Here is a 72,089-nt window from a genome sequence, read left to right as displayed (position 1 = left end):
TTATACAATTTTTATTTTGCTTGGGTTTTTTTTTGTTTTTTTTGTTTGTTTTGATATTTGAACACCTAGTAATTATGATTTTTAGTTTGATTTCCTTTTTCTGTTATTTGTGTGTTGTTTTGATCTTTTTAGAATCAGGACGAGGAAATGAATGCAAGAGTATAGAGCGGGAGGGAATTACATGAAGAGTTGAGTCTAGACGAGAAGATAGGAGTTTTGAGTCCGGTATCGAGTCTGACAATTAGAGCGGTTAAAGAGTACATTTTACTAAAGGAAAACAAGTAGGAGTATTTCTTTTATATTCTCCTTAAATTCCAGAATGAACCTGAAGCAGAAAATGAGTCTTTGTCTGCTGGGGGTCAGAAATGGCATCGACCAAGTCCTCGCATGATGGCCTGGAGTGCCGCAATTGAATGTCTGGTCCTGGAGGTCTAACTGCGCTATATGGGTAAGGTTGCCCCCTTTCTAACACCAATTGGTTTTATATCAACTGGTAGCGCTGATGTTCAACAAGTGGTATCAGATCTAGTGGCGAGGGTTCGATTATCTCAGGGAGCAATTTCTGAGAGGATGGGGGGGGGGGATTGTTGGGACCTTTCTAACACCAATTGGTTTTGGATCAACCAGTAGCGCTGGTGCTCAACATTGTCCATACAGTGCTGACTCGTCAAGTCCATATCCTCAACTCGGTGAGTCCAAGTGAAAGAACCGATTATTCTGCCAGTTATGCTACGACTCGGAGAGTCCTCCACATGCACTCGACGAGTCGCTTATGTTGGGTTTTGAGCAATCTAACACTTCCTAAGTGTGCATCCAACCCTAATAGACCTTGGATCTATGTTTGTCTAAATACATGCAAAATAATAATTTTTCCAAGGATCATAACCTATTTAACATGGCATGGGGTACTTTTAAACATAAAAGAATTAGATGATATTACATACCTTTTAATGATGAGTTTGATTCCTAAGGAGTTTGAGGGCCAAGAACCAATAGTGTGAATGACTCAAATGGAATCACAAATCACCACAAACTCTTGGAAAACTTTGAGAGAGTGTATACACACTTATAAAATCGGCCACACACAAACACACACACTAGTGACACTAGTGGCTATTTCATGCAACATAAGCATGCTTATATAGTGTACATGATTAGGGTGAAACCCTAATAACCCATGACCTTTCCTTTTCCAAGGATCCATGGGTTAAAAGCTCCATGGATCATCCATGGACTTCCATACAAGCCTAGCCCATTAACAAATGAGTGTTAGCCCACACCATATAAAACCAATAGCCTACAATCTAATTAGTCTTCCTTTTAATCTCTAAATTAATTCTGAATTAATTTAAGACTAAGACTAATTAAATAACATGACTTCATATTAATATATTATAACTTATAATATATTAATAATCATATGTGTATAACTCTCATAAAATTATCCATAAATAGTTTGGATGAAATGAAACCCAAATGGACCATGTCGGGTCGGGTCAAGTATGTACCAAATAAGTTATGGACTTAGACACCTTATCCAACGGCTTATTCTTCTATTTTTGAGTTCATGATTTGACCACATTTGATGCGGGCATTATTCATATTCTTTAAAGATTATTTCCTGAGTATTTCAAAGAGCTTTTTAGTCTATATTTGGAGCTATCAACCACACGAGATTTGACACCCAAGGCATGGATGAGCTGTTCCCATGACGAAGTTAGTTGAAGATGGAGATTTACATGAAGACGAGCAACCTCGCAACTACTATCCCAGGGGAGTTTGTTCTAATTTGTAGCAACTGGTTCCTGGTACATAAAAATTTATCTAAGTAATTGTCATTTTAGCCTTGGAATCGGCGAGTTCTAGGTCCGACTCGCCAAGTAGGGACGCGGTCCGGGGGCACGCTTAAGTTGGCGACTCGGCGAGTCCATATCCTGGACTCGGCGAGTCACCGCTTTTTGATGAAACCCTAATTCCAAGGGTTTGCCCCCTATTTAAGCTAGCTTGTGCGACCCAAGCTCGCCCCCTTTCACCCTCAGAGTGCCCTACATCAAACCCTAACTCGTTTCTTGTGAGATTGAAGTGATTAGAGTGATTCCTTGAAGTTTTTGGGAGAAGAAGGAGAGTGGAGCAAGAAGAGGAGAAGGAGACCAGATATCTTGGTGCTATTTCAGAGTTCTCTGAGGTATATCTCTACTCTATTCTGTTTGCATGCTTAAAACCCCATTAGAGCACCTTTTGAGCTCTTCTTGAACCTTTTCCAAGCTTGTGCATGAAGTAGAATTCGTAATAGGTTGAGTATTCGCTAGAACTAGTCATGTTTGAGCTCCAGAAGCTCAGATCTAGAACCTTTATGGGGGTAAATTGCTGGAACGTCCTAGATCTACCTTCTTAGCCATCATTTCGCCCCTAATCCCCATTCTATGCATTTCTACATGTAAAGTTGGAAACTTTACGTGTAAACCAAGCCCTAGGAACCCAGATCTATGAATGGCATGAGATGGATCCAAGCAAAATTGCATGTATGGTTTTTGCATGTGGCCGACTCGGCGAGTCGTTCATCTGACTCGGCGAGTCGGGCGCGAGTCCCAGGGTTGTTCCCTTTTGTGTTTGCGAGTTGGAGTAGTGAGTCATAGGGTATGACTCAGTGGGTTGGAAGCCAAACTCACTCATGAGGTCACTCGGCGAGTCAGTGCCATGACTCGGCGAGTTCATGGCAATCTTCTTGTCTCAAGAACAACTCGACGAGTTGTTCATACAACTCGGCGAGTCACAACTTAGAGTGTTCTTCGGATGAAGGCGAACTTGGCGAGTTGTTCATACAACTCGGCGAGTAGGATGAAGGACTATTGGACTTGGGTATAGAGAAAGGGGACTCGGCGAGTTGGCAAGCCAACTCGGTGAGTCTGGTCAACTGGCAGTTGACTGTGACTTGACTCATGACTTGTTAAGGGTAAATGGGCAATTTACCCTGAGGGCGGTTAGCAGTATTTGACTAAGTGTTTGGTGGGAATTACAGCTGGAGGATTTCCGAAGCAGCAGCAGCGGCAGACATACTATTCCCACACATATCAGCAGCTACTACGAGGTGAGTTACCTTCCAGTAGCGGTGGGTCTACGGCCATAATGCCGGCCCACCAGTAGGAGTGGTGTGATGGATGATTGTCTATGTGATATTCATCTAAGGTTGCTACTACCTGTGATATGTTTATGTGATAGTATGATATGCTGCTATGTGCTAGTGACAGTAGGGGGAGATAGTCCCCAGATTACCGGTCGATAGGGCCGAAGGGGCGGTCATGCCCAACCATGCTAGATAGGTTACGAGATATATGTGTTATGTGGTAGTAGTAGGGGGTGAAATAGTCCCCAGTATCCGGTCGAGAGGACCGAAGGGGGAGACCAACACCCAGATATGCTAGTCAGTATCCGGTCGAGAGGACCGAAGGGGAGGCAAGCTCCCAGTTATGCTAGATAGTATCCGGTTGAGAGGACCGAAGGGGTAGGTCGGGCACCCAGATATGCCTGATGATATATGCATGTTATGTGATTGTATGGTATGTGGTACGTTGGGGGAACTCACTAAGCTTCGTGCTTACAGTTTTCAGTTTTGGTTTCAGGTACCTCTTCTTCGAAGGGGAAGGAGCTGGTGCGGTAGCGGCCCATCACACACATGCTTCGTATTCCGCATCATGAGAACTTCCTGGGGATTTGTACTCTGACATTATTATGTTTTATGAAATGTTTTCCATACATGCGATATCTTATTAAAATACTATGATCAGTAAATGTTTTAATTCGAATGTTTTGCTAAAATATGTTTTCAAAAATGAAATTTTTGGCTCATATTTTGGGGTGTTACAAGTTGGTATTAGAGCCCTGGTTTGAGGGATTCGAACACACCTTCGGGGGTGTTTGAACTCAAATCGAGGGATTAAAAGATTTTGGAAAGAGAAAATGTTTTCTAAAAGGCTATGTAAAGGGTTTTAAGAAAGAACAAAGTGTGTGATGTGCGCGACCGGCCGAGCTCAAGTAAGTATTCCCCAATGTACCCGTACAAATTTATTAATGTTTATCAGTTTCTGTAGAACAGCATGCTAGCATAGGATTAAGGATCTAGGAGTGATGCCTTATGTGCCTACTTTATGTGCTTCAGTATATGAAAGAGTTGCATGTTAGAATTGAGTAGACAGCAGTAGGGTAGCATGTTTAGGTTATTCCTGATAGTACGAGTTTAGCATTGTATGCTAGTTCAGTTTTCTCTACGAGGATAGAGTTGCTTGAGATTGTTTTCTTTATGTCCAAATGATGCTCGCTTTGTGCTATGTGGGCTTTGAAGTGATGGGAGTTAGCTGTTAGGTGAATACGTTAAAGTCACATGTGATCAGGGTTGAATAATCTCGGAGTGTTGGATTTGACCCTATTGCGTAGCTCTTGTTTGAGTCCTAACCATTGTAGGGATGAGTCCCTTACTCGAAGGATTATCCGAGCCTCGTCACATGTGATTGTATTCAGGTAATAGCTAATTGGCATCACCAAGAGGCCTTTAGCAGCTGAGGACTGGGTTGGGTGGAGTCAGAGGTTTCCTAGGGTAAGCCTAGGATAAGAGTAGCAGTGATCAGCGGTAGTGGAAGGGACCTGGTTGAGTCGAGGCGGTCTTTACGGAAGGTACGGATAGATGTGGAAGGTAGTATGGGCCCGTACTACTGAAAGCAGAGGATCCGTACCCGAACCGAGGAAGGCTAAGATAAGACCAGGGAACTTGTAGTGGGTGTGATCCCTCCAGGGGTATCAGTATCGCTAACAGTTGTTATTTCTTTGTATTTCAGAATAATGGTACTACGCCCGAGGCCAGCAGTTGGCAGTACATGAGAGGGATCGGGTTCGGGATCAGGTTCCGAGCCAGTAGATGAGGGGCTACGCGAGTTCATCGCGTCAAAGATCCCCAGAGGCATCCTTGAGTCGACCCCCATTATCTTTGGGTCGATCAAGGAAGGGATATTGGAGATGATAGAGGATCGCCTTAGGGAATTTAGGAGCGACATGGAATCCGGCCAGTCAGGACCCCGCACACTGTCCTTCAAGAACTTTCGGGGCAGTGGTGCACCGGACTTTCATGGGGCGAAGGACCCCATAGCTGCTAGACGATGGATTGCAAACATTGAGTATGCACAGTTGACTAGCTTTTGCCCTGAGGGGTCGAAGGTGAGATATGCAGCTGGATGTCTGAGAGATCGAGTTAGGGATTGGTGGGAGTCCGTCGGAGACTCGTTGGGAGCCTCGGCTGTCGAGGCTATGACCTGGTCGGACTTCGTGACCAGGTTCAGGGCAGAGTTTGCATCGGCTGTCGAGCTTCAGCAGCTGGCCAGGGAGTTCCTAGATATGAGACAGATGATGGATACTGTGGCGGAGATCACCACCAAGTTCCGGGAGAGAGCGTTGTTGGTGCCCCAGTATGCGGGTGACGAGGATATGAGGAGGACCCGCTATCATGATATGCTATGAGCTGATATTCGGGAGCATGTTAGTTTTTCAGCTTGCCCTACCCTGGACTCTATGATTGCCAGGGAAAGGGAGGGGGAGATAGATCTGGAGCACATCCGGAAGAGGAAGACGGAGGAGGGGCATGTTATGGGGGTTTCGGGGAAGAAGCCCAAGGGATCAGATGCGGGGCCGAAAGGCCAACAGGGGCGGGGCCGCTGCAGGAAATGCGGAAAGACGCACGAGGGAGCGTACAAGTTGGGATCGTCAGGCTACTACAAGTGCGGCACGTTAGGGAACTTCAGCAGGGATTGTACCGCCCCTGCACCTATGATTCAAACATCGGAGTTGCGGGGTTTCCACTGCAACCAGAGGGGCCACAAGAAGGCCAAATGCCCCCAGTTGACATCACCAGCGCCGGTTAAGGCACCAGCTCCAGCTACCTGTGGATTACAGATGGCTGGCAGGGCAAGGCAGAGGCTCCAGTGGTGAGGAGCCGGGTGTTTTAGCTAACTGCAGAAGAGGCACGTGCCCCACCCGATGTGGTGACGGGTATGATTCTTTCCCTTTACTTTACTTTATGATGTTATGTTATTGATATGTGCTCTGTGTATATGCATTAGGATCGTTCCATGTGAATGGTATTCCGGTTCAGGTGTTGTTCGACTCGGGTGCCACCCGGTCATTTGTTTCCCTTGCGCTTAGCAAGAGGTTTACTGAGTCCTCGGGCATGTTGGATTGCCCTTTAGAGGTAGAGATTGCCGATGATCGATCGGTGCGAGCATCTTCCATGTTCAGGGATTGTGTTTTGAGGTTATTTGAGGAGCGCTATTTGGTGGATTTGATTCCCATACCATTGCGGGGGAACAAGGTGATTATAGGCATGGATTGGTTGAGCCCTAATGGGGCGGTGATAGATTGCTCACAACAGCTAGTGTGGGTCAGGACCCCAAGCGGGGGAGAGTTGGTGATCCACGGCGAGAGGCCACAGCGTGGACCTATAGTATGTTCAGCAGCGAGAGCTAGGCGCTACCTTCAGCAGGGATGCGCGGGATATGTCGCGTATGTTATGGATACCCGGGAGACGAGTAAGGCGACGGTGAGCGAGGTTCCAGTGGTGCGAGACTACGCTGATGTGTTCCCGGAGGAGCTTCCTGGAATACCTCCGGAACGTCAGGTGGAGTTCAGGATCGATCTAGTTCCTGGTGCGGATCCAATAGCCAAGGCACCCTATCGGTTGGCTCCTCCCGAGATGCAGGAGTTGTCTACGCAGCTGCAGGAGCTGCTAGACAAGGGGTTTATTCGACCGAGCAGTTCACCCTGGGGAGCCCCGATCCTGTTTGTAAGGAAGAAGGATGGGTCGCATCAGATGTATAGATTATCGGGAGCTGAATAAGGTAACGGTGAAGAACCATTACCCACTCCCGAGGATTGATGACCTCTTCGATCAGTTGCAGGGACCATCTTGGTTTTCCAAGATCGATTTGCGTTCAGGCTATCATCAGATGAGGGTTAGAGAGGAGGATATACGGTAGACCGCGTTTCGGACGCGTTGTGGCCATTATGAGTTCGTGGTGATGCCGTTTGGGCTCACCAATGCTCCTGCCGCGTTCATGGACCTCATGAACCGCGTGTGTAGGATGATGTTGGATCGGTCTGCGATAGTTTTCATTGATGACATCTTGGTTTATTCCAAGACTCAGGAGGTGCACGAGGAGCATCTGAGGGAGGTTTTGGAGACCCTGAGGAGGGAGAGCTTGTATGCCAACTTCTCCAAATGTGAGTTTTGGTTACGCGAGGTGCAGTTTCTTGGGCACCTCGTCAACCAGAACGGGATTTCAGTAGACCCGGCCAAGGTGGAGGCCGTGATGAGGTGGGAGGTTCTGAAGTCTCCATCTGAGATTCGGAGTTTCCTAGGATTAGCAGGCTACTATCAGAGGTTCATTCGGGATTTCTCCAAGATAGTCGCACCCCTGACACGGTTGACTAGGAAAGTCGTGGTCTTTCGATGGGGGCCTGAGCAGCAGGCAGCATTCGAGACTCTGAGGCAGAGATTGTGCGAGGCGCCGATCTTAGCCCTGCGTGAGGGCGTGGAGGATTTTGTGGTATATTGTGATGCGTCGATCTTAGGCTTAGGCGCAGTGTTGATGTAGAGGGGGCATGTCATTGCTTATGCCTCGAGGCAGCTGAAACCTCACGAGGCGAACTACCCGACGCATGATTTGGAGTTGGGGGCGGTGGTCTTTGCCTTCAAGATATGGCGGCATTACCTCTACGGGGTTCGATGTACCATTTACACGGACCACAAGAGTTTGAGGTACCTCATGGATCAGCCGAATCTGAACATGAGACAACATCGGTAACTGGACGTGGTGAAGGATTATGATTGCGAGATCCTTTACCACTTGGGGAAGGCCAATGTGGTGGCCGATGCACTTAGCCACAAGGCGGCGCCGATTAGGAATGTTTGCATGAGGATGATTGTGGTGACTCCCCTATTGGAGCAGATTTGGGAGGCTCAACAGGAAGCTGTGAAGGAGGAACATCGGAAGAGTGAGCGAATAGTGGGACAAGTCACCTCCTTCGATTATGATAGCCGGGGGTTATTAACACTACACCGTAGGATGTGGGTGGCGTATCATGGAGGCGTGCGCCAAATCTTGATGGAGGAGGCGCACAAATCCCGATTCTCCATTCATCCAGGGGAGACGAAGATGTATCGGGATCTTCACCTGGACTATTGGTGGCCCTGCAAGAAGCGGGATGTGGCATGGTACGTTGAGCGGTGCTTGACCTGCAGGAAGGTCAAGGCCGAGCATTAGAGACCGCACGACAAGATGTAGCCGTTGGATATCCCGTTGTGGAAATAGGAGGATATTACGATGGATTTTATCACAAAGCTTCCACGAACGGTGCGAGGAGTAGATTCGATTTGGGTCATCGTGGATCGGTTGACCAAGAGCGCCCATTTTATTCCGATTTCGGAGAGTATCTCGGCCGACAAGTTGGCCGATATCTATATCAGGGAGATAGTGGCGCGGCACGGGGTTCCAGTGTCAGTGATATCAGATCAAGATGTGCGGTTCACTTCCAGGTTTTGGAAGAGTTTTCATGATGAGTTGGGCACTCGTCTACATTTTAGCACCGCCTTTCACCCGCAGACGGATGGTCAGAGTGAGCGGACCATCCAGACTTTGGAGGATATGTTGCGGGCGTGCGTATTAGATTTCGGTGGTAACTGGAATACCTATCTTCCCTTGGTTGAGTTCTCGTACAACAACAACTACCACGCGAGTATTGACCGTCCCCCATTCGAGATGTTGTACGGTCGGAGGTGCAGGACCCCGATATGCTGGGGTGAAGTTGGCCAGAGGGTCATAGGGAGCACCGAGGTGGTGCTCAAGACGACCGAGAGAATCCAGCAGGTTTGGAGTAGGCTTCAGACTGCGCAGAGTCGGCAAAAAAGTTACGCCGACAAGCGTCGATCAGACCTGGAGTTCCAGGTCGGGGATACAGTTCTCCTGAAGGTGTCGCCTTGGAAAGGCATCATTCGATTCAGGAAGCGGGGCAAGTTGGGCCCGAGATTCATTGGACCGTTCAGGGTTGTAGCCCGGGTGGGCAAGGTGGCATATAGGCTGAATCTGCCAGTCGAGCTTAGCCAGATCCACAGCACCTTCCATGTCTCCCAACTACGGAAGTGTCTCGTGGATGATTCAGCGGTGGTGCCATTTGAGCTCCAGAAGCTCAGATCTATAACCTTTATGGGGGTAAATTGTTGGAATGTCCTAGATCTACCTTCTTAGCCATTATTTCGCCCCTAATCCCCATTCTATGCATTTCTCCACGTAAAGTTGGAAACTTTACGTGTAAACCAGGCCCTAGGAACCCAGATCTATGAATGACATGAGCTGGATCCAAGCAAAATCGCGTTTATGGTTTTTGCATGTGGCCGACTCGGCGAGTCGTTCATCTGACTCGGTGAGTCGGGTCGCAAGTCCCATGGTTGCTCCCTTTTGTGTTTGTGAGTTGGAGTAGTGAGTCATAGGGTATGACTTAGTGGTTTGGAAGCTAGACTCACTCATGAGGTCACTCGGCGAGTCAGTGCCATGACTCGGCGAGTTCATGGCAATCTTCTTGTCTCAAGAACAACTCGACAAGTTGCTTATACAACTCGGCGAGTCATAGCTTAGAGTGTTCTTCGAATGAAGGCGAACTTGGCGAGTTGTTCATACAACTCGACGAGTAGGATGAAGGACTATTGGACTTGGGTATAGAGAAAGGGGACTCGGTGAGTTGGCAAGCCAACTCGGCGAGTCTGGTCAACTGGTAGTTGACTGTGACTTGACTCATGACTTGTTAAGGGTAAATGGGTAATTTACCCTGAGGGCGGTTAGCAGTATTTGACTAAGTGTTTGGTGGGAATTACAACCGGAGGATTTCCGGAGCAGCAACAGCAGCAGACAGACTATTCCCACACAGATCAGCAGCTACTACAAGGTGAGTTACCTTCCAGTAGCAGTGGGTCTACGGCCACAATGCCGACCCACCAGTAGGAGTTGTATGATGGATGATTGTCTCTGTCATATTCATCTAAGGTTACTACTACATGTGATATGTTTATGTGCTAGTATGATATGCTGTTATGTGCTAGTGACAGTAGGGGGAGATAGTCCCCAGATTACCGGTCGATAGGGCCGAAGGGGCGGCCATGCCCAACCATGCTAGATAGATTACGAGATATATGTGTTATGTGGTAGTAGTAGGGGGTGAAATAGTCCCCAGTATCCGGTCGAGAGGACCGAAGGGGGAGACCAATACCTAGATATGCTAGTCAGTATCTGGTCGAGAGGACCGAAGGGGAGGCAAGCTCCAGTTATGCTAGACAATATTCGGTCGAGAGGATTGAAGGGGTAGGTCGGGCACCCAGATATGCCTGACGATACATGCATGTTATGTGATTGTATGGTATGTGGTACATTGGGGGAGCTCACTAAGCTTCATGCTTAGAGTTTCAGTTTTGGTTTCAGGTACCTATTCTTCGAAGGGGAAGGAGCTGGCGTGGTAGCGGCCCATCACACACATGCTTCGTATTCCGCATCATGAGAACTTCCTGGGGATTTGTACTATGAAATTATTATGTTTTATGAAATGTTTTCCAGACATGCGATATCTTATTAAAATACTATGATCAGTAAATTTTTTAATTCGAATGTTTTGCTAAAATATGTTTTCAAAAATGAAAATTTTGGCTCGTATCAATTCCTCTTTATTTTATTGTTATTTATCATGTATAACATGCAATGGGGACATTGCATAAATTAAGTATGGGGTAGGAGGTTGGTTACATTTAGTCAAATTTGGAATCTTAGGATAATTTTTAAATTTTTTTTTTGTATGATAGTTGCTAGGGTTTAATTTAGGAAATCATGGTAAAAGAGATTAGGATTCCATGTTAGTATTATGTTTGATGATTCTATGAGGACCTAAATGTTTAGTTAAGCCTACACATGTTATAATGCATTTGCCCCCCCCCCCCCCTTTATTTTAGTGAAATCATGGGACAAAAACACAACACCGCTTAGTTTGAGGGATGCAACATGTTTAGCATTGTGTACTTGAAATGTATCCAAGAAAGCTTAAGTAGTCACTGCACATTAAGACTAATGCCTTTAACCAATAATGTTTGAAGTTAAGCTCCCTTGCGTAAGCATGTAGGGATTGAGTGAAAAAAATGAAAAAGTGATATAGAAAAAAAAGAGAGAGAATTTACCAAAAAGTTGAAAGAGTTTGGGAGACATAAAAGAATAAAATTGAAGATCTAAATTTTGAAGAATTTCAAAAAGTTGAAGATACCAAAAATCAAACAAAAAGGTGGTAAATTTAAGAAATCAAAGATCAAATGTTCAAGAAAGTGAATAATTCCAAGAGCTCCATTGTGGTATCAAAAGTTGTAATTTCTCTAGATTATGTGTTCTTGGGTAGCTTAACCAAAAATACCTTGAGGTTAAGAGAGTTTTCTGTGGATGGATTTGGAGGGATGCATAAAATGAGCGTTGTTCAAAAGACGTAGACGAGTGTTTATGAGGATTGTAAGTATTTAGGATTAGGGGGTCCTTACGAAAAATTTTAGACATAAATGCATGCGTTGCAGTCTTGGCATAATGGTTGGGTTTGATTAGGATTGTCTTATGTGGTATTAGTGTGTTAAAATTCAGTTTTGCTTGGGTGCAAACAAAAGTCAAGTGTGGGGTATTTTGATATGTGCATATTTAGTTATATATTTTGTCTAAAATCTTAATACTTTTTGGCTAATTTGTCCCAATTAGTAAACAAAAGGTACTTAATTGTGTTTAAATTATATTTTCAACCTAAAAGACACGCTCGAGTTAAAAAGTGTAACATCCGGAATTTCAGGTATTATATTTATTCATTTTATTTTGAGTTTTGTGGAAGAACTCGGCGAGTTGGTGTGTAGACTCGCCGAGTAAAGATGCGATTTCTCACCCGGATTAATGACCGGACTCGACGAGTCGCATTGGTGGACTCGGCGAGTCCGCGCTGTTTAATGAAACCCTAATTTCTCGGGTTTGGGGCCTATTTAAAGGGCCTTATGGCCGTCATTTGTGCTCACCAGACCCCCCAGAGCGAAACCCTAGTGAACTTGAGCGTTTAGAGTGAGAGAAGGAGCCATTGTCGACCTTGGAGGTGTTGTCTAGCAAGGGAAAGGAAGCTATATCAGCTATAGCCAAGAGGAAACAAGAGGGTTAACTTCCTGAAGATCTGAGGTCCAGAACATCACGTTTGAGGTACTATTTTCGAACCATTTTCTGTTGAGGTGATGTTCATGCTGATTTAGGGCTTATTGAGCCCTTTTGTGACTAGATCTAGTGCTCCCATGGTCCCTTAAGCGAGTTAGGTTTTGGATTTGGACCCATGGAGGTCCAGAGTGCCTCTTTGTCCAAGCTTTATATGAGTCTATGGAGGTTTTGGTTTGGGATCATTGTGTGGGAGGTTAAAACACCATTTATGAGTCAATAGGTGTGATATGAGCGCCAAGACATAAACTTTACGTGATAAATAAGTTTGGAAGGACTGGATCTATGAGGTAGTGGAACAGATCTGACCTCAGAAGGTCGTTTGGGGTTATGCATGGAATGCACTCGCCGAGTCCATTGGCAGACTCGACGAGTTAGAGCGAGTTGTTCCGTGTTTTTGAACCAGGGGTTGGGTAACCGAGTTGGGTGAGTGACTCGGTGAGTCGGAAGGGATTCAGAGGAATCGGGTCCTCGTAGGAACTCGGTGAGTCCACGCCAGACTCCGTGAGTTGGGTTGACCGTTGACCATTAACCAGAGTTGACCGGTGTTGACTTGATAGAGTTAGTCAACCCTAGTTGGGAAAGTGTTAATTAGAGATACATTGTGTATAGGAGGACTATAGCTCGGGAGATCGAGCATTAGTGATTTCAGGAATTTACGAGTTACCGAGATACGCAAGGTGAGTCTTCTCACTATACTTTACCTTGAGTAGGTAAATAGAGTTATGTGATACAATGTTTTATATATATTGTTTGTTTCACTGCATTCTTTTATGTGATTTATGCTGTGCATGCTTGCAGAGTTAGAACCTGAGGGTTCACAGAGTTTGGGTGCACGGACCCATAGAGTTATAACCTCGAGTGGCTAATATGTGTTATATGTGGTATTTTGGGGAACTCACTAAGCTTTGTGCTTACAGTGTTTTGTGTTATGTGTTTCAGGTACTAGTGAGGATCGTGGGAAGGCGCCGGCTTGATCAGTACACACACGGGATTTTTATGCTATGAGATCTTGGGATTGATATATGTTATAAATTGAGTTTCAAACAATGATGTTTTTATGATTTACAAATGAATTATGTTTTTATAAAATGCGAAAAATTGTTTTGGAAATTTACGTCGTTACAAGTTGGTATCAGAGCCTTGGTTTGAGGGATTCGGGTACACCTTCGGGAGTATTTGAACTCAAACTGAGGATTTGGAAAATATTTTCAAAAGAGAACCAAGTTTTCTAAAAAGAGTAAAAGAGTTTTTAGAGAAACACAGAGCATAGACATGTGTACGATCAGTCAGTGCCCGAACGGTGATTTCCCAAAATACCCTTATGTTATATGTTTATGAGATTGTTATGATGTATTCTCTTGCTAGAGTGGGCTAGGTATTCCTATTAGGACTAGGGTGGCCTGATTTGTGATGCCTTGGCCTAGGGGAAGGTGAGCTGCTATGAGATGTTTGAGAGTAAGTAGGTAGCAGTGAGGAGCTATGAGAGATTTATAGAGAGTGGATTATGCATAATAGAGTACTTGGGACTTGGGATCCTCAGAGGAGGACTTGGGGTGTACACTGATACGGTGCAGACAATAGTATTGGGCCCGTACTACTGAAAACACCGGGGTGGTGTACAATTCTAGTAAGAATCTTCAGGATGCTAGAGATCAAGGAGAGATGCGTTATCGAGTGCAAATATGCTCGAATGAATTTCTAATATATCGTATGTTGTATTTCAGAGGTAGATCATGGTGAGGACATGACTTATGCCAGAGAGCAGCGAGACTAATGATGAGGAGATCCATCGGATCATCCATGGGGAGGTGGCTGCGGCCATCAGGGCAGAGATACAAGAGATGTTCGGGTCTATTAAGACCATGTTTATTGAGACTTTTGAAGAGCGTTATGCCGCTCTTTCTGAGGCTGCTGTCGTAGCGGCCACTGCGGCCGTCGCTGCTGCTAGATCGCAAGGGGGTGACTCGTTGTTGTTCAGGGAGTTCAACAACACGAAGCCACCAAAGTTTGATGGGATGTAGGATCCGATTGCAGTGATGAGGTGGGTATCTGACATTGAGGGGTGTTTCTATACTTGCTTGTGTCCGGAGCACTTGAGGGTTCGGTTTGCGCTGAACCAGCTTCGCCTATGGGCTAAGGACTGGTGGAAGTTCGTGACAACACACTATTCTCCAGTAGAGCTTGCGGCGGTGACGTGAGAAAGGTTCACCACCATGTTTTGTGATGAGTACGTTCCCTCGGTGGAACGAGATCGGTTGGCACATGAGTTTTTGACCCTCAAGCAGGGTACGGAGTCTGTTACGGCTATTACCAGGATGTTTCATGAGAGGGCAATGTTCTGCCTTGAACACGTGTCTACTGAGCAGGCACGAATGAGTCGTTATTTGAGTATTTTGAGGAGAGACATTCGGGAGTTCGTGTCGAACTCCTCATACCGGACATTTGCCAAGCTTCAGGAAAATGCTTGGAAGAGGGAGATCGAGCTAGAGACTCAGGCGAGGGAGGAGGCGGAGTCTCAGGGGAGGGATCGGCAACCGGCACAATCTCAGCCGACAGCCAAGCGGGCCAAACCCGCTGATCCCAGGGCAGGGAGCTAGAAGGGCCGCACTTGTGGGAAGTGTGGCAAGGGTCATGATGGACTTTGTAGAGCGGGATCTTGCTACAAGTGTGGAAAGGAGGGGCATATGGCCAAGGACTGCCCAAAAGGGTTTGCAGTGTGTTTTCACTGCAACCAAACCAAACACCGGAAGGCAGAGTGTCCACTGTTGCGAGGGACTAACCAGGGAGCACCACAGGGATCTGCCCCTGCTGCTATCAGAGCTACTGAGAGCTGGCCAGTGAAGGCCGAGGTACCGAAGGCGCGAGGGAGAGACTTCCAGTTGACCGTGGAGGAGGTCCGTGCAGCGCCCGATGTCGTGGCTGGTATGTATTCTTTCATGTAATTATTTTAATGTTTAAGATTTTGTGCTTATATTATGATATGCGTAGGTACTTTTCTTGTGAATTCTGTACCTGCTTTGGTGTTATTTGACTCGGGTGTGAGTCGATCTTTTATATCGTTGGCTTTCAGTTGGCACATTAGTATTAGTCGAGAGGCGTTGAGTCGACCTCTGAGAGTTTCCATCGCCGACGAGAGAGCAGTGTATGCCACGGAGGTGATTCGAGGATGTGTACTTGAGATTTTCGGTGTAGAGTTTCCTATTGATTTGGTCCCGATTGCGATGGGGGACGTCTGTGTCATCGTAGGCATGGATTGGTTGAGCGGATTTGGAGCAGTTATCAACTGCGAGAGACAGCTGGTGACTATACGAGACCCAAGTGGGGGAGTTCTTACGGTGTACAACGAGGGTACCCGTCCTAATTCAGCGTTTTGTTCGGCTGCTAGAGCGAGGCAAAGTCTACAGCATGGCTGTAGTGGTTTTGTAGTGTATGTGACGGATACGAGGGTTGGTGCAGGGAGACAGAGTACGGTTGAGGAGGTCCCGATAGTGCGTGAATTCCCGGATGTCTTCCCCGAGGAGTTACTGGGTGTGCCTCCCAAGAGACAGGTTGATTTTCACATTGATTTGATTCCGAGGGCAGCTCCTATTGCCAAGGCGCCCTATCGCCTTGCACCTCCAGAGATGCAGGAGTTATCCTTGCAACTTCAGGAGCTGCTGGGGAAGGGGTTTATTCGGCCGAGTAGCTCGCCGTGGGGAGCACCGATCCTTTTTGTGAAGAAAAAGGATGGTTCGCACCGAATGTGCATAGATTATCGAGAGCTGAACAAGTTAACGGTCAAGAACCGTTATCCTTTGTCGAGGATCGATGATTTGTTCGATCAGCTGCAGGGAGCATCTTGGTTTTCCAAGATTGATCTGAGATCTGGATATCATCAGATGAGGGTGCGCGAGGAGGATATCCAGAAGACTGCGTTCAGGACTCGTTATGGGTATTACGAGTTCGTGGTGATGCCATTCGGGCTCACCAATGCGCCTGCAACATTCATGGATCTCATGAACAGGGTATGCAGACCAATGTTGGATCGATTAGTGATTGTGTTCATTGACGACATTTTGGTGTATTCAAAGTCCAGGGAGCAGCATGAGGAGCATTTGCCGGAGATCCTCAGCGTGCTGAGATCGGAGAGGCTTTACGCCAAATTCTCCAAGTGCGATTTTGGGTTACGAGAGGTGCAGTTCCTTGGTCACCTCGTTAACCAAGAGGGGATTTTGGTCGATCCGGCCAAGATCGAGGCGGTAATGAGTTGGGAGGTGCCGAAATCTCCTTCTGAGATAATGAGTTTTCTAGGGTTGGCCGGCTATTATCGGAGGTTCATTAGGAATTTCTCCAAGATTGTTGTTCCTCTCACCAGGTTGACCCGGAAGGGTGTGTTGTTTAGCTGGGGCCCAAAGCAGCAGACCTCATTTGAGACTCTTTGCCAGAGATTATGTGAAGCCCCGGTGTTGACTCTTCCAGAGGGGATGGAGGACTTCGTGGTGTATTGTGATGCATTGATATCTGGGTTGGGCGCGGTGTTGATGCAGAGGAGGCATGTGATCGCATACGCATCGAGGCAGCTGAAGCCTCATGAGGCAAAATATCCCACCCACGATCTAGAGTTGGGGGCTGTGGTGTTCGCCCTCAAGATTTGGCACCATTACCTATATGGGGTTCGGTGTACGATATACACAGATCACAAGAGTTTGGAGTATTTGATGGATCAGCAAAACCTGAACATGCGTCAGAGGAGATGGTTGGACGTGGTAAAAGATTATGATTGCGAGATCCTGTACCACCCGGGCAAGGCTAATGTGGTGGCCGACGCCCTGAGTCGTAGGGCAGAGAGCGCCCCGATTCGAGATATTTGTATGAGATTGACAGTGATGACTCCGGTATTGGACACCATTAGAGGGGCTCAGGCTGAGGCAGTGAGACCGGAGAACCGCAAGAGAGAGCGAGTTATCGGGCAGGTGACGGAGTTCGTGACCGATAGCAGAGGGCTTATGACCTTCTAAGGTCGGATTTGGGTACCGTTTGTTGGAGGAACGCGTACCATGTTGATGGAGGAGGCACATAAATCGAGATTCTCGATCTATCCCGGAGCCACTAAGATGTTTCTAGATCTTAAAAAGGAGTATTGGTGGCCCTGTATGAAGAGAGATGTAGCATGGTTTGTTGAGAGGTGCCTAACCTGTCGTAAGGTTAAGGCCGAACATCAGAGACCGCATGGTAAGTTGCAGCCACTGGAAGTCCCAGAGTGGAAATGGGAACAGTTATCCATGGATTTTATCACCAAATTGCCGAGAACAGCGAGGGGTGTCGATGCAATTTGGGTGATAGTAGACCGTTTGACAAAGAGCGCTCACTTTCTCGCCATTGGTGAGAGTTCTTCTGCGGAGAAGTTGGCAGAGATATATATGAGAGACGTGGTATCGCGGCATGGAGTGCCGATCTCGATTGTGTTAGATCGAGATGTGCATTTCACTTCCAGATTTTGGAAGAAATTTCATGAAGAGTTGGGTACGAGGCTGCATTTTAGTACCGCATACCACCCACAGACTGACGGAAAGAGCGAGCGGACAATTCAGACGCTCGAGGACATGCTTTGAGCATGTGTGTTGGATTTTGGCGTAAGTTGGGACACATATTTTCCCTTAGCAGAGTTCTCCTACAATAACAGCCATCATTCGAGCATTGGTATGCTGCCTTTTGAGCTATTGTATGGGAGGAGGTGTCGGACTCCCATTTGTTGGGGAGAGGTAGGGCAACGAGTGATGGGTAGCACAGAGATTGTGCTTCAGACGACAGAGCAGATACAGCGGGTCAGGCAGAGATTGTTGACCGCTTAGAGCCGCCAGAAGAGTTATGCAGATAGACGGCGATCCGAGCTTGAGTTCCAGGTTGGTGACTATGTTCTCCTGAAGGTATCTCCTTGAAAAGGAGTGATTCGATTCAGGAAGAGGGGCAAGCTAGGCCCTGGTATATTGGGCCGTTCAGAGTGATCGCGAGGGTGGGCAAGGTAGCGTATCGCTTGGAGCTACCTGCGGAGTTGGAGCGGATTCATAATACCTTCCACATGTCTCAGTTAAGGAAGTGTATAGCCGATGAGTCGGCGGTAGTGCCGCTAGAGGACATTCAGGGGATGCGAGCCTGAACTACGCGGAGAGACCAGTTGTGATTTTGGATCGGAAGATCAAGGTTCTGAGGAACAAGGAGGTGCCCCTGGTATAGGTTCAGTGGAAACATCGGAAAGGATCCGAGTTGACCTGGGAGCCAGAGCGTGAGATGCGGGAGCAGCATCCGGAGCTATTTCAGGGATGAGACTTCGAGGGCGAAGTCAGATTCAAGTGGGAGAGAATTGTAACATCCGGAATTTCAGGTATTATATTTATTCATTTTATTTTGAGTTTTGTGGAAGAACTCGGCGAGTTGGTGTGTAGACTCGCCGAGTAAAGATGCGATTTCTCACCCGGATTAATGACCGGACTCGACGAGTCGCATTGGTGGACTCGGCGAGTCCGCGCTGTTTAATGAAACCCTAATTTCTCGGGTTTGGGGCCTATTTAAAGGGCCTTATGGCCGTCATTTGTGCTCACCAGACCCCCCAGAGCGAAACCCTAGTGAACTTGAGCGTTTAGAGTGAGAGAAGGAGCCATTGTCGACCTTGGAGGTGTTGTCTAGCAAGGGAAAGGAAGCTATATCAGCTATAGCCAAGAGGAAACAAGAGGGTTAACTTCCTGAAGATCTGAGGTCCAGAACATCACGTTTGAGGTACTATTTTCGAACCATTTTCTGTTGAGGTGATGTTCATGCTGATTTAGGGCTTATTGAGCCCTTTTGTGACTAGATCTAGTGCTCCCATGGTCCCTTAAGCGAGTTAGGTTTTGGATTTGGACCCATGGAGGTCCAGAGTGCCTCTTTGTCCAAGCTTTATATGAGTCTATGGAGGTTTTGGTTTGGGATCATTGTGTGGGAGGTTAAAACACCATTTATGAGTCAATAGGTGTGATATGAGCGCCAAGACATAAACTTTACATGATAAATAAGTTTGGAAGGACTGGATCTATGAGGTAGTGGAACAGATCTGACCTCAGAAGGTCGTTTGGGGTTATGCATGGAATGCACTCGCCGAGTCCATTGGCAGACTCGACGAGTTAGAGCGAGTTGTTCCGTGTTTTCGAACCAGGGGTTGGGTAACCGAGTTGGGTGAGTGACTCGGTGAGTCGGAAGGGATTCAGAGGAATCGGGTCCTCGTAGGAACTCGGTGAGTCCACGCCAGACTCCGTGAGTTGGGTTGACCGTTGACCATTAACCAGAGTTGACCGGTGTTGACTTGATAGAGTTAGTCAACCCTAGTTGGGAAAGTGTTAATTAGAGATACATTGTGTATAGGAGGACTATAGCTCGGGAGATCGAGCATTAGTGATTTCAGGAATTTACGAGTTACCGAGATACGCAAGGTGAGTCTTCTCACTATACTTTACCTTGAGTAGGTAAATAGAGTTATGTGATACAGTGTTTTATATATATTGTTTGTTGCACTGCATTCTTTTATGTGATTTATGCTGTGCATGCTTGCAGAGTTAGAACCTGAGGGTTCACAGAGTTTGGGTGCATGGACCCATAGAGTTATAACCTCGAGTGGCTAATATGTGTTATATGTGGTATTTTGGGGAACTCACTAAGCTTTGTGCTTACAGTGTTTTGTGTTATGTGTTTCAGGTACTAGTGAGGATCGTGGGAAGGCGCCGACTTGATCAGTACACACACGGGATTTTTATGCTATGAGATCTTGGGATTGATATATGTTATAAATTGAGTTTCAAACAATGATGTTTTTATGATTTACAAATGAATTATGTTTTTATAAAATGCGAAAAATTGTTTTGGAAATTTACGTTGTTACAAAAAGGAAGCAAGATTAGCAAACAAAAGCTGTGGAAATAAAGAAAGAAGAAAATGAAGCTAAAAGGGTGAAGGACTTGGCGAGTTGGACATCAACTCATCGGGTAGATACGAATATTCGCGAACCTTTGAAGACTTGTCGTACACAAGATTGAAATGACGGACTCGTCGAGTCGGTCTAAGGGACTCAACGAGTCGCCCGTGTTTTCAAAAAACTATATATATGACATATTTGATCGAGACTAATACTTCTTTTGGATCATTTGGCGACTTAGCTGCAAATTAAAGGTTATTGAAGCTCTGAAGTTCGAAGATCAACCCTAGAGATCGATTAGAAAGAGATCAAAGGAAACATATATTCTCTTTTTCTTAATCTATTACACAAAACTATATTTTTACTTATGGATTTCGTTTTTGAGATACTATTTACTGTAGATATGAGCTAAATGTTTCATACTTCTATTTAAGGTAGATTAGCTTGTTAATATGGATTGATTTTATGGTATGGATTATTTAATTTGGTGAAAATTGTTTTGCTAACCTTGTAAACGATCATTATGTGTTGACAATAACTATTTTATGTTAATTACAAAATCTATTAAGTTGCATGAACATCCTCTTAATTGCGTGTTTCATATGATTTATGTGAAAACAAAATTATATGCCTAGTATTAGTGAATATGAACCGATGATTAATTAGAAAATATGTAAGTTAATGTGTGAGCTTGTGTGATGAACAACCATACAAGATGTTAATTGAATTAGTAATTTAATTAGCTACAACTACAAGTCTTACATAACCCGAATCAAAATACTAGGAAATTCATTAGTTTAACCAATTGACCACTATTTAAATTAATTTGTTTTCTAAGGATTAGTAATAGTGAACATGAATCTAATCACTTTAATCGGTAGCCAATGACAAAATAATCCATTGTACTTGCCATAAAATCCACTATAGAAACAAGAGAGTCGAACCTAAACAAAAGTCTCTTTTATTATTGAATATGGTTACTTTTTATTTGCTTTAGTTGTTAGATAACTTAGGTTGAGTGTTAGTTAATTGTTTAAGTTTATAGTATTGCAAAACTAGAGAAAACCATTTTTTTATTGTTTGTTTTAATTAGATAATTATAGTATTTAGTTTAATTGTTACCGTTTCCTGTGTTTGATACCCTGTTTGCTTGAATTACATTGCTAAACGATAGACACTATACCTTTCGTGTGTTTATTTGTGTTTGAAGTAGTATGATTAAAACTAGTGCATTTTACACACGTCAGATAAAAATATAATAAAATAATAGACTATAGTCTGAGTTCAGAAATGTGTTCAAAAGTGATTTACAAGGTTTATAGCTATTACAAACGAAGTAGCGCACGATTCGTTTCAGAAGAATCAGATAAATAGTGATTTTTATAACTTTAAATAAGCGTAACTTTTTCATACGATCTCCGTTTTAGATAATCTTAATATCCACAAAATCAGGAGAACATTATCTATTCAAATTTCTTATCCATAGCTCTCAAGTATACTTAATGCAAAATTTATTTTAACATCACAAATAGAATTATTTTTTTGGTGAATTTCGATTCGATCCTCAACGATAGTCGATTTGCTGAGCATATTGAGATGTTATGAGGGTAATTATGAATACACTATTTTTACTATGCGTTATAACATAAAATCACACACAATTGGTCATTAATAAAATTTCACGGTTGTTTGATCGTCAAACTCTAACCAAATTTTACCAATTGTTAGAACAACCACCACCACCACCCATCCATCGTCAAAAAACGAACTTAGAAAAGGTGATCAAAAAATCAGTAAACAACATCTTTTAACCTCCTTTGAAAAATAAAAAACTTTGAAATACAAAAATAGAAAACATCACCATAAAAATTAGAAAACTTATCAAAAATACAAAACTATATATATATATATATATATATATATATATATATATATATAGAGAGAGAGAGAGAGAGAGAGAGAGAGAGAGCCTATAGTAGTTGGAGTTGTAAGAGGCAATAGTTATTCTTAGAGACCACACACACAACTTTTGAAAACACGAGGACAAGCCACATCGATTTTCGAAAATTTAGATTTAATCTGTAGGTATGTTTGTTGCCAGGGGTGGACCTTAGTGGAGCCCGGGGGTCTTGGACCACTGCTCAATTTCCGGCACGTAGTGTAAAAAACAATTTCTATTAGGTGCACCGATAATAATAACCTATTATGCGTCCGCTATTGTTTGTTGCTAATCGATAATAATAACCTATTATGCTATAAAATAAATTAAAAATACAAGGTTTGTTGTTGACCAACAATAATAACTTTTTTTGAGGTATATAAAACGTGAAGAAGAGAATTGTGAAGAAGAGAATTGTGGCTGATAAGAGATTCTTATTTATTTTTCTGAAAATCAATTCGTATTTTTTAAATGTAAGATGAAGAAAGTTTTTGAGAACTATGATAATAATATTTTTGAGCTTATTCCATAACACCATCAATCATCACCATACAAAAACTTCATTTTATGTGACATACCCAAAGGTAGGATGCACCAATAATTTTATTTTTTTTAATGGCGGTTCGGTGCAGCACAATGACATCCGATAAGCCAGTATGACATAACACCTAACAAACCTATGTTCGATCTCTCCCCGTAGAAATATCGATTCGTCCCTGTAGAAATAATAATATCCTTAGCAACTCAATTTCTCATTAAGAGCCTTCATTGCTTAGGACACTAATAGAACTCGACATCAATTCCCAGAAACTTCATTGGGAGGGGAAAACTGAAGTGTGCCTACGTCCAATTGGTCTGGACCTCATTGGCACACCAGTAAAAGGTATTAATATAAGTACCCAACAAGTGAAATTGTTTGATAGCGATTTATTTCCAATCTTGTCCTCAAATGTTAGCTAGAATCCAATCGCTGAAATTGTTCTCTTTGAAGGGTAAAATAAATAAATACTAAAAACTGTTGGTGCTGAAGAGCGTTTGTTGAAAAGTCAAGGGGCTAATGTAAAACTTTAGGAAAAAAATAAGTATGAGCTCATCGCTCATTTTCTACTTTCAAGAAGTACAACAGATCGTCCTCTTAGATTCAGTTCGTGCTTTCGTTTCAGCTGATTCAAGCGCTCAACTATCTGTAATGTTCTTTCAGTTTTATATTCAGTAATAGATATGATTTTTGTGATTATTAACTGATTGTTATGTGCGTATTTACAAGTACAGTGGCTTGGATCTTTGAAGTTTGATTTATAACTTCTCATTGTTTTTTCAAATAAAACCCAGATGATTCGAGACATGTTAAAAAGGGTTAAATGCTAATTTCCTTTGTTCAAATTTCTAAAACACCAAAAGCTAATATGTTTTTAACTTTTGTCCAAACTTGGTGACGACAAAATTAATTTGTCTATTTTGAAGTGATTAGATGCTTTTTAGTTGATTTAATTTTGTTTCTTGTATATACCATGAGGCATTAACCTGTTTATCAACACCAATACTTTCCAGATTTCTAGTTATCAGAGTCATAAACTAATCATTCACCCCGGAACTTGGAGCTCCTGTTTACAAAAAAAAAACCGTTTTTCAGTAGAACCCCAGACCCCAGAACTTCTGCCGGAAACAGGCCAGAACAGCCGCCGCCACCGGTACTCTAAATGGTTCCAAATCTTGTTTCTAGGTCTTATTGGCGGAGGCGTCGTTTACTTCCAGAACCAGATCTGCCACCAAAAATTTCTCCGGTATCTCTCTATAACCCTAAGCCAATCCGTTGACTTCGCCGGCACCCTAGCAACCTCCGGCGTTCCAGTTCCAGTCTTATTCCCGTGTTTCAGGTTCAATGCATTTTGAGAGGGAGTGTTAGTGTTAGATATACGCAGAAAAGGGTTTAGATGCTTTTCAGTTGTTTGTTTTTGTTTTTGGGGAGAATTTCATATATGCCCCTCTTAAACCTCAAAATATCATATTTGCCCAGCTTAATTTTTTAATATCATATTTACCCTTCATAAACCTTTAAAATATCATATTTGCTCAAATCCTTTTTTATAATGTTTTTAATATTTTATAATCATTTTTTAAAACTTAAAATTACTATAATAATTAAAAAATTTAATGATATTATCTTTACGTCTATGATAATGGAATGTGAACTTCTAAATTGTTGAATGTCGTCATCTTGACAAACACAAATATTCATCTTCAATCCTCTCTATGGAATCTATATTTTGATTGTTTAGTTTTTTTTTGTTGTAGATGAAGGATATTTTAGATATTACCATTGATATTTGATGTTTAAAAAGTGCATATACGATATTTTGATATTTAAGAAGGGCATACATGATATTTTGATGTTTAAAAAGGACATATATGATATTTTGAAATTTTATGAAGGGTAAATATGATATTTAGAAATTAAGTTGGGTAAATATGATATTTTGATGTTTAAGAAGGGCAGATATGAAATTCTCCCTTGTTTTTGTTTCGTGTGCTAGAGTGTTTGTGTTCCACTGTTTCGATAGCAAGAAGTATTTTTCAGATTTCTAGTTTATTCACAAAGTATTAAGAGAATATTGCTAACTTGTGCCTAACATAAAATTGCACTTAAATTACAGGAACGGTCCCTTTTTAATATAGGGGGTGTTTGGCATAGCTTTTTAGAAGCCAAAAGTCCTTTTAGGAAAAAGATAGAAAGCAAAAGATGTTTGGCAAATGCATTTTAAGGTTAAGGGGAGTGGTAACACCCTTAGCATCTTGACACATCAGCTATTTGAATGCCACATCAAGTTTTTTTCTTAGCATTTAATTTTTAGCATTTGATAGGGATAGGTTGTGTACTATTTTAATAAGGTTTAGTTTGAAAAAAAAACATAAAAATATAAAAGATAAAAATGAAACAACCAATCATAATTCACATAACCATTTTCTATTTCCTCTATCTTCTCGCCACCTCTTTGGCGACACATTTTTGGCGAGTTTGTTAGCAAAAGATAAGGAATGGGTAACAGTTTACTAGCGAGGGAAGTGGCGAGGCTTAGCACCTCCCACACCCTTAAGCCTAAAAGCTACCTTTGGATTTGGATACAAGTAAAAATGAACTTTTTGGAAAAGTCAGGAAAACCTGACTTTTTATGACTTTTCCAAAAAAGACTTTTGCCCTTGAAAAACTAAGCCAAACACCCCCATAGAATTTCCAGAAATAGTCCCTATCTTTTATTAGCACTTTTAAAAACATTGTCCTGTTTCTTAAAATTACAGAATGGTCCTTGTGTTTCAAACAACTACAGAAATGGTCAATAGTGTCATTTATGATCGCGGGGCTATCCTACTGGTTTAATATCATTGTTTGCAATTAATGACATCTCTCTCTCTCTCTCTCTCTCTCTCTCTCTCTCTCTCTGTGTTAAAATAAGCATGGGCTGGGGTCTGAGGAATAGTTGACTGCGAAAACGTTGACGCCTGCACATTTTTTATTATAGATATTTAATATATAACATGTTTGTTATATCTATTTTAAGGTTAATTAATCTTGTTTTTATCACACTAACACTCATATTTGTTCCGAAACAGTGGAGTATATATAAATTGCTCTTAGATAAGTAGCAAATAAATGGATTTTAAGGTTAACATTATCCAATCCTTCCCCTAACTCAACACGTGGACACACACCAAACTTAATCAGATTTTGGTGTTCTATGTAATTTAATCAATGAAAAACCGTTTTCTTGATTTCTATTACCATTATCATGTTTTAAATTGTCAAAAGCTAATCATATGTTTACTGTTATATTAATAACCAGTGAAAAACCATTTTCATGATTTTGATTGTCAAAACTTGATCTTCAAATTTATTTTTATACCATGGTGGTGGTCTCTTTCTACAAATTAAATCATCCTTGTAATTGCTCCATTTTAGAGTTCTACTGAATTTCCTTTGATAACTTGTTGGCTGCTATGTGTATGTAGGTGTTACCAGAAATAAGAATACTGAGCAATGGATGGTGTCACGATTAAACCTGATGACACGGTTCCAGTAACGAAACACCTGGCCTACCTCGTTTCATACAAAAAATATTTGAAGGAGTTGCATAGCAAAATGAGGCAGTTGGATTTTGCAAGAATAGATGTAGAACAACACCTGGATCGGAATAGAAGAAGTCATCTTGAGGTTCCAACCCAAGTCGTGGATTGGTTGGAAGAAGTAAAAAAGATTAAAACCAAGGTGGATAACATTCCTATTGATGCTGGCAGTTCTCTCAATCCAATGATTAGGCATCAACTTGGAAGGAAAGCCTTCACGATAATTGAGGAGATTGAAAGTCTCTTAAGACAACAATCTTTGATGGCTTGGAGTGATGTACCAGTTCCTTTAGGAAAAGTTGATTTCATGAAAGCATCCACGTCAAGTGATCACAATGAATTCCAATCAAGAGAGCAGGTTTTTATGGATGCACTAAAAGCACTCGGACCAAATAACACATCCCACATAATAGCCATATTGGGGATGGGTGGAGTGGGGAAGACGACAATGGTGCAACGGTTGAAGAAGGTTGTGAAAGATAAGAAGATGTTCCATTATATTGTCGAGGTGGTTGTAGGGGCAAACACTGACCCCATTGCTATCCAGGATACTGTTGCAGATTACCTCAGCATAGAACTGAAAGAAAATACTAGAGATGCAAGGGCTCATAAGCTTCGTGAAGGCTTTAAGGCCCTCTCTGATGGAGGTAAAATAAAATTCCTAGTAATTCTTGACGATGTATGGAGCCCTGTTGATCTGGATGATATCGGTTTAAGTTCTTTTCCAAATCAAGGTGTTGACTTCAAGGTCTTGCTTACATCACGCGATAGACATGTGTGCATGGTGATGGGAGCTAATTTAATTTTCAACCTCAACGTGTTAACAGACGAGGAAGCACATAATTTTTTCCGTCGATACGCAGAAATTTCTTATGATGCTGATCCCGAGCTTATTAAGATAGGAGAAGCTATTGTAGAGAAGTGTGGTGGTTTACCCATTGCCATCAAAACTATGGCCGTTACTCTTAGAAATAAACGCAAAGATGCATGGAAAGATGCACTTTCTCGTTTAGAGCACCGTGACACTCATAATGTTGTGGCTGATGTTTTTAAATTGAGCTACAACAATATCCAAGACGAGGAGACTCGGTCGATTTTTTTGCTATGTGGTTTGTTTCCCGAAGACTTTGATATTCCAACCGAAGACTTAGTGAGGTACGGATGGGGATTGAAAATATTTACCAGAGTGTATACTATGAGACATGCAAGAAAAAGGTTGGACACGTGCATTGAGCGGCTTATGCATGCCAACATGTTGATAAAAAGTGATAATGTTGGATTTGTCAAGATGCATGATCTGGTTCGTGCTTTTGTTTTGGGCATGTTATCTGAAGTCGAGCATGCATCAATTGTCAACCATGGGGATATGCCAGGGTGGTTTGAAACTGCAAATGATAAGAACAGCTTGTGCAAAAGAATTTCATTAACATGCAAAGGTATGTCTGCGATTCCTGAAGACCTCACGTTTCCAAACCTCTCGATCCTGAAATTAATGGATGGAGACGAGTCACTGAGGTTTCCTGAAGGCTTTTATGGAGAAATGGAAAACCTTCAGGTTATATCATATGATAACATGAAGCAGCCATTTCTTCCACAATCACTTCAATGCTCCAATGTTCGAGTGCTTCATCTCCATCACTGTTCATTAATGTTTGATTGCTCTTCTATTGGAAATCTTTTGAATCTCGAGGTGCTCAGCGTTGCTAATTCTGCCATTAAATTGTTACCCTCCACAATTGGAAATCTAAAGAAGCTAAGGCTCCTGGATTTGACAAATTGTGTTGGTCTCTGTATAGCTAATGGCGTCTTTAGAAATTTGGTCAAACTTGAAGAGCTTTATATGAGAGTTGATGATCTAGATTCGTTTTTTGTGAAAGCTGATGACCACAAGACCATTAGCTTCATGGATGATAACTACAATGAGATGGAAGAACGTTTAGAAAACATTTCGGTATTAGAATTTGAGTTCTTTCAAAATAATGCTCAGCCGAAGAATATTTCGTTCGATAATCTTGAGCAATTCAAGATCTCAGTGGGACGTTCTTTAAAAGGGGCATTCAGAAAGAGCAAACAGTCGTTTGAAAACACATTACAGTTAGTCACCAACAAAAGAGAACTATTGGGATCTAGAATGAACGAGTTGTTTGAGAAAACGGAGATGCTGTGTTTAAGTGTGGATGATATGAATGATCTTGGAGATATTGAGGTGAAGTCCGTACATCCTTCTCGATTCTCTTCATTCTACAATGTAAGAGTCCTTGTCATTTCCGAGTGTGTGGGGTTGAGATACCTTTTCACACTTGCTGTGGCAAAAGATTTGAAAAATCTTGAGCATCTCGAAGTTTACTCATGCGATAATATGGAAGAACTCATACATAGTGAGAATGGTGGAGAAGAGACAATTACATTCCCGAATTTGAAGTTTCTATCTTTAATTTGTCTACCAAATCTGTTGGGCTTGTGCTGTAATGCCAACATAATTGAGCTACCACAACTCTTGGAGTTGGGACTTGCCACCATTCCAAATTTCATAAGCATTTATCCGAAGAATGAATTGGCAACATCTTGTTTGTTGAGGGAATCGGTAAACACTTTATTTTCTGTTGATACAATTTAAACAATCTTTTTTAGTTGCAAGTTTCAAAAAATTTCAAACCAGAGAAATTCCCTGACAAAAAAAATTGTAATTAGATTTGATGGGCTAAATTAAGTTTGATTATTTTGCAGGTTGTCATTCCTAAGTTGGAGAAACTGCATATTCGTCATATGGAGAATTTGAAGGAGATATGGCCTTGTGAATTGAGTACTAATGAGAATTTTAATGAATCGTTGTTGAAAGCTATTGAAGTAACCGATTGTGATAAGCTTGTGGATCTATTTCCATGCAATCCCTTGCCATTGTTGGATAATCTTCAAGAGCTTCAAGTACGGAGATGTGGTTCCATTGAAGTGTTATTCAACATCAACTTGGATAGTGCTGGTGGGATTGGAGAAGGCAGCAGCAAAAGCAGCCTGAGAAGCATTGAAGTGAATCAATTAGGAAAACTAAGAGAGTTATGGAGGATAAAAGGTGCAAATAGCTCTGGCCTCCTCATCGGTGGCTTTCAAGCTGTTGAATACATAGAGATCACAAAATGTAAGAGCTTTAGAAATGTATTCACACCAACCACCACCAATTTTGATCTGCGGGCACTTAAGGAGATCTGGATAAATAATAACGGAGAAAATAGGTGTAACAATAATTTGATGGAGAGTAGCCAACAAGAGCAAGAGGTATGGATTTACCACATCTTAATTATTTATATATTTAAAATGGTTTCCATTTGTTTCATCCCCAAATCCTTTTGTTACATGGGAGCCAATTGTACAAACAAAAAAAGTTATTACTAGGAATGGAGAATTCAAACTTCCCATGGGATATTTTCATTGTTTCCAAATAATTTTTGAAAAATTATTTAGAATCAAAACAATCTTTCTCACATTTAAAAATGAAAGTTACTAATTACCTTTTTTGTTGGGATACATGTGTAGATTATTGTTATATCAAATGAAGACACATCAAAAGTCGGTGACTGCATTCCAAATGTTGTATTTCCTTCCTATCTCGTACATTCTTTTCCTAACCTACATCAACTTAAGCTGTGGAATTTTAATGAAGTGGAGGTGGTGTTTGAGATTGAGCCAAGAAGTAGAGAATTGGTAACAACTCACGATAATCAACAACAACTACTTCCCTACCTCAAGGAATTGGATATAAGGCATATGGACAACATGAATCATGTGTGGAAGTGTAATTGGAATAAATTTTTAATCCTTCAAGAACAAAAATCAAAACCATCATTCCACAACCTCACAACCATACACATAAGTTCATGCACAAACATTAAGTATTTGTTTTCACCTCTCATGGCAAAACTTCTTTCAAACCTAAAGAATGTCAACATAGCAATTTGTGATGCTATTGAAGAAGTTGTTTCAAATAGAGATGATGAAGATGAAGAAGACACTAGATCTATCCACAAAAGCACCGCTTTTTTTCCGTATCTTGATTTTCTCACTCTTGCTTGCCTAAGCAATCTCAAGTATATTGGTGGTGGTGGTGCCAAGCATAGGAGCAATGAATCATCTTCCAATAATACCACTACAAGGACCGTCATTTCTGATGAATCCAAGGTATGTTTTCTACCTATTCAACAACTTATCATTTTCTTTTTCTATATCCATTTTTCTCTGCAATATTCTCCTAGTATTTATCATATTATACAAAATTTAACCAAATCAGAGATACAGGATATTGAAGTTTTTATAGCTCCTAATTGACTCATTCATTTGAACAAAGTATATATCATGACCAAGACATTTGTCATCTATCATATCATTTACTAATAAGGTTTCTTTTATTAATTAGAAAATGCTCACCCTTACCATCCCAAGTATGAAAAAAGAATAAAAAAATACCAACAAACATAATGTAATTTTACCACTTTCTCTATTTAAATGTTTTTGGTGATTAAAGCCTACACATTTTTGTGCTATTAAAGAATCGGCAATTTCACCGACACAACAGGTTAAATGTCTTAAAAATATTATTTGTTTTCAAACTATAGATTTATACTTGAACTAATATGTGAAATACATTAATCTTTTATTATTAGTAGTAATATCTATTTTAAGATTATTAAATATAAAAAAAGTTGCTAAATTACAATAACAATAATATGCTATAAAATTAATGCAACACACAGAAAAGTTCTAAGCCCTTTTACCACTTTATCGATGGAGTCCCTCTACTTTCTTTTACTGATTAAATTTTAACATTTTATTATTCTTATTATATAGTATGTAATGTTACATATAAAGTAGTATTGTATATGTGTGTAACAAACAATATTTGAGCTCTGTAAGTTACATAATTGAATTATACGTTGATTGTTCATTACTAGGTCGATGGTGTCTCTTGGTCCTTATGCCAATACCCTAGAGTGATAAGTATAGTAGAGTGTGATTCATTGTCAACTGTGATTCCGTCTTATGCACTAAGACATATGCAAAAGCTTGAAGCGCTGAAGATAGAGTCTTGCAAGTCAGTGAAGGAGGTATTCGAAGGAAATAGTGGTACACAAAGACTAAGCAATGTTATTATGCTTCAACTTCCCAAGCTGAAGAAATTGGAAATTAAAGATTGCGACCTTGTGGAACACATATTCACATTTTCGGCCCTTGGAAGCCTCATACAACTCGAAGAGTTAATGATAGAAGATTGCAAGGAAATGGAAGTGATTATAAAGGAAGAACATGGAGAGAAAACAACAGCATCTAATGTTGTGGTCTTTCCTCGTCTCAAGTCCATTAAACTGGTGAACCTACCATACCTCCAGGGTTTCTTCTTGGGAATGAATGAGTTCAAGTGGCCTTCTTTGGATAATGTTACAATCCGTGATTGCCCAGAAATGACGGTGTTCACACGTGGTAGGTCAATGGCTCCACAACTCAAGTCCATACAAAGAAGCTTAGGCAAAGATATTGATGAATGCGACCTTAACTTTCATCAGGTATAATTTTTATCTTTTGTTTTTTCGCATCATCTAATTGAGAAATCATGCGCTCCAACTAAAAATATTTAACATATTTACACTAGTTTGTGTGTGTCACTTGAATCAATTTCGAATGGCAAAGGGTACAACACAAACCTTACATATCTAACTTGCTTGATGAGATCAATAAATAGTAACCCAACAGAAGGTTTTAGTTCGAGTTAATTATCATCTTTTATAATGATAATCAACTAATTTGATCATCATTTTTTAAATTCTTACTCTTTTAGTTCTTCCTTACTACGCTAGGCGGAGGTAAGATTGTCCATGCATTACCCCATGAGCTTATAGGAATTGGATATAGTTATTGCATTAGGCTTCAATGTTTTTACATATTATTTCTAGTAACGGATTCTTAAAGTCCCATTCTTACTTGTCCTTGCATTAAATTTTAGAAATTTAAACTAACAGTAGTGTTTGTTGTAATAATATAAACTTGGACACAATTGCACCAAAAATATTTTGTTACTTTAGTGGACCCATAATTAAGGGACTGTAAAGGTCATGTAGAGTGTTTTCATTCCTTAATTATCTAGTGTGGGCACCACGTTTTTCTAGAGACAACAAAAGTTGGTTTGTGTGAGGTTTACCCTCGCTATCTAAAAAAGTTGTATATATGTAGATCATTTAGACTTTCTCTACTTGCATATGTTGCTTTACATAGAATGAAGCCATGTGTAAATCTGTTGGAACTAGAATCGACTACACCGCTAACATATGCCTTTCGTTTTCTATTTGGCATTTTAGACCCCATTACGGAGTTTAGGCAATACTTCGGAAGTGATACCTCTGCCTGTTCATGATGAGAACAAAATACATCTGGAAAATGATGTGTCTATCAAAAAGATTATTCCATGGAGTGCGTTGCAAAAACTGCAAATGCTGAAAGAGATTCATGTATGGAGCTGTAATGTGGTAGAGGAGGTATTTGAAGCATTGGAAGGAACAAATAGTGGTTCTGGTGAATCACAAACCGTTGTGAATCTTCCAAACCTGACAAAAGTGGAGTTAGTGTTTCTAAAAAATCTCCGGTATATATGGAAGAGCAATCAATGGACCATATTTGAGTTTCCAAACCTAAAAAGAGTCTCTATTTCTAATTGTCATTTGTTAGAACACCTTTTTACTAGTTCCATGATTGGTAGTCTCTTGCAACTCCAAGAGCTACATATTAGTTGCTGCAACAATATGCAGGTAGTTGTTAAGGATGAAAATGTTGTAGAAAAAGAGGAAAAATCTCTCAGAAAAATGAATGAGATTATGTTACCTCATCTAAAGTCCTTAATACTTGATGAACTTCCAAGTCTTAGAGGGTTTTGCTTAGGGAAGAAGGATTTTTGTTTGCCATTATTGGATACTTTGAGAATCGAAAGATGTGGAGCAATAACAGATTTTCGTTTCATCAAGGGATATTCGGCTACTCTTGAGCTAAAAGAAACAGAATCAAGTCTTGGCTCATAGTATGTAGGGGAAACCACCAACTCCTTTATAAAGATCAAACAAGATTACAAGAGGTATGTAGATGTAAGTACATCTGAAAATTCGGCATGTGCATTTTTTTTGTTATTGTCAAACGGCCTGAGCATTCTATATTCTTTAAACTTTCTATCTATTTTATGCAGGAATCCAAAGGAGATACCATATATTATAGGTAAATTCTATTATCTATTTGTCCTCATTGCCAATAACCTTCTTTTTCTATATATTAATGTCATTTTGTTCATGTTTTTCAGATCATGATGATGCCAATTGGGAATATTGCGTTGGATTACAAGTTTAGATCCCTTTTGCTTCCAAGGATAGTATGAGAAACAAAAGGAGACAAGTTATGAAAATTTTCAACCGTTCCATGTCTTTGAAAATGGTGGTAATAGTCCTTGTGTAGTTCTACCTTATAGTACTTGATTCTTTTCACGGTAGTCTTCAACCAAAAATATTGCATAATTGTTTCTCATGATTCTTATGTTACACTATTATTATTGGTGTATTATTTTTGAGCCATAGCCGGCCTTAGGCCGATCTCGCATGTATATATTTCGTACACTTCCATCTTTGAAATTATAAGAATTATACCAATTATCATGGTATATGAATGTTTCTGATCCACCTTCGTTATCTTCCCCTAAAGACTCCCACTCTCCCTTTTTGCTGGTATCCCTCTTCTCGGGTTGGAGATGACCAGTTCAATTGTTCATTCCAAAGGTGGTTCTCCTCTACAAAGAAATGTCATAATAATAATAATAATAATAATAATAATAATAATAATAATAATAATAAAAATAAAAGCAAATTCTATCACAAAATCGTATTGAAATCCACAAATGTAATCAATATTTGAAGGTCTAGATGCATTTGGAAGGTTTAACGAAACATATGGAATAACGTTTCAAATTTCAAATCAAAATATTCTTTTTAAAAGAATAAATAAAACAACTATTTTTCCATAAAGAAGAAGTACCAATTTGTTTTAACCATAAAATACCGTAATCATGTAAAAACAAAGTATTAGAATATCAAAAGTAGCGTAACTCTAAAGTCATAAACATAGGAGATGTGCATCCGTCACGCTCAAGCTGGAGCTTTCCCACTGTCAGAAACACATCCTAAAAAACATTTATTCCACAATTATAAGCACAAAACTTAGTGAGTTCCCCAAAATACCATATATCAACAATACATAAACAATGCTTACAAACAATAGTGCTCACGGCCTCCCGTCGTTTCACCAATAACATGGACATTCCGTTTTCAACACGAGTCTATAAGCTCTCTACCCTCACCCTCTCTTTTCAAATCCTCAAACAAATATATGAACAAATCATATAAACATACAATTAATAATACAGAAGACTATACTAGACTACTCATACAACTCTACTATAATAGTTCTTATACCTTATCATACAAGGATATAGATCATAACACATAGTATAGTGAGATAACTCACTTGAAGCTATTAATCGCAATAACAATCTTAAAAAGATAAACAGCTAACACTAACCACCTAGAACCAAAATACAGGTCTATACTTAACCTATAACTCAACCCCAATAAGTTTTACAATTAGTGAAACTTGGTCAAAATGTCAAAAAAAAAATAAATCAATGGGCTGGGTCAAGGGTGCTCTACACCCCAATACAAGCACCACATGCCCAGAAAAGACAAAATAGTCGATTTTACTACATGTGCCCCGCGTCCCTGGACAAATTCACTTTATAAATGACTTAATCTATTATGTTAAAAACCCCAACTCTCAAATCTGAATTCTCTTAGTGTCTTAATGGATAAAGTTTCCAAATTTATCCATTTGGATGGCCTAAAACAAGAAGATCTAAAACCCTAAGTCTTATATGTGCCCAAAATGCACTTATCTTCATGCATGGAGCAAAGAGAGATCTTGCATGCATTCTTTACATCATCAAATGATGGTACTTGGAACTAAACATGAGTCAAAAGTTCAAGAGTTCCTCAAACTCCAAGGAACAAACCTCAAAGGAACCAAAACTCATTAAAGTGGACCAAAAACTCAACCAACTCCTAGATCTATGGATGAAATAAAATAAAGATTGAATCTTTTGAAATTAAAAATGTCTATAAGGGATAAGAAGGTTGATTGCTTCAGATGCAACGCTCCATTGATCAATCTTTCTTTTTTACCTTCACTTAAGAATACAAGATAATACTATGAATGAATTTAGGAGAGGGAATAAGCTTAAAACTCTTAAATGGAGGGAAGAGTTTCATAAGGAACGTTTGGAGAGTGATGGAGGCTATGAATAATGAAACTCGTATGGGTTTGTCCCCCTTAAATAGGCCCAAATCCCTATAAAATGACATCAACCCAAAGGTTGGGTGCACCACATCCATATAGCGCTCCCCATACCTCTCTAAAATTAAGAATGTAGCATATTTTATCATTTTATCGGAGATGGATACATACCGGGAACTCATGTATTAGAATCCCCCCATCACTTGAATCAGATTTCGTCCTCAAAATCCGTTGCTGCAACTAACTCGAGGTAGTGCTTGCGGAACTCCTCCTCGGGCTCCCACGTCCACTCGGAACCCTTACGGTTCTACCATTGCACCTTCACCATGTTGGATTAAGGTGTCTAAGCTCGTAACTAAATTGATATACTATTGTAGTTAAAAGTAAAGTACTTTTTGGGTTGCCCTCATAACCAAAAATAGTTAGAAATGATATTAGGAGATATAAGTATAATTTATTAGAATATTATATGATTAATAAACTAACCGGAAATTATGGGAAATTGATTTTTTAATATATTATGTGATTAATATATTAATTGGAAATAGATAGTTGAATTGTTGATTTATTATGTGATTAATAAATTAATATGAGATCAATTGTTAAATAATTGAATTGTTAATTTATATGATAAATAAGTTAATGTGAAATCAATTAGAATTGATTAATTAATAATCATAATTAACCTGTAATTAATTTGGGATAAATTGGAATTAATTAAAGGTACAAGGGGTGCATTGTAATTGTTCAATAGTTGAACAAAAGAAGCAATTCTAGAATCCTCCATGGTATGGAAGGTTTTGGAGGGTTTCCTAGGGTTTTTGGAAGCCTCTTGGATGTATAAAAGGAAAAAATTTGAATTAGGATTAAATTTATTATTTAATTAATTTAATTTTGTTTTTCCTGCAAGTTACCTAAACTATAAATAGGACCCATTGGCTTGCAATTTCCATTCACCAAATTACCTAGAAGCATAGGAACTAAATTTCCCTCATATCTCCTCTCTCCTGGTAACATTATGATTTTCAGGTATTATACTTAAGCCCCTTGTGGTAACTTTATTTTCCAAATCTTCTCATGTGCTTGTTGCAAGAAAGATGTGTCTAGAATCATTACACCCATCATAATGGGTTTAATGAATGCGGGTGAGTGAGGCACTACGCCCAACGTACATCAAACTACGCCCAACATAATGTGTCTGACTTAAACCCTAAATTATGGGGCTTGGACACTATATAATCACACTTATGGCTCATGTTACCCTCATTTCTCAGACTCCACTGACCTTATAACCTCATTTCGAAAACCTAGACTTTCTATTGTGTTTTTGAGCTCATTGTGAGAATCTTGGTGTGTTTTGGTTCATAATCAAGAAAAAGGAGTTTGGTGCAAGGTTGTGGATCAAGGAAGAGCTTGTAAATCCTGACTCTCTACCCCATTTATAGCTTGCTTGAGGGAAAAAGCTATGACCTTGTTCATTAGAAGCTTAGATCTAGTTTATATGGGTTTTGGACCCTTTTTGGCCCCATGAATGAGATCTAGTGATTTAACACCAGTCCAGGAGCTATGAGTTTCCACTCTTGGTGTTTCTAAAGTTCAAAGTCCATAAAGTTGGCACCTTTAGGGTTGAGAATCACCCATGCATGAGGTTATGCCCATTTAGTGAAAGTAAAGTGCTATATCTTGATGTTGGGTCCTTTTGGGGCTTGCAAATTGTAACGTCCAAAAAATTTCAACCAATTTAAACTTTTCAAACACAACCTATAACCATAAAGTTATTACAAAAAGGTTTTCAATTCATTTAACATCAGAGTATCCCCCAGAACCATATCATAAAACATGAGGAGCAGTACGATCACGCCTTAAACTTGCCACGATCTCCTGAAGTACCTGAAACATAACACTACAACTGTAAGCCCGAAAGCTTAGTGAGTTACCACCAAAATACCAACCACACATACACATACTCATAACATATCACAAATAAAACAGCCATGCACATCAGGTCTACTGTGTGACTGGTCCGCCTGCACCGGGCCTTCAGTCCACCTGGTCCACCCTCCGAGTCTAACCATGTAAATCGAGTCTACAGTGGGATTGGTCCGCCCGCACCGGACCTTCAATCTACCTGGTCCACTATCTGAGTCTACAGTATGACAGGTCCGCCCGCACCGGGCCTTCAGTCGGCCTGGTCCACTCTCCGAGCCTCGGCACGTCTGGTCCGCCCTCTCGGGGCTTTCAGTCTATCCGGACCGCTCGCTGGGCCTTCGGAATATCCGGTCCGCCCTGGGTATGTTGGCCTACAACACAAAGTAGGACCCACCTCAACCCAACCCTAGTCCAACAACCATGTGCACATAAACATATAATCATATAACAATCCTCAACCAGACAAACAGTCTAACAGATCACATAGCATATCAATATCATAACCAGGATTCCGACCTAACTGGTCACTAGCATAACATTACCCTATAATTCGGGTACCGACCTTAACCAGGTCTCCAACACATACCATCCTAACTACCAGGATGTAGACAAAGCAAAGCAATAACGTAACAACAACTACCCGGATTTCCATCCGATAAAGGGCCGACCTTGGTGCCGTAGACCCTGTTGATATAGTGAGGATAACTCACCTGCAACTGCCGACTGAAGAGATAAGACCAAGCTGCTCCGACCACCGACACGATCTTCGCCACAGAACACTACCAAAGAACCACTCTCATAAATACCAGAATTACCAAAATACCCTTGTAAGTCACACTGGTGAACTCTTGGTCAAGGTCAAAGTCCTCAGTCAAAGTCAACTTTCCTGTCTGACTCTACTTGCCGAGTCAACCCATCGACTCTTCGAGTTCCCTTACTCAGAAACTCCCATAACACGTGTCTACTCGCCGAGTTGCCCCAAGACTCGTCGAGTCTAATGATCTTTGAGTCCCATTTTGCTCGACTCATCGAGTCGTCCCTTAACCAGAAAGGTTAGGGTTCCACGACCAGACTCGCCGAGTCCAAGAATAGACTCGTCGTGTCCAAGGCAATCTTCAACAGACTCGCCGAGTTGTTCTTCCCACTCATCGAGTCCATGCACATATTCATCCAACTCGTCGAGTGCACCCATGTTACTCGCCGAGTCTTTTCAGTTCTCATTCCAAACAGAGGCTTTTCAAGCCATGCAGGGACTCCAATCCCTATATCTACCCTTCTACAAGCTATCCCTCTCGTAAAGTGGCAAACTTTACGTGAACTCAAAGAGCTATGAGCCCAAAATGCTCTAGGGCTAGGGTTTTAGGACAAAGGGCTTCACCAGCAGTTCAAAGACAGGAACTGTATGATCTTCTGGACCATCTCAAGTCCAGATCTGAGGTAGCAACCTCAGATCCAACCTCCAAACCCGAAATAACTCTAGGAATGCCCCAAAACTCAAGCAACAAAGGATCTAGACTCAAAGGAGCTTAAGTAATAGATTATTACCTCAAATGAAAGCCTCCAATGAAGTAGACCTCGGATCTATACCACTCCCTTGTTGTAATCCCTTAGTCTTCAAGTTTCCTTTTCAAGGTTTCCTTTCCCAAAGCTCCAGTTTCACTATCAATGGAGTTCCACTCGATTTCTAGGGTTTGTAAGCTCTCAAGGGTGGTAAGGAGGCTGAAGAAAGGATGTTATGTTCTTTATATAGGGCACAACCTCCCGAACTTAGGGTTTTCTTCATTTAGCAGCAACTCGGCGAGTCCACTTTCGACTCGTCGAGTTGGTCACTTAACGTGTGGCCAAATCATGACTCGACTCGCCGAGTCGACCTTCCTTATTTACACTAAGAACCCTGAACTTGCACTTCTGAACTCGGGGTGTTACAATTCTCCCCCACTTAAATTCGGCTTCGTCCTCGAAGGCTTTGGCAACACGAACTCCCGGATGATGCTCCCACAACACATCCACTGATCTCGAACCGACCCACATTCTCTCAACGCAGATGTCGAATCTCCAAACATCCATCTCTTCCCTTGCAGGGTCCTGATCAACTACCTCAAGCCGGCCACCGACTTCTCTTTTCTGATGACGAAACTCATCAACTAAGTGCCACTTGAAAACATGACCTTACTTCCGTCTTACGCATTCACTCGCAACCTGCAAAAACTGGGTACTACAACCCCACTGAGCTTCGCCAAGACACTAATCCCTCTTCCTTCACCCAAGATTGTTGATAACCCCGACAACTTGCAACCTGGAACGAATCCTCCTGGCGGAATACCCCAGGTTGGAATACTTCCAGATACATAACTCAAGCCTAAAACCATACTCGAAACCAAGGACCTTATCCTTGCATCACCCTCGAACCCTTCGGTTCGACACAACGGAGTGTAACCCACTCACACCTCTCTGTTATGATCTTTAGGTCCTTTACCTCTGACTGTAATATCCCTATACAGTCATCAGCACCGGTCCAGACTACTCTCGAGTCTGTTAACCTGCTATATCACCTTTCTTTGTCCCAATCTCCAATTGGGAATCCCTTTCCTTCTCCTCTTCCAAGGAGACTGAAAACATGCCTGCGCATCATCCAACATTGCCACAACAGGCATCCATCCGGTATGCGCTCCCATATATCTGATACTATCCCAGTGCCTACTACCAAGCACTTTCGATCATCCATTTACTCTGCTGCCTCCCCCTTAGAGGATCACACTCCTTCCGGAGCTACATACCCTTCCTTTCTCGGAAGTCTACTCTACAACCATAACCGCACTTATAAGTGCCACTGAGCTAAACTCCACTCTTCCGTCCCACTAACACATACAGAGTCATCAGCATGACTGGACCGCCTTCCTAGGCCTTCAACTTATCTAGACCACTCACGGAACCTTCAGCATGGCTGGACCGCCCTCCGGGGCCTTCAGCCCATGTGGTCCGTTCCTCGAACCTTCGACCAACTCCATCATCATGATCAATACTTGGGGCCAGACCTTATCGATTACTCATGCATCGCGACTACTTCACTCATTTTCCTCATACCGATCCATGAACACATACAAAGTCTTCAGCATGACTGGATCGCCTTACCAGACCTTCAGCCAATCTGGACCACTCTCAGAACCTTCAGCATGTCTGGACCACCCTCCAGGGCCTTCAGCCTGTCTGGATCGTTCTCCGAGCCTTCGGCCTGACTGGTATTCCCACCGACCTTCAATCTCCCCGAACTGCTCAAACTATCATACATCACCCTGAACTATCTTTCCTAGGAGTCTCTCCCATACGTACTGTTCTAGCCCTCTAGGGGTTTCGAACTCTAACTCCATTCCATCTACTCAGATCCCCGGCCTAATCCTAGGCCTTACAATAACTAATCACCTTTTTTCGAAAACCTTGGTCTGTACCCTGCCCCATTTGTCTGTCAATTACTCATACTAGCCCACACTCTTGGCTGACCGAAACACTGTTGAACCCCAAATAGCTAATCAACCTCTAATGTTTGTCGATCCTCTTGAGAATTTTCCAATTCTCCCCACTTGGAGCACTGACTACCATCCACTGGTGACTCAGCCGGCATAAGTCAATCATCTCTCCTCAACATAATCCTCTTATCCATGAACTGATTTCCTCTGAAACGAGCAACCTCCACAACATCACCCTCCGACATCGTACCTTCCAAACTCTAAAGGAGTTCGGCTCTCAACTGAACGCTTCTCACGTCGTCGTTGCTGTTCCTAGCAGCGAGATCACGTAACCTGTCTTCCAGCCGTAAATCCTCATGGACGCTAACCATCTACAACTCCTAACCACTAAGATCCTCAATCATACTACAAATCATGTGGAAAGTAGACGAACAGGTTTACCATACTATACAATCAACAAGATAACAAAATATCAAACTGGAAACATACCCATAGTTGCATCCGGCTCTGTCCTGACCTCCTATGCTATAAGCTGAAATGCGCGCCCCTGAGCCCTCGGAGGCTCCGCTCCACCCTAACCTCCACCTGTAATCCTCAACGTGGCCGGTTCTGGAGCCTGCACCGGTCCTGTAGCAAGCTGTGGGCAATTGGCCCTCATGTGACCAACCTGGTGACACTGGTAGCAAATCCCCATATCCTGAACCGGGGCTAACTGACGACAATCCCTTGCGTAATGCCCCTCTCTCCCGTACTTGCGGCACGCACCACCAGACCTACAAACTCCGGTGTGACCCTTCCTACACTTCCCACAAGTGTGGCTACCCAGACCTCCCATCCTGGAATCAACGGTCTTGGACCGTTTCGGCGCCGGCTGCAACTACACCGGGGCCTGTCTCTGCTCTCGCAACTGTAACTCAATCTCCAACTCATGCCGCCGAGTGGCCTCCTGCAACTCCATCAAAGTCTCGCACCTCTACGTAGACACGAACTGCCGGATATCCCTCTTGGGCATACTCAGATATCGGGACATCTGAGCCTGCTCCGAAGCAAACTCAGGGCAAAACATCGCCCTCTCAGTGAACAACCTGGTGATTTCCGTCACCGTCTTTGAATCCTGCTTCAGCTCCAAGAACTCCTGAGCCAATCTCTCTCTCAACTTGTGGAACATAACGAGTGTTGAACATCTCTTGGAACTGATCCCGGGTGACCATAGCCCGCTACGCATCATAATAGGATCCCGTAGTCAACCTCCACCAATCCTTTGCCCCGAGCCTCAAAAGGTTCAGAGCGCACCTCACCCTCTGATCTGTAGGGCATGAACACGTAATGAAACAACCCTCCACATCTGACAACCATCTCATAGCAACGATCGGATCCTGAACTCCATCGAAAGTAAGGGGCTTCGTGTTATCGAAATCCCGATACTGAATGCCCCGACCGGCTCCACCCCCTACCGTTGTCACGGTCGCTGTAGCTGCCGCAACAGCCGTCTCTACAAGAGCTACATAGCGCTCATCAAAGTACTTAACCATGTCGGTCTTGATCGACCCAAACATCTCTGGCAACTCAGCCCTGAACATAGCAGCAACCTCCTCATGCAGGATCTCACGAATCCTGGCATCCAAATCAACTGTACTCATCTGGCTAATGACCTCAGGTGGTACTGGTCCATCCCGATCACCCTCTCCTGATCCTGATCCCAAACCAGATCCTGACCTGAAACGTCTCATAATCACCATTCTGCAATACACCATGAGATCCTCAGATACCTCGCATAACCACCCAGAATGACTCTCTAATCAACCACCCAGGGGTTGTGACTTCCTTAATACGTGTATGGGTCCTGTGCTTTCAGTAGTACGGGCCCATACTACCTTCCACACCTACCCATATTTGTCTCAAGTATCATCACAACGCCCCAAGCACTAACGAACATATCAAGCACTCTATCCTCACTCCTAGAGGAACACTGAAACTCTCATAAAAGGAGACCCTAGGCTAGCAGGCATCATAATCAGGCAACTCTATCATGCACTTCCTGAAGATCCCTAGCCTAACACTAGCATGTTGCTCTATCATATCTCATAAACAAATAACTTGTATGGTATTTTGGGGTTACTTACTGGCTCCGGCTGATTGTACCTCAGCGTCCTTCTTTACTTATTTTTGAAAACCATTTTTAAATTCTATTTTGAAAATTCTCCTTGATTTGAGACTGGATTCACACGAATGTTCCTCCAATTCACTCAAACCAAGGCTATGATACCAACTTGTAACGTCAAAAAAATTTCAACCAATTTAAACTTTTCAAATGCAACCCATAACCATAAATTTATTACAAAAAGGTTTTCAATTCATTTAACATCAGAGTATCCCCCAGAACCATATCATAAAACATGAGGAGCGGTACGATCACGCCTTCGCCTTGCCACGATCTCCTGAAGTACCTGAAACATAACACTACAACTGTAAGCCCGAAAGCTTAGTGAGTTACCCCAAAAATACCAACCACACATACACATACTCATAACATATCACAAATAGAACAGCCACGCACATCGGGTCTACTGTGTGACTGGTCCGCCCGCACTGGGCCTTTAGTCCACCTGGTCCACCCTCCGAGTCTAGCCATGTACATCGAGTCTACAGTGGGATTGGTCCGCCCGCACCGGGCCTTCAATCCACCTGGTCCACTCTCTGAGTCTATAGTATGACTGGTCCACTCGCACCGGGCCTTTATTTGCCCTGGTCCACTCCGAGCCTCGGCACATCCGGTCCGCCCTCTTGGGGCCTTCAGTCTATCCGGACCGCTCACTGGGCCTTCAGAATATCTGGTCCGCCCTTGGTATGTTGGCCTATAGCACAAAGAAGGACCCGCCTCAACCCAACCCCAGTCCAACAACCATGTGCACATAAACATATAATCATATAACAATCCTCAACCAGACAAACAGTCTAACAGATCACATAACATATCAATATCCTAACCAAGATTCCGACCTAACCGGTCACTAGCATAACATTACCCTATATCCCGGGTAACGACCTTAACCAGGTCTCCAACAAATACCATCCTAACTACCAAGATGCGGACATAGCAAAGCAATAACGTAACAACAACTACCCGAATTTCCATCCGATAAAGGGTCGGCCTTGGTGCCGTGGACCCCGTCGATATAGTGAGGATAACTCACCTGCAACTGCCGTCTGAAGAGATAAGACCAAGCTACTCCGACCACCGACACGATCTTCGCCACATAACACTACCAAAGAAGCACTCTCATAAATACCAGAATTACCAAAATACCATTGGAAGTCACATTGGTCAACTCTTGGTCAAGGTCAAAGTCCTCAGTCAAAGTCAACTTTCCTGTCTGACTCTACTCGCTGAGTCGACCCGTTGACTCGTCGAGTTCCCTTACTCAGAAACTCCCATAACACGTGTCTACTCGCCGAGTCTCCCAAAGACTCGTCGAGTCCAATGATCTTTGAGTCCCATCCTGCTCGACTCACCGAGTCATCACTCGACTCACCGATTCACGGCTTAACCAGAAAGGTTAGGGTTCCACGACCAGACTCGCTGAGTCCAAGAACAGGCTCGCCGTGTCCAAGGCAATCTTCAACAGACTCGCCGAGTTGTTCTTGCCACTTGTCGAGTCCATGCACATATTCATCCAACTCATCGAGTGCACCCATGTGACTCGCCGAGTCTCTTCAGTTCTCATTCCAAACAGAGGCTTTTCAAGCCATGCAGGGACTCCAATCCCTAGATCTACCCTTCTACAAGCTATCCCTCTCGTAAAGTGGCAAACTTTACATGAACTCAAAGAGCTATGAGCCCAAAATGCTCTAGGGTTAGGTCTTTAGGACAAAGGGCTTCACCAACAGTTCAAAGACAGGAATTGTATGATCTTCTGGACCATCTCAAGTCCAGATCTGAGGTAGCAACCTCAGATCCAACCTCCAAACCCGAAATAACTCTAGGAATGCCGCAAAACTCAAGCAACAAAGGATCTAGACTCAAAGGAGCTTAAGTAATATATTATTACCTCAAATGAAAGCCTCCAATGAAGTAGACCTCGGATCTATACCGCTCCCTTGCTGTAATCCCTTAGTCTTCAAGTTCCCTTTTCAAGGTTTCCTTTCCCAAAGCTCCAGTTTCACTATCAATGGAGTTCCACTCAATTTCTAGGGTTTGTAAGCTCTCAAGGGTGGTAAGGAGGCTGAAGAAAGGATGTTATGTTATTTATATAGGGCACAACCCCCGAATTTAGGGTTTTCTTCATTCAGCACCAACTCATCCAGTCCACTTTCGACTCGTCGAGTCCATCCATAGACTCGCCGAGTCGAACTTCCTTATTTACACTAAGAACCTTGTACTTGCACTTTTGAACTCGGGGTGTTACACAAAGTCACTAAGTCAGTGACTTTATGGTTCCAGACGCTTATTAGGGGTTAGATCCGTAGTTTGGACTTCTGGTCATAAGCATTAAGTGATTAAATCAAGTTTGGTTGAATGGTCGTATATGCCGAGCGTACACGTATGCATCTCCGATCTAAACCAAGCGAACCAGTACGTGGGGCATATCGGGTTTACACCCAATGTCGGGCAGTGGAGTTTGGGCTTGTTCTTCATTTGACTTTTGAACTATGGGCTTTGACTGAGTTTTGTGCTACTGAACTATTGTTGGGATGGGGACTTTCATTAAGGTTTAGACTTATCTGTTAGGCTTGTCTTGTTGGGCCTAGGATTGTGTATTTGGGCCTTAGTGGGGTCAATGGGCTTCGACCTTAGTGGGCCTGATTAGTTGGGCCATTATTAGGCCTCGTGTTTAGGTTTAGACATGGATATTAATTAAGTTTAGTTTGAGTTTATTTAGTTCAGTTCGAGGATCCGGTTCGCAGCAGCAACGAGTGTAGGATCTTTTATCTATCAATTGAGGTGAGTTTCTTCACTGGGTTTATCGGGTCTAAGGCACCAATGTCGACCCTTGTTATTTATGCTAGGAGTTTGTGTGACCCTTGAATGTGATATATGCTGCTATGTATACTGGACGAGGCCCAATGCAGAGCGAGGCCCGATGACTGTATCATATGCTATTGTTTTATGATCATTGTATGTGTTAGTATGATTATGTGATATTTGTCTGTGTGTGTGGTGGGCGGGGACCGATGTCAGGCGGGGCCTAAGTATAACATATATGTATATCGAGCGGGGCTCGATGTTGGGCGTGACCCGAAGCTGAGTGGGACTCGATACCGGGTGGGGTCCAGTATGTGATTTATTATGTATGGTATGTGGTAGTTTGGGAACTTGCTAAGCTTTGTGCTTACGGTTTTCATTTTATGTTTCAGATACTTCTAGTTCCAAAGGGAAGGGCTCGGGATGATTGTAGAGCACACACCACCTAGTTCTGCTTTTTGTGTTTTACTCTGATTCGAGATGATGTTTGATACACTTATTTTACTGGGATTGTATTGATGTTGTTTTTGCAATACTAGATTTATTAAATTAAAAATGAAAATTTTGGTTCGTATTTTTTGGATGTTTGAAGTTGGTATCCGAGCCTTAGTTTGAGGGATTTAGACATACTCTCGAGTATGTCTGAACTCAAACTGAGGATTTGGTAAAGTTTTTCAAAAATAAATATTTTTCTTAGAAAATAGGTTTTCTAAGACAAGAAAGGGTGTGGTACATGCAATCTACCGAACTCAAGTAAGTTTTCCCAAATTACCCATACATGTAATCTAATATGATTTGATTTGTGAATCTGTGAATCACATGCTAATTAAGGCTAAGGAACTGCTCTGTTTTGCATGATAGAATGTTAGGAGAGATTGTAACACCGTGTTCATTTATTAAAGAGTAAATTACACGAATGGTCCCTCTAGTTTAAGGTAATTTGCACATTTGGTCCCTATCTTATTTTTTTAACTTGAAAGGTCCTTGTTATTTGTTTTTTGTACGCTCTTGGTCCCTGTCTTACCTAGAAAAGACTATTTTTCCCTTTATTTTATAATTTATTTAAAAAAACACACCCCAACCCCACCCCCTCACCTTACCTTAAATACCCCATCATTTTTTCCTTTTTAAATAATAGTCTTTTTAGGTAAGACAGGGACCAAGCACGTAACAAAAACAAATAATAGGGACCAAGTGTGTTACTAAAACAAACATTAGGGACTTTCCGAGTTAAAAAAATAAATTTGGGACCAAGCGTGCAAATTACCCCAAACCATAGGGACTATTCATGTAATTTACTCTTTATTAAATATATAAACAAATTAATGAATGAATAATAGCCCTAAAATGAATAATTATATATCAAATGATAGTCTCGTTGAGCTAATTGTCACACTTAAGAGATTGGGGGTTAAAAGTGTACAATCCGGACTTAATTTGTAAGTATTAATGAAGGCATGGGCTAAATGGTAAATTTTGGACTCCATTTGTAAAGAATTTTGAAGGTTGGGGTTAAAAGGGTAACATATGGATTTTATTTGAGAATAAATTGTAAAGGAGTGGTTGAATGGTAACTGTGTGACTAAATATGAAAGAAATTATGTGAGCAGGGGTGAGAAGTGTAAATTGCGGACTTTCTGCGAAAAGAATCATATGGGGAGGGACCATTTATGATATTATGGGGTGAAGTTTGAGTGGGTGCCGGGTATATAGCTATCGGTAAACCCTAACCCTAGCATGAGAGCACAACCGCCACTTTTCCCCCACCCTTATTCCACCCTCGCTGGCGCCGCAACTGCTCCACTTTTCCATCAGTCCGCATCCACCAAGCGACACCAACTTCCTTCAGTTCCGACCGCTCGAAGCTCCCTTCAACCGTTGTCGTTAGCCGACGGTTGTGCTACCGCAACGCTGTGACCGCTCCATCGCCGGTGACGATGAAGACCACCAGCAACTGTCTATTTAGCCGTCGCTACGGATGTCGTTTGCAACCACCTCACTCCTCAATCATCTTCTTCTGATGCATCACATCATGAAGACGAAGCTGTCGGCTGCCGCCACATGATTCTGATTGTGGCTGCGTTGGTGTGTGTCTCTGTGGGTTTCATGTCGGAGTGTTCGTCCCAGTTGCATTTCGTAGCTATGTGTATGCTCCTTGTTGGCTAGAAGATGTGGGAAACACCATGACAGCCCGCCATGGTGGCCATTATCGTGCTGCCGCTATTCCTTCCACTTTCCGACGTCGTTGCCATCGTGGAATAGCTCTTAGCGTCACCGTGAGCCACCAGGTGGGTGGCTGGACCCTTGAACAGATCAGGAATCATGTGATGTGTGTGTATAGTTGAAGCTCTCAGAAATGGTATCACCACCACCATAGGGCGGTGACTACCACCATGCGCCACTGCCGGCCACCACTAGGTGGTTGTGTGTGTGTGTGTTTTCCCTTTTAGTGTGTTTACTTTTAGTTGTAAAATGCAATTCAAAAATGGAATAATAAAAGAAATTGAAAACCACCACCTTAGGGTGCTGGCTGCTGCCACCGACCGCCGTGTAGGGTGGCGGTGTGCTTGCCTTGTGAGTTTGATTTGTTTCGGGTGCTTGAAACCCTAATGGGCTCAATGAAGCCCTATTGGACCTAAAAGCCCAAACATGAGACTGATGGGCCTAGTGAAACCCCCAATGGGTCTAATGGACCCTACTTGTCCTAAGGAAAACCCTAATATGCTTAAGGACCTAGCTATTGGGCCTATTGGGCTAATATGGGTTGGAAACCCTAATGCAATGAAACCCTAATTTGGGGAATTAATCGGGACACACAGGAATTATTTGATAACTTGAAATATTAAATAATAATCATTGGAAAAAAATTAATCTAAGCAATATTGGACTTAGTGGATTAAGTCCTTAATGGGTTAAGTAGGAAACTTAACCCTAATCATCATTTTATGTGAAACCCTAATTTCACTTGGGCCTTAAGTTGGGACTTTCTTTTGGGCCTAAATGATTGGGATAATAATGGGCCATCCAAGAGCAAGTTATTGAACTAGAATAATTTAATGAGCCTAGGGTAAGGCCCATGTAAGGGTTTTGGGCCCAATTTGGAAAATTGGGTCAAAGATGGGACATTATTTCGGCCTTGATGATTATGAGACATTGGGCATTTGAATGCTAATTGTTTGGACTGGACTTTATGGTTGGGCCTTTGAATAAGACATGTAAAGGGTTGGGCCCAATTTGGAAAATTAGGCCATATGTTGGGCTTTGAGCCATAGTTGGACTTTTGGGCCTTTGGATTGGGCCTCGGGCTTGAATCAAGCCAAGTTAGGGGTAGAGTAGTCTTTTACCCCCAAGCATGGACTTATTGTTATGTATTGGAACCCAATTATAAATTGGGGTGTTATTTTGATGTTGACAGTTTGGGAATCTATCATCCAGGAGCTGGGGTTGAGTCTGCGAGACTTCAGCGGTGTGGGATTGAGTCTACGGGAATTCAACAGTGTGAGGTGAGTTACCTTCCAGTAGCGGTGGGTCTATAACCACAATGTCGACCCACTAGTAGGAGTTGTATGTTACATAATTGTCTTTGTGATATTCATCTAGGTTTGCTACTACCTGATATGTTTATGTGCTAGCATGATATGTTATATGTGATAGTGGTAGTAGGAGGGGAATAGTCCCCAAGTTCGGTTGTTAGGACCGAAGGGTAGGTCGGGCACCCCAGATATGCCTGACAGTATGTTTATGCGATGATATTATGTGCTAGTAGTAGGAGGTGAAATAGTCCTCGTATCTCGGTCGTAAGGACTGAAGGGTAGGTCGGGCACCCCAGATATGCCTGAGAATATGATTATGTTATGATATGTGTGGTAGTAGTAATAGGCGGTGAAATAGTCCCTGAAGTTCGGTTGTTAGGACCGAAGGGTAGGTCAGCGCCCCAGAATGGCTTGACACGGGTAGGTCAGCATCCCAGAATGGCTTGACACGGGTAGGTCAGCACCCCAGAATGGCTTGACACGGGTAGGTCGGCACCCCATAATGGTCGGACCGTGTAGGTCGGGCACCCCAAAATTGTCCTGTAGTATGTATGCTATGTGATTGTATGGTATGTGGTATGATGGGGGAACTCACTAAGCTTTGTGCTTACGATTTTCAGTTTTTGTTTTAGGTACTTAGTTTTTAAAGGAAAGGAGTCGGCTCGATCGTAGCGCATCACACTATGGTTTTCCGCACATGAGATTTTTGGGATTATACTCTGGTATTGTTTTATGATAACATGTTTTGATTATTTCTACTTTGGTTTTGGCATGCCATGATATTATAGATGTTTTATTATACTATTGGTTTTATAATAACGTATTTAAAAATGAAATTTTTGGTCTTGAATTTTGGGATGTTACAAGTTGGTATAAGAGTAGTCAGTTAGTATGGAAAGTGTTGTAAGACTACGGGGGTAGCCGTAGCATTCACTAGCGGTCAATTAGTATGGAAAGTGCTGTAAGACTCCAGGGGTAGCCGTAGCATTCACTAGCGGTCAGTTAGCATGGAAAGTGTTGTAAGACTGCAGGGTAGTCGTAACATTCCCTAGCGGGCAAATAGTGATAGAGTGTCATGAGACTGCGGGTGTAGCCGTAGCAATCACTAGGTTGGTAGATGGCATGAGCGCGTTGTTAGGTAGCGGAAGGAACCATAGTACCCACCAGTTCGGGTGTAGCAGTGAGGATATGGAAATCCAAGGATTGGTTTATGGATTTACCCAGAGGGATTAGATCGGGTGAAGCTAGTGATAAGACTGTAGGAACGTCACTATAATTATGAGATCAGGGAAGCAATGGACTGCTTAAGGACATGTGGCAACATACTGCTTCTGGCAGTTCAGTGTTCGGGTAGTTTCAGCGTCTAGGAAGCATTAGTATTTGTGTTCTAGGTTGCAAGTTCAGACGGAATACCAGATTGCTTGGGTTATGCTAAATGGCCTACAAGGATAATTGGGTCTGTGATTTTAGTTTTCTAGTGGGAACCACAAGTTATTAGAAGTTGAGTAGTCAGTTGAGGGATAAACATACTAGATTCAATGATAATGATTTAGTATGAGTGGTCTGTCATGGATTTAGAACATCTCGAGACAACAGATTTCGGACAGAGTACATGTGGTCTTGTTGAAAGAAATTCGTTCACCTGCGAATTGTAGGGCTTTGCAAAGATTGGTCACGGCTACCCTGGGAAGGCTAGGGTGTGCCCAGGATGATGACTATGTTACTTGAGTGGCTTGGCGTATAAGAAATGGTAAGGAATGATTTCGAGGACAAAATCGAATTTAAGTGGGGGAGAGTTGTAACACCTTATTTATGTATTAAATAAATAAACAAATTAATGAATGAATAATAGCCCTAAAATAAATAATTATATATCAAATGATAGTCTCGTAGAGCTAATTGTCACACTTTAAGAGATTGGGCGTTGAAAGTGTAAAATTCAGACTCAATTTGTAAGTATTAATGAAGGCATGGGCTAAATGGTAAATTTTGGACTCCACCCTTATTCCACCCTCGCCGGCGTCGCAACCGCTCCACCTTTTGATCAGTCTGCATCAACCAAGCGACACCCGACTTCCTTCAGTTCCGACCGCTCGAATCTCCCTTGAACCATGGTCATTAGCCAACGGTCGTGCCACCGAACGCTGTTACTGCTCCATCGTCGGTGACGATGAAGACCACCAACAAGCGTCCATTTCATTGTCGCTACGACTATCATTTGCAACCACCTCATTCGTTTGTCGTCTTCTTCTGATGCATCACCATGTGAAGACGAAGCTGTCGGCTACCGCCACATGATTTCGACTATGGTTGCGTTGGTGCGTGTCTCCATGGGTTTCATATCGGAGTGTTCGTCCCAGTTGCATTTCGGAGCTATGTGTATGCTCCTTGTTGACCGGAAGATGTTGGAACCACCATGGCAGCCCGCCATGGTGGCCATTACCATGCTGCCGCAATTCCTTCCACTTTCCGACGTCGCTGCCATCGTGGAATTGCTCCTACCGCTGCCGTGAGCCACCAGGTGGGTGGATGGACCCTTGAACAAATCAGGAATCATGTGATGTGGGTGTATATCTGAAGCTCTCGGAAATGGTATCACCACCACCATAGGGTGGTGGCTACGACCATGCGCCACCGCCGGCCACCACTAGGTGGCTGTGTGTGTGTGTGTTTATTTCCCTTTTAGTGTGTTTATTTTGAGTTGTAAAATGTAATTCGAAAATGGAATAATAAAAGAAATTGAAAACCACCACCTTAGGTTGGCAGTGTGCTTGACTTGTGAGTTTGATTCGTTTGGGGTGCTTGAAATCCTAATGGGCCCAATGAAGCCCTATTAGACCTAAAAGCGCAAACCTGAGACTGATGGGCCTACTAAAAACCCTAATGGGTCTAATGGACCCTAATTTACCTAAGGAAAACGCTAATGGGCTTATGGACCTAGCTATTGGGCCTATTGGGCTAATATGGGTTAGAAACCCTAATTAGGGCTTCGAAAACCCTAATGCAATGAAACCCTAATTTGGGGAATTAATCGGGACATACAGGAATTATTTGATAACTTGAAATATTAAATAATAATCATTGGCAAAAAATTAATCTAAGCAATATTGGACTTAGTGGATTAAGTCCTTAATGGGTTAAGTAGGAAACTTAACCCTAATTATCATTTTATGTGAAACCCTAATTTCACTTGGGCCTTAAGTTGGGCCTTTCTTTTAGGCCTAAATGATTGGGATAATAATGGGCCATCCAAGAGCAAGCTATTGAACTAGAATAATTTAATGGGCCTAGGGTAAGGCCCATGCAAGGGTTTTGGGCCCAATTTGGAAAACTGGGCCATAGATGTGACATTATTTGGGCCTTGATGATTATGAGACATTGGGCATTTGAATACCAATTGTTTGGATTGGACTTTTTGGTTGGGACTTTGAATAAGACATGTAAAGGCTTAGGCCCAATTTGGAAAATTGGGCCATATGTTGGGCTTTGAGCCATTGCTGGACTTTTAGGCCATTGGATTGGGCCTTGGGCTTGAATCAAACCAAGTTAGGGGTAGAGTAGTCTTTTACCCCCAAGCATGGACTTATGGTTATGTATTGGAAACCAATTATAAATTAGGTGTTATTTTGATGTTGATAGTTCCGGAGTCTATCATCCAGCAGCTGAGGTTGAGTCTGCGGGACTTCAACAATGTGGGGTTGAGTCTACGGGAATTCAACAGGGTGAGGTGAGTTACCTTCCAGTAGCGGTGGGTCTACGGCCACAATGCTGACCCACTAGTAGGAGTTGTATGTTAGATAATTGTCTTTGTGATATTCATCTAGGTTTGCTACTAACTGATATGTTTATGTGCTAGCATGATATGTTATATGTGATAGTGGTAGTAGGAGGGGAATAGTCCCCAAGTATGGTTGTTAGGACCGAAGGGTAGGTCGATACCCCAGATATGCCTGACAGTATGTTTATGCTATGATATTATGTGGTAGTAGTAGGAGGTGAAATAGTCCTTGTATCTCAGTCGTAAGGACTGAAGGGTAGGTCGGGCACCCCGAATATGCTTGACAATATGATTATGTTATGATATGTGTGGTAGTAGTAATAGGGGGTGAAATAGTCCCCGGAGTTTGGTTGTTAGGACCACAGGGTAGGTCAGCGCCCCAGAAAGGGTTGACATGGGTAGGTCAGCATCCCAGAATGGCTTGACACGGGTTGGTCAGCACCAGAGAATGGCTTGACACGGGTAGGTCGGCACCCCTAAATGGCCGGACCGGGTAGGTCGGGCACCCCAAAATTGCCCAGTAGTATGTATGCTATATGATTGTATGGTATGGGGTATGATGGGGGAACTCACTAAGCTTCGTGCTTCTGATTTTCAGTTTTTGTTTCAAGTACTTTGTTTTTAATGGAAAGGAGTCGGCTCAATTGCATCGCATCACACTATAGTTTTCCGATTATGAGATCTTTGGGATTATACTTTGATATTGTTTTATGATAACATGTTTTGATTATTTCTACTTTGGTTTTGACATGCCATGATATTATGCATGTTTTATTATACTATTGGTTTTATAATAACATATTTAAAAATGAAATTTTTGGTCTTGAATTTTGGGATGTTACAAAGATGCCTTTGTATGCCTGTTTTATGAGCTTGTAGACTTGCATGCTAGTACTAATTAGTTAGTGATAGGGTGTCCTGATTAGGTAATGCTTGGTTTTGGTTACTTGATGTTCGAATGTTGCTTGCTTTGTTCTTTAAGTAGTTCTTACTAACTTCAACTAACTAGTAAGTGAATGGGATAATGTCACTGTAGCACATTCAACTTTTGTCATTTGTCCAATTTGATCACTAAACTTTTTTTTGCACATTAAACCATTAAAATTGTTATTGACCTGCTAATTATACAATTATTTCCTAATTTAAAAGGTTTCCCGGTTACCCTTGGTCTAGGTGGCTTTTTTTATTATTATTTCAAAATTAAAAAAAATCACATCTTAATCTACATGGCTTTTCCTTTTCCTTTTTTTTGTTTTATTTCCTCCAAATAGAAAACCTAAATTAACACTCATTGTACGAATGTGAAGAGCCACCGCCACAACCGGTCCCCAACACCGATCATATGCATTTTGAAGAATCATCTCCGTCATTTTCAGTTATATGCCAACTAATTAAAGCTTCAAAATCAACACAAAACATATATTCAAAGTGGTAACATGTTTTCGTAAGAGGTCGGCGTCGGTTTCGTCACGATTGTCGGTTTCATTGGAGGGCATCGTCGAAGGTATCAGAGGAAGGTGAACTCTTTTATCCCAGGTGATGATGAAGTTTCGATGAAGAAGTCATGATTCTTGTTATTGGGTTCGTCTTCAAAACTCGAACCCATGAATAGAAACAAGAAAATATACAAATGAAACAATAAGCTTTCCAAGGTAATCTAATTACAATTAAACAATAAGCTTTCAAAATCGAGATCCTACTCTTTGATTTTGTGTATCGATCACAGCCAAAAGCACTTGTTCTTCTTGAAACAGTTGTAGTGGCTTGATCCCTTTTTATTTATGTGTGTGTTTATCGGTAGCATAAAACAGAAATCAAAGTTCTTCCCTTTTAAATTTGTACTTCTGATGTTGGGATGAAGATGGTGATGTTAGGATGAAGATGATGATGGGGCAATGGTGGGTGTTTTATATGCAGGTTTTAGTGGTGTACAGATGGAGAATGGGTGATGTTAAGGCGTTGTTCGGTGGTTGGGAGGAGGAAGCTAAGTATTCGAAAATAGATGAGTCCACCACTTTAGCATGGATCTTACACAGTGGTTTTCAGATTCGTTTTGAAGCTCCTACCAATTTGTTCTTTACAATCATCGATGATTAATGGGTTTTTTTGGTTATGAAATCAATTTTTTGGGTTTCTTTGTTCATTTACTCTTCCGAGATGGTGATTCATCGTTCTTTTTGGTTTCTAGATATGTACGAAATATGGTTTTCTTTGTAGAAAATGTACAATCTTAAAATTTGTTAATGGTTGATGATTGATGATCATTGTGGATGGTTTTGATGGTGATGGACGACGATTGGTGGTGGTAGGAGCTGCTTCTCAAAAAATAAAAAAGACAAAGTTGACATGGATTTATAGATGTGGCTACCAAAAAATATTTACAAACTGATTATTAATGACACATCAACAAAGTGACTGGGAAACCTTTTAAATTCGGGAATAATGGTATAATTAGCAGGTCAATAACGAGTTTAATGGTTTAATGTGCAAAAAAAAGTTTAATGACCAAATCAGACAAATGACACAAGTTTAATGTGCTACAGTGACATTATCCCTAAGTGAATATGCTAATTTACATATTATGGGAACTAAATAATTTTAGAAGGTTAGGTTTTAACTCTATTGTGCAGCTCTTTTGAGTCCAACCGTTGTAGTTTGAGATCTTTCATTTGAAGAATTATCTGGTTTTAGTTATATGTAATTGTATTCGTGAGCTAGTTAGAGGGAGTTATCGGGAGTTCCTTTTGCAGCTAATGGCGGAGAGTGGTGTGTAGTTTACCCTAGGAAAACCTAGGATGGGATCTAGTGCCGGGAGCCTTATCTGTGAGGGGAAGTTGTATGGATATAAAGTGACTTGGTTGAGTCAAGGCAATTCTTGAGGAAAGTACAGAAAGATGTGGAAGGTAGTATGGGCCTATACTACTGGAAGCAGAGGATCCGTACTCGATTCAAAGAGAGGTGCGATGAAACCAGGAAGCTTGTGGAGTTTGTAATCTCTTGATATATATTTTGATGTGTATTCTGATGCTTTATATGGTCTATTTTCTGTAGTGGTGTTGATAATGATGACATGTGCGGAATAAGAAAATATCTGGTGAATCATCATGTAAACTCAAGAACACATGGAGTAAATAAATCTGTGTATGCTCATATCAGATCTAGAAAGGATATATAAATGGGTTTGTACAAATTTCTCTCTCTAGTCTAACACTCCAAAATGATCATTTTAAATATGAGTGTCACTCACTTCCTATTTATAGGAAAGACAACTCATTTAGACATCAATAAGGGTAAAGCACAAATACATCCCAGAGTGACTTTGCACCCTAAAATTCTCCCCCTCAAAGTTAGGATTGGGTGTACGACTTCAATATCCAACGAGCTCGCGCGATCAAGACCAAACTCCCCCTTGAAGTAACACCGGTCTTCAAATCTGCAAATGAATATCCAACAAAACCGCTTTGAATACCCATCATTCTCCCCCTTTTTATAATCAAAAAATAATTATAAAACCCATTAAGGGTAAGAAGTGCCCGAGGAATAAACGTCACAATACCCCCCCCCCCCCCCCTTGATGTGTACCAAAAATGAATCACCAAAAATCTTGCACGAAAAAACAATCACGAAAAAGCCTCAAAAAAATTTCCAATTTGTGAAAACTTTTTACCTTTTGGGTGAAAGTTGCAAGATTTTCCAAAATCCGTGTAAAAATCGTCACTTTTTGAATTCTACAGGGACCCATTACGCCAAAAACAGTCTAAGATGCGAAACACTCCCCAATTTGCGAAATTGGGCATAAAGTGTAAGTTCGCACCAACTGTAGGGGCCTGAAATATAAATTCCATCATTTCTTATAATTTTTATCCCAATTTCGAAGTTGGGTTATTTTTGCCAACATTTCGAAACATCAGGTACTCAAATTGAAAATTCAGGTTATATCATCATTTTACTCCCATTTCAAATTTGGACCTTTTTATGCCATTTTGTTGAAAGTTCACGGGTGAAAACTAAAACTCTTTGTGTTCTTCCCCAAATCACAGTGTTCCAGTCGAATAAGACTTTGAAGCCAACTAGCGATTATCGATCATCGATGTTCAGTAATACCCGTCGACCAAAATCAACATCTCGATTCCAAGAGGGTGTTTGGCTTAGCTTTTGTGAGGCAAAAGTCTTTTTTGTAAAATGACTTTTTGTAAAAGGACTTTTTACAAAAGTTGTTTTTTAAAATGTGTTTGGATTAGCTTTTGAAGGGAAAAAAATCAAAAATTAATATGTTTGATTTAATTTTTACATTCAAAATGATTAAAAATGACATGTTTACATATTTATTTGGGGTAGATGGAGATATAAAAGTAATTTTAATGTTTAACACTGTTGAAAAGTTGGAAAAGTCATGATTTCGTGACTTTTCAAAAAGACCAAATTTACTCTATTGAAAAAATCATTTTCAAAAATCATTCTCATCTTCCCAAACATTTTTTGACTTTTTCTAAAAAAAAAATCATTTAAAGGCTTCCAACATCGACTCCAAAATCAACATCAACCCAAGTATCGACCAACGAATCCAAGTCTTCTCTTTCAACAAATCAACCATTCGATTGTACATCTCGTTCCATTAACAGACCTTCGAAATCAGAATCACCCAAGTCGATACTTAAAATCAAACTCAACTTGACCACCAAAATCGAACTCTTCGTTTTTTCAGTTCGCTTTCCAATTCATCAACCTCAAAATCAAAAATCAATCGATTCTTAGACTTCTAAATCAAAATCAAATTCCAATTTCTTCATTATCATTCAAAATCAGCTTTGACTATTGACTCCCCAAACCCAAAACAATTCCAACTACATCGTAATCAAAATCAAATTCGTTCAACTATTCGTCTATGACCATCTGAATTCGATTCCATATAGAAATTGCAAAACATGAATCGAACTCCAAACAAATTGATTTCGTTCCCAATTTGTTTTCTTTTTCAACACATTTGACTTAGGGGGTGTTTGGGGTATCTTTTCAAAGGGCAAAAGAACTTTTGGGAAAAGTTCCAAAAAGTCACGTTTCCCTGACTTTTCCAAAAAGTCAGTTTTCACTCTTTAAAAAATCCAAAAGGAGCTTTCAAGAAGCTTTTCCCAAACATCTTTTGCATGTTATCTTTTCCCAAAAGTTCTTTTCCCTCTCAAAAAGATATCCCAAACACTCAAAACACGATTCCTTCAAGAAATGTTGATAGTCAACTCTCGAATCAACCTTTATGCGAACAGAACCACACAAGTTTGATTCCAAAACCAAAATCGATTTCTAACTCCAAGGGATAATCAACCATGAAAACGGATTGCGACTAGGATCCAAAACTCATTGAAAATAGTCAAATCGTCATTAGCGTCAACTGAGTTCGACATCGAGTCTAAACCAATGATTGACATCGATCAACCAACAATAAAAAATCTAGTCAAAATCGAAATCATCTAAAACAACTATGAATCAAATACAACCACAAAAATCGGTAATAGAAACTCAATTCGATTCTAATTTCAGATTCGTACGATTCGAGTATCGACCATCAAAGTCAAAATTTGACTTTTATTTATCTCATTCATCACATTTTTGAACCGATAATCTACGATTTGTGTTAAAATGAATAGTGACGGAATTTGGGCTCAAGAGAATGAATTGATGAACGTCGAGAATTTAGAATGGGCTTGAATAATGGTTGATGAGCAGTAAACATATTAATTGATTGGGCTCAATCTGATTAAATGAACAGTAACATATCGGGTCACATGAACATGGAAGTAAAATGATTTTGATTTTGATTTTTTAGGATTTTGATCTAAAAAAAATAATTGGATCAATTAAAGGGGTTGAAACTAATTTGATCCAATGAGGTAAATTGATCAAAAATTGAAAAACGTAAAATGCGAATAGAAATCATGACCGTTCTGGAATCCATTTGAGGAGTTTCATTTTCAATGAACGAATCAAATTTAGAAGATCTTGATTCTTTTGTTTGAACGAGAAAATCTCCGATTTGAACATTGTACCACCCATTACGCGTGTTGTACAACTCGTTCTTCGTGTTTTTCGTGTTCTTCATCAAACCAAGAACACCTTCATAAGAAACACCAACACTTTTGAGTTTTGACTTCAAATTCAATGCAACACTTGGAGATTGTTGCTTTGGAACCCAAATTTGTTTCACAGATTTCGGATTCACAACAACATTTGATGATTTTTGTGAATAAACCCGCTTGTTCTTCTGTTTAATCTTGTTCTTGTTTTTCTTTCTCATCTTTTTGCATTTTGAAGACTTGATTTCATGAGCAAACCCACTTCCCATAACTTCAACTTTATGAGTTTGAATCAAATCTTTTGGACTTTGATACTTGTGATTTTCTTGGATCACCGACTTCCGATAAGGAATCATTCCTTCAAACAAATCACATGAACACAAAATATCATCGGTTTGAACTCCAATCGAGCAAAGAACTTTTTCATCATGAGAATCAACTTGAACTCCTTTTTCTTGAACATCAAGAACATCACATTGAACTCCATTGTCAAGAACTTCAACAAACTTAAGAGCACGAAGATCATTTGGGTTTTCAATTAGAGAAATGTATTTCTTATTAAACAAATCTCTTTATTCTCCTTCCTTTTGATTTATACTACGGACTAATATGGACAAGGAAATTTTATTCAATAATACAATCTTACAAAGTGGTTGAAAAATCAAGCTTCCATTATCATCCTTCAAATCTCCATAAGAAACCATATTACCTCATGAAATCAATTTTCTTAACACCAACCCATAAAATTGATCTTCATTGACTTTGTATTTGATATCTTCAACAATCACAATCCAAGAATCATATGACAAATCCACCATGATCACAAAACCTTGAAAATTTTTAGAGAGAGAAAGTGATTTTGAATAGGTTTTCTAGAGAGAGAAAGTAAAAATCACTTGAATTTTAGTGAAGAAAATCAAATTATGAATAGAATCAAAGATGAATTCGATTTCTAGAATCCAAACTCTCAATAACACGAAGATCAAAAATCAAAGTAAAGAATCACCAAATCAAGATTGCCATCATGGATCAATTCTTGATGAAAATCCAGAACACCTGCTCTGATACCAATTGTAGTTGTGTTGATTATGATGGCATGTACGGAATAAGAAAAGATCTAGTGAATCATCATGTAAACTCAAGAACACATGGAGTAAATAAATCTGTGTAAGCTCATATTAGATCTAGAAAGGATATACAAATGAGTTTGTACAAATTTCTCTCTCTAGTCTAACACTCCAAAATGATCATTTTAAATATGAGTGTCACTCACTTCCTATTTATAGGAAAGACAACTCATTTACACATCAATAAGGGTAAAGCACAAATACATCCAAGAGTGACTTTGCACCCTAACAGTTTCAGTATGGTGACATTGTGAGGCAGACCTGCTGCCAGTTCTGGTGCTAGATGGGGCTTGGGCTGGTGCTAGATAGGGCTTGGGCTCATGATGTGGATCCAGGTAGCTAGATGATCAGACAAGGGAGTTCATATCATCTGAGATTACTCGTTGCATTCTTGATCAGACTCTTGTGATCTTTGGCACAGTCAAGGAGGGCATTCTGGATGAGCGGTAGAGCTCGTTTCGTTCTGAGGTGGTGGCACTAGTAGGAGCACGTTATTTGACATTCAGGGAGTTCTGGGCATGTGGGGCTCCATACTACCATGGGGAAAAGGACCCGATAGCGAGCCGGGGGTGGTTAGCGGATGTTGCTAACGCCTTCCGCACCTGCAGTTGCACCTAATGAGGCAAAGGTTAGGCTTGCCTCCTGTCTTTTGATGGAAAGGTAACAAGACTAGTGGGAAGAGGTAGGATGTGCGGTGGGTGATGATATTGTTCATACGATGACATGGGATGGATTCTCGACCGGGTTTCGAGCTGAGTTTGCACCAGTGATTGAGGTGCATCAGTTGGCACGAGAGTTTCAGGATCTCCGCCAGACTGCGAAGACGATGGCTGAGATCACCGCGATGTTTTGTGAGAGGGCGCTTCTATTTCCACAGTATGTGGCGAATAAGGAGGTGAAGAAGGCCCGATATCATGAGATGTTGAGGAGTGACATTCGACAGTTTTCCAGCCGATCCAACTGCAAGATGCTGGAGGATATGATAGCGCGCGCTGGGAGAGGGAGATTGAACTGGAGATGGAGAAGAAAAGGAAGCCAGATTCAATGCCGAGTGCTGAGATTTCGGGCAAGAAGCCCAAGGTATCTGATTCTAGATCGAGATGCCATCAGGGCTGGAACCGCTGTGGCAAGTGCGGCAAGGCGCACGTGGGACCGTGCAGGGTTGGTGGTTCTGGCTGCTTCAGGTGCGGTCGGACGGGTCATTATAACAAGAATTATACTGCTACCACCACCCGGGATCTGATATGATTTTCTTTCATTGCAATCAGAGGGGCCACAAGAAAAAACATTGTCCGAGTTTGGCTGCAGTAGGATTGGTGTCAGCACCCGCTCCTGCAACTCTTCGGATTACTGACGGCCACCAGAGCCGGGCAAACGTGCTTGTGGTGAAAAACATGCTTTTCAGTTGACATTCGAGGAGGCACGTGCAGCTTCCAACGTGTTGACGGGTATGTATCTTCTCCTTATCTATTTATTTATATTTGCTGGCTTATGTTTATGTGTTTTATTTTAGGATTGTTCTTTATAAATGGTATTTCTATAGAAGTCTTTTGCTTCCGTATGTTTATCTTCTTGAATCACCATGCTCACATCGTGAGCCTTTTCTTCTCACGTCGTGAGTACGTCTTTTTGGTGAAATTTTCATCTCTTAAGCTTTTAACCTCCAAAGTTTCGGTTCTTGTCACTTTCAGTCCTTATTCTTCAAAATGACTTCTTTTGGCTGCAAAATATAACTTAATCCTATAAGTATCATTTATTTATGCTAATAACCAAATTATTAGTCAAAATGTATTCAAATATTGCCTAAGAGTATGTATAAATATGGCAATATCAGTATGAATTGGAGCTTGGAGTCGAAAGCTTTTCGATGTGAACCTGCTTCTTGTTCGAAAGATCTTGAATTTGATTTCGACCGGTTTGTTTGTGTACTGGGAAAAACTTAGGGTCGAACGTGTTTGCTTAGGGTCATAATCGAATTCGATTGTGTGTGCTTTGTGGTTCGCATATCTGAACGAATTAGTGTTTTGAGTTGTTCGAATAGAGAACCTTACTTCGAATGTGTTGATTTTTACTTGGAGTCGAACACACATTCGACTATGTGTTCCTTGGATTAGTTTGAGTTGTGCGCTGAAATTTCGACTGATGTATGTTGAGTCCATTCATTCGCATCCTGGTATCGAATTGGGGAACATAAACACAACATTTCGATTCGAGCCCCTAATCTTTCAGCATATTGGCATTTTCTACCTAATTTCAAATTGGAGTAATTTTCTGTCAATAATGATGATTTGTCATTTCGAATCACTGAAGTTTTAGAATTTTGACAATTTCCGCCCAGTTTCGTCTTAGGGGAAAAATTCTATAAAGTGGGAAAATATTTCGAATGTAGTACCTGAAGTTGATGCGAATGGATACTTTACACCTAATTTCACATTTGGGGTACAGTTTCGCATTTAAAGCTAATTTAGCACAACGAGTCCCTGCAGAATTTGCGAACTTGTCAGTTTATGTCACACCCCCAAACCAAGGATGGCGGAAACGTCCGGGGGTGGAGGACTTCATGTATAATATCACAACAACGAGTAGAATAGTGCTCAAAGTAAATACAACCATCATAAATATAATTGAAAAGGTTACACCATAGTATATGTTTACATGTTTCAACATCAATTACATTATGATGACAAAATGAACTGTTTGACGATTTAACGTCTCTTCGTCAAAATGTTGTTGGTTTCCTGTTTCACTGATTTACTGAAAATACAGTAGTTTTGAAAAGTGTCAACAATTAAGTTGGTGAGTTCATAAGAGTTTTGTTTGAGGAAAAATCCATTTTCCTTGTAAAAACAATAGAGTATGATTCCAGAAAATCCAATATTTTCTTTGTTAAGTGTGAAATGAATTCTCCTATGTTATGCGATAATGAACCCTAGAAAGACCCGTAGATTCCTTCTATAATCACCTAGTGTATATAAGTTATATAAAATTTAAGTTAAATAAACCGTCGAATATAATGGGTCTGTCCTAGGTCCACAACAAAACAAGGAACAGGAAGTAAGGCGGGCCCACCAATTCTAAGTCGATTGTGACTAGATTCTTATATAACTCTAGCATATACACTTAGCAATTATAGCTGAAGTCTAACAAATCTAGATGAAATGTACTTATAATAGAAATATGTTTCCAAAGAAAATCCAATATTTTCCTTATAAAATTTATGTAGTCTTAAATGTCAAGACCGAAATGTACAAGTATTTTTTCATACTTAAAGTAATTCATGCAAGTTTAAATCATAGTCTTAAATGTCAAGACTGAAATGTACAAGTTTTTTTCCATACATAAAGTAACTCATGCAAGTTTAAATCAACATAAACTCGTTTAATTTAGAAGTAAAACCCGTAAATCTTATGTTTTGTTAATACCCCATGTAAGTAATTATAACCATGCTATGACTCAGTCGGCCTCGTAATACGACGTTGTGACAACCCGAAATTTATTCCGTCATTTTTAACCCCTTCTTCCATTAATAAGCCTCGTTTTATTTAACTGTCCATTAACTTTTGGACTGGTTAAATTATGTGGGACTTTTATAATGACTCGGTAAGGGTTGAAACAAATTAGAAACACCCACAAAATGCCCTTTAAAATGTTTAGTTTCAACCAAGTCAAAATTTGACCGTTTAATCGGGTGCGACCAAAAAGCCCCGTTTAACAGCAGTATCGGGTAGATTTCCACTGAGCCCCAACTCAAACCCCTATATAAGGGAGAGTGGAGTCTATTTGAGACTTTTTCACTCTCTCTCTACAACTTGTTTTCGAGCCAAAATCGTCCGTTTCGAGCCCCAAACGAGTAAGCAATCTACCCTAACTTGTTGTATAGATTAGCTAGCATGCAAATTCGTGTTTAAAACATCAAATAGGGGTAAATTCATGTGTTTACAGCCCAAGAACACTCTTGGACCGTGAACACCCTTAAGTGGGGTTTTTAAGCCCCCAAACCCCTCCAAACTACCCCTAAGGCTTAGATATGACTTGTGGACTTACACCTTTGAGCTTAGAACACCAAAACCTTATGATATGGAGAGTAAACATGAGTTTACGGCCCAAGAGCACTCTTGGACCGTAAACCCCTCTTCATAGGCCGTGAACACCTTTTAAGGTGTTAGAAATGCCCTCAAACACCTCCTATGGCCTTGGAAAATGTTTAGAAGCAACCCCCATTGAAGTAAAGGCTTTAAACATCAATTAAACCAAGGAAATAGGAGTTTACGGCCGTAAACCCCCATAGAATTAGTCCATGGGCTGTAAACTCCCATTAAGTGCCCAAATGATGCCCTAAAACCCCCATTTGACTTGGAAAAATGCATAGAACTTTATTTCCCACCATTTATGACCTTAAAACACAAAAGAGATGAGCACATGAGAGCTTACGGCCGTAAACTCCTTGTTTAGGACCGTAAGCTCCCTAAAATGGTGCATTTGAGGCCTTAAACCCTTTATAAATCCTATATTTGAGCCTAGCATAATTCCAAAAGTGATATAAGACCTTTTAGCATCCTAGAACACCCTCACCATGAGTTTACGGCCGTAAACTCATGGGGAGTTAGTCCCAGGGCCGTGAACTCTTTAAAGAGTTTACTCTTGAAGAGTAAACTCCCTATCTAAGCCATACACACCCTTAAATATTACCCGGGACACCCCTAGCACTTAACCAAAGTGTTTTCCGCACTTTAGGATGTGTGTACGTGTTTAATTAGTATTATACTTGCTAATTGTATGTAAACATATGTTATCATATGTTTAATAGGTCACTAAGTGTGTTCAAGTCTTTACTTGACATCGAGCACCCAACCGACACCTTCGTCGGATCCACTTACATCAGGTGAGTTCATACCCCTGAATTAACCTTTTAAATGTTTTTACCTGCATTTATGGGGGGATACAAGTTAAACATGCCAGTTATCATATCAATCACATATGATTGATAACCCGCATGCACAAGGATTTATTACATTGTCAACTGTTTTACCAAGAATGATACTATAAATGGTTTTCTAAAATGTTTTTACTTGTTCAAAGCTCTTCTCAAATTGTCTCTCGCGCTGTATGTTTTATTTCAAATTCCGTTACAGCAGCATTTTAAACAAAGGTTTTCTTTACCTAAAATGTTTTATCAAAGTTTCATTTAAAACTTATTTTACAAAAGAATACCAAGACGTGATTTTCTCAAGTATAAAAGTTTTCCCAAGTTTTTCATCAAAGTTTTCTTCCATGTTTTTATACTCCTACTTTGTTAGATACTACTGCTTCGTTATACTTCCTCGTAGTTAATGCTACTACTTTGTTAACACTTTTACTTCTTGATACACTTTTACTTCACGATACACTTACACTTCACGATACGCTTATACTTCACGATACGCTTATACTTCACGATACACTTCTACTTGTTAACACTTATACTTTGTGAAAAACTTGTACTTCGTTAAACACTTAAACTTCGTTAAATTCTTCTACTTAGTTAAATGTATGCCTATGCTTGTATAAGTTATATAAATAATGTTTAAAGGACTTAGGAAGGCTAGTTCGCCCTATTTCCTTTTCTTCGTTGAGATGTTGTCTGGTGGGATCGGATGTCCGTCCGAAGGTCGTTTGATCATTAGTTATATATTATGTATTCAAGCATAGACATATAGGTTTACATTAGTCAGTTCAGTTGTGAGTATCCATCATTAGTCTAGTATTTTACATCAGATCTCACTACACGAGATACATCTTCAGTACACGGCCTTCTCCGTTGTCAAGTTGGTAACCAGAGTCTCTTGTAGGGAGAACGGACATTGTGTGTATAGCTATACGGGATTGACACCCCCGCACCCTGACTACTAGCTACAGTCTACGGCCTACCAAGCCAAGGAGTGACAAATGTCATATTCATACCAATGCTTGCAGGGCGTCAAGTTCTCTAGTGTCTATCAGTATGGTTACGAGTATCTCGGGGTTAGCTTATAATTCATGGCCTTAAGGTAACGGGTTTTAACACTGTATTCATTGTATTCACTGTATTTAGACCTTGCTAGGCGTACCATTCATTTGATATTGTCTGGGGTCTGTGTTCACTGTTTTTAGACCTTGCTAGACGTATCTTTCATTTGATAATGTCTGGGGTCGGTGTCTCCCTTTTTGTTAGACTAAGCCAGGCGTCCCGTTTATTCGATACTCCCCTGGAGTCTATGATTTCTTTTGCCTTAGTCAGCAGTCTTCACTGCTGAGGCATATGTTATTTTCCCTGATATTCTCCTACTTTCTTTCAAAATCAATACCACATTTTGATAATGATAGTGTTAAGGAAAAATTACTTTTTACCACATAACTCTGTCCAGTCTTGGTAGAAGACTGCTTTTAATTAGAAAATATAGGATTTTATGGAAAGGACTCTAATTCACTGTATACTTTAAAACTACTACTTATATAAAGTTATTTGGATAAAATGACACTAAATACTTATGAACTCACCAGCATTTATAAAAATGCTGATACTCGCTTTCAAATAACTTGTATTCTCAGGTCAGCTTTAGACAGGTACATTCCAGGAGCTTTTGGATGAAGACAGTTTAGTACCAAGCTGCACCTATATTATTACTTGTATTATTTTGAAGTTCTATGTAATGTAAACCGTGTAAAACTATTACTATTAATGCAATGGTTGTTGTACTTTGATTACTATACTGCATATGATGTGATACTTGATATGACGTCATCCACCCCAAAACGTTTCCGCCGTTCTGGTTTTGGGGGTGTGACTGACGTTCTTCAGGCGTCGCAAGTTAAATGACTCTTGTCACCCCAGACCTGCCGGTCTAGCTGTTGCATGCAACTCAGGTGTGGGTTTGTCAGACCCAATATAGATCTATATATAACTATCACGCACTCTCTACAAGAGACTCTGGTTACAATTTACAGGACTTTTAATTTCGTTACTTTGGAAGTAACGTGAAGCGAATATCTCACAAATTTATTCATTAACAGATTTACGTGAACCGAACTAAAAATCTTTGGTAAATGAGTTTGAAATGTAAATGAAACATAAACTACACCTATTATAGTTTATCCAAAACGTTAGCAATGTAAAAGAACCCCTTTTATGAAAATACGTTAGTGCTATGAATCCATAAACTATTACTATTATGTAGTATATGAAAAAACCCATTTGTTTTGAGAGTAAAACCTTTCTCATGTAGTAAAAATCCATAAACTATGCTTATTATAGTTTATTATATGTGTTCGAAATGAATGAAGAATCCTTATCATGAATGACTAAATTTCAGTTTATGATGATAAAATAACAAGAAAATACATTCAATATTTAGAACTTATTGTTATACACTTTGCTCAACATACTACAAAGTGTTCTGCAAGTTGTAAGTTGTTAACTAGTTTTTAACCTTTCCACACTGTTTTTAGAAAAATCATAGAAAAATCATACAAAGTCGAAAACTGAATCCGTAAATTATGAGAGTTCATAAAATTTGTCTAGTTTATTCATAATTTTTATTATAATTTTTAGAAGTCTTTAACTTGTATTAAAATGTTTATATTCACAGACTGGTCCGAATTCGTTTCTGAAATGATAGGTAGTTTTGTAAAAATCACCATAAACCGTAGAAAAATCATATGGAGATGTGAAAGTAGTCATTTTAAAGGTATGAACCTGAAATATTTTCATATTAAACAGTTGTGAAAGATATTAAGTTTAAGATAGTCAAAATAGTCCGTGAATAAGACTCAACTTTTCTGATGAAAGCTGTTGTTTGAGTTTAGTTAAGTTTTTGGTATTTTAACTTGTATTCCCCCCTAAAACTTGAAGAAAACATGAAAATTTAGGGTATGAACTCGCCTTGAGTGATTTCAGTTGATGGATGATGAAGAAAAGAAGTGTTCAACTCAAGAACACTTAGAAGATGCTTGATGATTCGAAGATCTAAGAACAAATATGACGATATTTGTGTAAGGAAATCATGATTTGAGTGAAGAAGTGTAAGGAAATCAAGTATGAGAAGAGATTTACTTACCAAGGTGTATGAGAAGCCTTAGAACTCCTGGAGAATTCGAGAATTTGGAGAGGAGAGTGAGAGAGAAAAGTGGTTGCTCTTTGGTGAAAAGTGAGTGAAATGGGAGGAGATATAAGGATTTCTCCAGCTTTTGTTCAAGATTATGGCTGAAAAAGAGTGTAAAAAAGACATGATTGACTAGGTATGGGTGAATAGTGACTAGGGATGGTCATGGAGTGGGTATGGGAGGTAACTTGTGTCCTTGCCCAAAGGATAAGTCAACACTCCACCTAAATATCTCACACATTAGATCTTTATTCTTAAATAAAGATTTCCCTAAAAATGTGCTTAATTTATGATCTTGGAAGTTTAAAAATATTAAAATATGGATTTATACAAAAATCCCGTGCGGAAATCATCGAAAACGGGCTTAAAACGAAATCGTGGTCGAAAACTGGGAAAAAGAGTGAAAATCAGAGATCAGGCCGAAGGTTCGATCTTAGGAGCATAGAACCGAAGGGAAGGATCGGTTTATGGTTTAGAAATTAGAACCGAAAGGAGTGATCGAGAAGGTTCGGTTGCAATGGTCAGGACCGAAGGTGAGTTTGTCCGAAGCGAATCTTGTCAGACGAGGAGGAACCGAGAGCAAGATGGACCGAACCCGAAGGTGACTTTGGTTCTTAAGAGGCTTTGGTCCAGGAGGCTTGTTAAGGTTTCACTTCTTAGGGTTTTTCCTCTAAGAGGGTTCGGCTCCTTAAGAGGGTTCGGCTCCGTAAGGCTGTTTTTCGCATAAACTTCCGTTTTCGAGCGGTTTTCGACTAAATTAAGGGTTGGGATGCCCCGAGTGATTATAAAAAGTTGAGAGATATTTTGAGAGAGATTTGGGAGAGATTTCACACACATGGATAGATTTCTCATACAGAGAGAGATTTAGGAGAGATTTCACATTCTTGGAGAGATTTCTCATACAGAGAGAGATTTGGGAGAGATTTCTCATACAGAGAGAGATTTGGGAGAGATTTCACATTCTTGGAGAGATTTCTCATACAGAGAGATATTTGGGAGAGATTTCACATTTTTGGAGAGATTTCTCATATAGAGAGAGATTTTAAATAGAGAGAGATAGAGTGAAAGAGGTTGAGAGAGATTTCGTTTGCGACCTTTTTAAGTCTTTGGCTTTGTAACACAAGGCTTGTACATCCCGTTAAGGCTCGTTATGAATGTTTTACGCCCCCGAGGGGTATGGAATAATGTTTTATCGAGTATTTTCATCACTTGCCCTGATTAGGGTTTAGAATTTCCGAACACGTGAAAACTCTAGGTGGTACTTTATATTAAGATTACGAGTTGGACAATAAGAAACATAATGAAAACCCTAATATACAAGGGTTAGATGAGTTGGCCGGTATGACTTGTTGACTTTATTTAACTTTGACTTGACCGGAAATTGACGGTTGTCACAGTTTATACCCAATTTTCAAATTTCTTGCAACTCTCACCCAAAAGTCAAAATTTTCACAAAATTTGGAAATTTTTCTCGGCTTTTCGTGATTGTTTTTCGTGCAAGATTTTCATGGTTGCATTTTTGGCACACATCGAGGGGGAGTCTCGTAACGTTTATTCCTCGAGTCATTCCCATCCTTTGTGGGTTTTATAATCATTTGTTGATTATAAAAAGAAGGAGAATGTAGAAATAGGTATTCGAAGCTTCTCGGATATTCCTTTTCATGGCGGATTTGAAGACCAGTGTTACTTCGAGGCGGAGTTGGTCTTGATCGCGCGCAAATTTGTTTGGAAATTGAAGTTGAGACTCTAATCCTAACTTTGAGGGGGAGAATGTTAGGTTGCAAAGTTCTCCTTGGTTGTGGCTTACCCTCTTGTGATGTGTAATGGGTTTAGCCTTTCCTATAAATAGGAAGTGAGTGGCTCCCATTTTATATAAGACCCATTTTGGAGAGATTTGACTAGTGAGAGAATTATTGAGAGAACCACTTTGTAATAGTTTACTATATCTAATGAGAGCTTAAACATATTTTATTTACTCTTAGTGTTCTTGATGATTGATTGATTCACTTGATCCTTACTATTTTGCACACGTCATCATAATCCGGGCCACTACAAACCTAAACATTAAGAGAGGGAGAAAGAGGATAACTTGGTTTAATGTAGACAAAACAACAAAAATGGTCCTTGTGGTATGCATTCTTTCTGATGTTTGGTCCAAACCTCGACTTTTTTGGGTTGTTGGTCCTTTTGAGCTAATTTTTATGTGGACAAGGTCCCTCCCCAAATTAAAAAGACTTATATACCGTTAATATATTTATTTTTCATTTTTCTTTATATTTTTTAAACTATTTTATAATTAATAAATGAATACATAAAATTGCTCTCTCTCTCTCTCTCTCTGTCACACCCCCAAACCAAGGATGGCAGAAACGTCCGGGGGTGGAGGACTTCATGTATAGTATCATAACCACAATTTCAATAGTAATTTAAGCAAACACAACCAACATATATATAATTGAAAAAGTTACATCACTTGTATGAATTACATGTTTCAAAATCAATTACAATATGTTGACAAAGTATGAAAAGTTTGACGCCTTAACGTCCCATCCTCAAAAGCACTTGATTACCTGTTTAGTGATTTCCTGAGAATACAAGTTGTTTGAAAAGTGTAACAACGCAAATTTTCAAACAAATTTTTCATTTTAAAAAAAATAGGGTATTTCCATTCAAGACAAGGCATAAATAGTTTAAATATTCTGTCAAATACAAATAGTCAAAATCCCAAGATCATAAAAATATTCTTCAGTGTGTATCGATCACGCCGGCGCCTTCCCACGGTCCTCACTAGTACCTGAAACACATACATAACAACTGTAAGCATAAATGCTTAGTGAGTTCCCCAATATACAACTTACGCACATACGCCTTTCCAGGCCCTGACCTTCCGGTCCATGTGTCTCAGGGGACTTCCGTCCCTGCTGGGTAAACCTTCCGGTCCTACCCACGCCGACCTTCCGGTCCATCACACAACATATTGCCTTCCGGCCCATAACATATTGCCTTCCGGCCCATAACATAATCGCCTTCCGGCCCATACATACATAACAAACAGCTTGCCAAATATAGCATACATATCACATATCATATCTGACCATCCGGTCATACAGTCAAACCCTTCCGGGTACAATATAGTGAGAAGACTCACCTCGTAAATGCTGAAAGCTAGCAAATCCTGAAATCACTCGTGCACAATCCGACGAGCTACAACCTCCCTATAACATCACATATCTCTCATTAACACTTATATCTTCTAAGTGTGACTATCCCTAAGAAGTCAGACTTAGGTCAACTCTGGTCAACGGTCCACGGTCAACGGTCAACGGTCAACGCGACCGGACTCGGCGAGTGCCATGGCGACTCGGCGAGTCTAGACGTCCTCCAACTCTCTGAGATTCCCTATCTACTCGTCGAGTATCCTCCTAGACCCGACGAGTTACTCCTGGAAGAATCGCGGGGCCACCCCGAC

At 40.8% G+C, this 72,089-nt stretch overlaps 1 protein-coding gene across 2 annotated transcripts; it reads left to right on the top strand.

Moving 5' to 3' along the window:
- The first annotated feature begins 23,279 nt into the window (after window positions 1–23,279).
- On the top strand, window positions 23,280–33,902 carry LOC145086392 (uncharacterized). 2 transcript variants are annotated; one of them, XM_079024142.1, is made up of 8 exons: window positions 23,280–23,345; window positions 26,165–28,862; window positions 29,006–29,551; window positions 29,810–30,451; window positions 31,222–31,830; window positions 32,620–33,386; window positions 33,495–33,523; window positions 33,606–33,902. In XM_079024142.1, exons 2-6 carry the CDS (start codon window positions 26,193–26,195, stop codon window positions 33,331–33,333), a joined length of 5,181 nt encoding a protein of 1,726 aa, XP_078880268.1. In that variant the 5' UTR covers window positions 23,280–23,345; window positions 26,165–26,192; the 3' UTR covers window positions 33,334–33,386; window positions 33,495–33,523; window positions 33,606–33,902. The 2 variants fall into 2 exon arrangements, with proteins under 2 accessions (XP_078880268.1, XP_078880269.1); XM_079024143.1 differs by having other exon boundaries at window positions 32,620–33,396.
- The last annotated feature ends 38,187 nt before the right edge of the window (window positions 33,903–72,089 follow it).

This window comes from Lactuca serriola, chromosome 2, assembly GCF_051521515.1.
Source record: "Lactuca serriola cultivar US96UC23 chromosome 2, Lser_US96UC23_V15, whole genome shotgun sequence".
Classification (NCBI taxonomy): domain Eukaryota; kingdom Viridiplantae; phylum Streptophyta; class Magnoliopsida; order Asterales; family Asteraceae; genus Lactuca; species Lactuca serriola.
Note: the sequence above shows the minus strand (reverse complement) of the source record. Positions and strands in the feature narration are given on the sequence as shown.

Excerpts from the sequence above, each read along its gene's own strand:
- LOC145086392 (XM_079024142.1), top strand. The coding sequence starts at position 26,193 with ATGGATGGTGTCACGATTAAACCTGATGACACGGTTCCAGTAACGAAA. Across the intron at positions 28,863-29,005 it reads CTTGTTTGTTGAGGGAATCG|GTTGTCATTCCTAAGTTGGA; the intron begins GTAAACACTTTA and ends ATTATTTTGCAG. Across the intron at positions 29,552-29,809 it reads GTAGCCAACAAGAGCAAGAG|ATTATTGTTATATCAAATGA; the intron begins GTATGGATTTAC and ends ATACATGTGTAG.